The 72,089-nt window shown below is 40.4% G+C and overlaps 2 protein-coding genes across 9 annotated transcripts; both read left to right on the top strand.

The window, feature by feature from the left end:
- The first annotated feature begins 3,391 nt into the window (after window positions 1–3,391).
- LOC140187184 (uncharacterized) lies at window positions 3,392–19,300 on the top strand. 4 transcript variants are annotated; one of them, XM_072242236.1, is made up of 7 exons: window positions 3,392–3,587; window positions 8,978–9,056; window positions 9,147–9,473; window positions 10,477–10,728; window positions 13,430–13,570; window positions 16,808–16,852; window positions 18,579–19,300. In XM_072242236.1, exons 1-7 carry the CDS (start codon window positions 3,528–3,530, stop codon window positions 18,593–18,595), a joined length of 921 nt encoding a protein of 306 aa, XP_072098337.1. In that variant the 5' UTR covers window positions 3,392–3,527; the 3' UTR covers window positions 18,596–19,300. The 4 variants fall into 4 exon arrangements, with proteins under 4 accessions (XP_072098337.1, XP_072098339.1, XP_072098340.1 ...); XM_072242239.1 differs by lacking the exon at window positions 3,392–3,587 and adding an exon at window positions 3,686–3,999; XM_072242240.1 differs by lacking the exon at window positions 3,392–3,587 and adding an exon at window positions 3,686–3,963.
- A 4,334-nt stretch (window positions 19,301–23,634) lies between these two features.
- LOC140187219 (uncharacterized) lies at window positions 23,635–32,681 on the top strand. 5 transcript variants are annotated; one of them, XM_072242307.1, is made up of 7 exons: window positions 23,635–23,741; window positions 24,898–24,983; window positions 25,068–25,391; window positions 26,283–26,567; window positions 27,977–28,123; window positions 31,013–31,047; window positions 31,149–32,681. In XM_072242307.1, exons 2-7 carry the CDS (start codon window positions 24,902–24,904, stop codon window positions 31,152–31,154), a joined length of 879 nt encoding a protein of 292 aa, XP_072098408.1. In that variant the 5' UTR covers window positions 23,635–23,741; window positions 24,898–24,901; the 3' UTR covers window positions 31,155–32,681. The 5 variants fall into 5 exon arrangements, with proteins under 5 accessions (XP_072098408.1, XP_072098404.1, XP_072098407.1 ...); XM_072242303.1 differs by lacking the exon at window positions 23,635–23,741 and adding an exon at window positions 23,996–24,178; XM_072242306.1 differs by lacking the exon at window positions 23,635–23,741 and adding an exon at window positions 24,212–24,526.
- Window positions 32,682–72,089: the final 39,408 nt, after the last annotated feature.

Consider the following 72,089-nt stretch of genomic DNA (forward strand, 5'->3'; position numbering starts at 1 on the left):
AACTTCAGTTGAAAAAGCTTGCTTGTATTTATCCTAGCTGTACACCTCATAATTTTGTATACCTTTATCAAATCTCCTCTCAACCTTCCATGTTCTAAGGAATAAAATCCTAACCTAGTCAACCTTTCCATATAACTCAGGTCCTCAAGTCCCGGGAACATCTATGTAAATTTTCTCTGCACTCTTTCAGTCTTATTTACAGCTTTCCTCTGAGTATGTGACCAAATCTACACACAACACACCAAATTAAGGCCTCACCAACATCTTATACAATTTCAACATTACATCCCAACTCCTGAACTAATACGTTGATTTATGAAGGGCAACGTGCCAAAATCTTTCTTTATGACCCTATCAACCTTGGAAAAGGAATTCAAGGAATTAGGCATCTGTATTCCCAAATCTCACTGCTTTATTATACTCCTCACTGCTTTATTATACTCCTACCACTCACTGTATAAGACCTACACTGCTTGAACCTCCCAAAGTGCAACACCTCACACTTGTCTGCATTAAATTCCATCTGCCATTTTGCAACCCACTTTTCCAGCTGGTCCTTGGTCCGCTCCAAGCTTTGATAGTATTCCTCTCTCTCCACTACTGTCCTGGTCTGGTCCGTGAAGTCTGCATTCTGGTTCACAGTCCGGTCCGTGGATTCCGTACTCCAGTTATTCCATTTTTTTCCCTGTTCCGTTGGGTGTCTTAATTAAGGCATCTGATTCTGGTTTTGGGCTGGCAACATAAATAGCTCTGGGGTCCAGTGATTCCTTGCAGGACTATCCCCATCAGAATCCACGCCTAGTAACCTCGGCAGTAACCTCGTCAGTAACCTCATCAAGTAACCTCGTCCGTGTTCCATGACCTGTGTCGAAGAAGAGTCCTGGCTCTGTGTCCTGTGTCAAAGGAGGAGCCTCGGATCAGTGTTCTGAGTCCTGTGTCTAAGTCAAGTCTGAGCCTAGTCCAAGTCAAGAGCCAAGTTCCAAGTCCAAGTCGCGAGTCAAGTCTCAAGTCCAAGTCACGAGTCAAGTCCAAGCCAAATCCGAGTCAATTCTGAGTCCAGTCTGAGCCAAGTCCAAGTCCAGTCCAAGCCAAGTCCTAGTTCTAGTCAAGAAGCCAAGTCTAGACCCAGTTACCGAGTCCCTGCCAAGACCCGAGTCCCGCGTCATGACCTGAGTTCCCTGTCAAGTTCAAGTCCTAAGTCCAAGTCCAGGTTTTCCGGTTTGTCACTCTTTGTTTACTTTCGTGTTATCATTTCATCCTCACTCCTTGACTTCCCTAGCATTCTTAATAAACATAGTCCAGTTCCTAGTACTTCAGTGTCTGTGTCTGCATTTGTGTCCGCTACCAACGCCCCCGTGTAACAACTACACCTGCAATTTTGGTGTCATCGCAAATTTTCTGATCCAATTTGCCACATTATCATTCAGTTCATTGATACAGATGACAAACAACAATGGGCCTAGCACTAGTCCCAGTGGCAGTCCACTGGTCACAGGCCTCGAGTCAGAGAGGCAACCATCTATCACCACTCTCTGACTTCTCCTGCGAAGACAATGTCAAATCCAATTTACTACCTCATCTTGAATAGCAAGCAATTCAACCTTCTTGACCAACCTCTCATGTAGGACCTTGTCAAAGGCCTTGCTAAACTCCATGCAGCCAACATCCACTGCTTTACCTTCAACTTTCCCGATAATTTCCTCAAAAAACTCTTTAAGCACAATTGGTTATACATGACCTGCTATGCACAAAGCCATGCTGACTATCCCTAATCAGTCCCTGCCTATCCAAATACTTAAACATCTGATCCCTCAGAATACCTTCCAATAACTCCTACTACTGATATCAGGCTTGCCAGTCTTTAGTTTCCTTTCTTATTCTTAGAATTCTTTCTTAAACAACAGAACAACATTAGCTATTATCGAATCTTCTGGCATCTCACCTGTGACTAAGGATGTTTTAAATGTCTCTGCTAGGGCCCTGAAATTTCTGCACTGGCCTCCCTTGTCAGGCCCTGGGGATTCATCCACCTTCATTTGCCTCATGCCACCTCCTCCTCTGTTACCTGTATAGCATGCATAGCCTTGCAGCTGCATTGATTAACATATATAGATCTCGTGTCCCTCTCCTGAGTAAATACAGATGCAAAAACTCCATTTACAATCTCCTTCATCCCTTTCAGCTCCATACATAGATTGCCATTCTGATCTTCCAGAAGACCATTGTTGTTCCTTGCTGTCTTTTTGCTCTTAATATATCTATAGACACCCTCAGGATTGTCCTTCACCTTGTATGCTAGAGCAATCTCATGTCCTTTTTAGCCCTCTGATTTCCTTCTTAGTGTTCTCTTGCATTTCTTATACTCCTCAAGTATCTCCCTTGTTCCTGCCTGCCTATGTCTGTTATGCATTTCCTTATTTCTCTTTACCAGGGCCTCAATATCTCAAGAAAATCAAGGTTTCCTAAAGCTGTTATCCTTGCCTTTTATTCTGACAGGAACATACAAACTCTGTACTCTCAAATTTTCATTTTCTGAAGGCCACTCACTTACCAAGTACACCTTTGTCAGAAAACAACCTGCCCCTATCCACACTTGCCAGATTCTTTCTGATACCATCAAAATTGGCCTTTCTCCAGTTTGGAATCTCAATCCAAGGAGCAGACCTATCCTTTTCCATAATTACCTTGAAACTGATGTCATTGTGAACTCTAGATACAACGTGTTTCCCTGCACAAATTTCTGTCACCTACACTGCTCGCTCCCTAATAGGTGATCCAGTAACGCATTGTCTCTAGTTGGGACTTCGATGTATTGATTAAATATGTGGTAAGTTTAAATTACCTATTATCACACCCTTGTTTCTTGCAACTGTCTGCGACCTCTCTACAAATTTGTTCCTCTAAATCCCGCGGACTGTTGAGCGTTCTATAATAAAGTCCCATTAATGTGGTCATACCATCTACCTGAGCAGTTCGTATGAAAGGAATACTGCGCTATTTCTGACATCAGAGACACATCCTTCTCGCGTTTAATTACCGACATCAGGACCGCTGAGCTGTGCTGGTCCGCACTGTGTGAAGTAGATGGGGTAGCGGGGGTTACCCAAGCTCCCCAACCCAATAAATGATTGCTGAGCCCTAATGCAATGTGATTAATAGGCTGCTGAGAACTTTGTGTTCGATTAGATTAATTCATATTTAATAAGTTAGAAGTAGGTATGCTTCTTTGAAATGATTCCTCATTTAATACTATTTCAGTAATTCGGATTGTTCAAAACATTTACTTTCAACAAGGCAGTTTACCAAGTCTCTCAGCTACGGAACACAAATTGCACCGAGAATGATTTGCTTTCCTTTGCAAGAAATTATAATTACAGTACAACCTGTTCCCGATTCTCTAGAGTGAAACAGAAACTACCGCGGCGCCAGTTTAGCAAGTGGTGTAGGAGAGTTAAAGTGTCCTCCCGTGCCCCGGTTTTAATGGGAACGTAAAGTCCCTTCAACATCAGTCAGAATGGATATTGTCAATGAGCATTAACAGCGTTCAGGACTGCAGGACAACAGGACACACCATCTCCTTATTGACGGTTAGTGGTCATTTCTCTCTTGGCAACTCTTCGACACAAATAAACTACTCGTTTCAGGCACAAGAAAGTGTTAACGCTGGGCGCTTAAGCAACAAGCAAACTGCTGGAGGAACTTCGGTGGTCGGGTCGGAGGGGAAGGAATTGTCAACGTTTTGGCTCGAAACTAACTTGTTGGATTTGGGACAGGGTTCATAATAGACTTAAATGAAGCGTGTAGTAGCTACAACGCACTTAATGTCGCTTGGTGCCTTCTCTGAACATAGCCCCGACGTCAGCTCTTGGGGTCACCTCTCCAGATGACCCAGCGCTCAGCGAAACGGACAGCGCAACAGAAAGGGGACCATTTATTTCTACCCAGCGGAGCTTTTCTTTTCAGGCAAGATCCCGGCTGCTGTGTGTATTTTTAGTCCAGGTGTGTGGTTCAAAGGGACTCGTCACTCACCCCGCTAATCTAACTTCACCAAATTGTTCGCCTGTGGGTAATAAGAGCGGCATAGGAGCTTCCAGGAGATACGTGCTGACTAACTAAACTGGGTATGGTAGGACAAGAGGAATGCGAGGTAGAAAACAATGGTGGAGTGGCATCCACTTAGGTAGAACAAGAAGTTGAAAGCGAAACATTTTGTAAATCCAGGGAGATTGAAAGCCGTTGATGCTCAGAGGAATCAGATTATCCACAAAGTACGTATATGTCACCATACAACCCTGAGATGCGTTTTGAGGGCATACACAATAACTCCATAATAGAATAATAACCATAATAGAATCAATGAAAGACTTATCAACTGAGCGTCAACTGGTGTGCAAAATACAACAAACTGTGCAAATACAAAAATAAATTAATAATATAATATATAAATAAGTAATAAGTATCAAGAGCATGAGATGAAGAGTCCTTGAAAGCGAGTCCATAGGTTGTGGGAATATTTCAGTGATGGAGCAAGTGAAGTTGAGTTAAGGTATCCTCTTTGGTTCAAGAGCTTGATGTAACAATAACTGTTCCTGAACTTGCTGGTGTGAGACCTAAGGATCCTGTACCCTCTCTCCCGATGGCACCAGTGAGAAGGGTGCATGACCTGGGTGGTAGTGATCCCTGATGATGGATGCTACTTTCCTGCAACAATGCTCCACGAAGATGTGCTCAATGGTTGGGAGGGCTTTACCCATGATGTACTGGGGATTATCCATTACTTTTCGTAGGATTTTCCATTCGAAGGCATTGATGTTCTGTATAGGCTGTGCTGCAGCCAGTCCATATACTATTGACCACACGTCTATCGATGCTTGACCAAGTTTTAGGTGTCATGCTGAATCTTCACAAAACCCCTAAGGAAGTAGAGGCACAGCTGTGGTTTCTTTGTAATTCAGGGGTACATCCATCTCACTGCAATTACTAAGGGCCCTGAGGAAGTGCACTGGAATATTATGTATAATTCTGGTCTCCCTACCCAAGATAGAGGAATTGGTACAAGGGTTAATATCTGGAGGTGGGTTTTGTTGGTGGTGGACTGATCAGTTTGAGAGTACAGAAGCAATATGGGTGATATCATAGAAAAGTATACTGTCGAATCCCTATGGAGTTTGACAAGGATGATAATTGCAGGATGAAGATTTCTCTGGATGGGAAACCAGGTGTCACTGCCTTTAGCATGAAGAGTCAGTGGTTCAGGACCACTATGAATGTAAAAGTCTTCTCCCAAAGGGGAGAAAATCTTAGGAATTCTCTGTCCAAGAGGGACATACTGTAGAATCTTTGTTGCTGAGTATGTTCAAGGCAGAAACTTATGTTTTTTTTTGGAATTAAGGAATATCAAGGGATATTTAAGGTTTAGTGCAGGAAAGTGGTAATAAAGTAGATGATCAGCCACAATCTCATGGGATGGTGGATCATGCAAGCGGGGTCAAATGGCCTGTTCCTCATATTTCCCATGCTCTTATATTGGTATTAGAAAGTACCATGTGATGCTCAGTGTCTTATCTTCCTTCACTGAACATTTGAAATCTTCTCATTAATATTCAGCATTGGATGAAATTATGATTTACTAGTAAAGGGAGTGCCCGTTCAAATAATTTCCTCATGACAGACTGCAGTCAATTTGGATCTCCAATGAAGGCCAGCATTGTTTCTCTTGGGAGATTTGAGAGCAAATAGTGTGATAGCATCACTCAACTTAGAACCAACCACTCTGGTACTTGGGTCAGGAAATTCATTAATAAAAACAAGCATGCTCTAGATATTGTGCTATCAATTTTCTATTCATGGCATTTTTTTTTATTGCAGGGCTATTGAGAATCCTTCTACTCACTTTACCCTTCTCACTCCCTGTCTCTAGAACTGCACTCACTCCTTCAGATCTTTTACATAGTTCTAGATGTTGTATTCTATGCTTCTTGGTTGAAACATTACTTAACTCCATTCCCTCACTTTGGTCTCATTACTCTTCATACTCTTGTCTGAAAAAAAATCTATTAATGTCAATTTTGAAATCGTCATCTGAACTAACTTCAGAAAATCTCTGGATAGAGAATTTTACATTATCTCCATGCTTGAATAAGAGATGCTTTCTGGCCCATGTTTTGCTTTTAAGTTCATGTTTTAAAAATTCCCACCAAATAAATTCATTTCAGGCTATGCTGTCAATGGCTTTCCTCATTTTAAATACTTTTATTAAGTCTCCACTTAATTATCAATAATCAGAGGAATTTTAATAAGGTGATACAGACTGGCATCACATGTTATTTAGCCACTTACCCCACCACCCCACCACCCCACCTTCAAAGACAATATTTGCTAACTAAATTGTGGCACCCTGCAATGATTTGTTTGTTCTGACCACAAGTTTGTATAACTGTAAGGTAATTTCAGCCCTGTTGACATGGAGTCAGAGTCGTACAGTACAGAAACTTGCCTTTCAGCCAACATGTCAATTCTCATCTATTTATTGAACAAACCTTATTCCATTTGTCTGCATCATGACTGTATCCTTCCTTGCCTTGTCTGTTTAAATGTCTGCTAAGTGTAGTAATTGTATCTGATTGCACCATCTCCTCTGGCAACACATTCTAGAAATCAACCACTCTGTAAAAAAACTCACCCTTTAGATTCTTTTTTTAAAAAAAAGCTATTCTCCTGATCTTAATTCTATGCCATCATGCAAAACAGACCTCATCCTTTAGCCTCTTTTCCTCTAGGGATAAAAGACCACCCTATAGAGTCTTACCCCAAACTAAAGTCCTCCAACCCAGTCAATATTTTGATAAATCTCTTTTGCACACTTCACAATGCAGTCACGTCTTTCCTGCACCATGATGAAAAGAACTACACACAATATTCCAAGTGTGGCTTACACAGAGCATAGTCATAGTCATACTTTATTGATCCTGGGGGAAAACAGTGCAGCATGGGAGCAGGACTTTCAGCCCATGATATCTGCTGAAGCTGAAATAAGCAAAACCTCTGAGCGTGTCTGTATATAACCCACATCTCTTTATTGCCCACATATCCATGTGACGAACCCTTAACACCATTACCATTTCTGCTTCGGCTATGAACCCAGGCACCTCAGTCCAGGCACATACCATAATCTTTGTTTAAAAAAATGCCTAGTACATCTCCTTTAAACCTTCCCTTTCTCATATTAAATGCACTTTCTCCAGTACTTGACATTGCTACCCTGGGAAAAAAGAGAGTCTCTCTATGTCTATTATCTATCTCCTCTTGTATCCCTAAGTCTCTGTTCACTCAGTGTCCTACAATTTACTGCATATATCCTATCAACATGTCACTTCCCAAAGTGTATCACCTTGCATTGTCTGGGATTAAATTCCATTTTCCAATGCTCTGCCCCAGCATTCCATCTGAACTATATCTTTCTGTAGGCTTAGGTAACCTCCTTGCTCTACACAAGACTGCCATCTGCAACCTTACAAATCATACCTCGTATGTTCACAAACAAGTCAGTGATTTATACTACAAGCAAAATTTCCAATGATATCTTTATGGCCACAAATATCCAGTCAGAAAAATATACTCCCATCACTCCCCTCAGTGTTGTTTCATTTAGCCAGCTCGGCTTGAATTTCAAATAACTTAACTTCTACACCAGTTTACTTAAGCAGGATCTTGTCAAGTATCTAGCTAAGGTAGATACAGACATTATCTCTCACCCTACCTTCACTGATCTCCTTTGCTACCTCCTAAAATCTCAATCAAATTACTAGGACAGTATTTACCCCCTCACAATGCCATGGTGATTATTCCTCACCAGTCCCTGCTTTTCCAACTGTACATAAATTTTGTGCCAGTATTTTCTCCAGTAATTTCCCTACCACAGGCTTGTAGCTATCTGATTTATCTCTGCACTTCTTAAACAAAGGAACAGTATCAGCTATACATAAATCTTCTGATTGATGGTGAATAGAGATGCAAAAATCTCCATCTGTGCCCCAGCAATCTTGTCCTTTATTTCTCAAAGCATTCTGAGATAGATCTCATACCGTCCTGGAGATTTATCCACCCTTACATGTTTCAAGGAATTCAACACCTCCACATTTTTAACACCTATATGCTCCAAGCAACTTATCTCGCCTCAAACTTGCTAGGCTCCACCTCCTTGTCCTTGGTGTACAAAGGTGATAAGTATTTATTTAGAATATTGCCCTCTTGGTTGCATGCATAAATTACCCTTTGGGCCCTAACTATCCTCTTGTTGCTTGTGACTTACAGAAGGACTTAAGATTCTGTTTAATCTTATTTGCTAAGAATATTTCATAGCCTCATTTTTGTCCTCTTAATTTCTTTTTACATACTCTCATAAAACTTCTATATTCCTCAAATGTCCCTTTTGATTGTAGATGCCTATACCTGCCATATGCTTCTGCTTTTTTCTGATCAAACCTTGTATTCCACTACTTTTCAGAAAAAAAATCAGCATATCATCAGGTTTTAAATTATGATGTGGAGGCTTCCGTATTCAGACTCCAGGATTTTAGCCATGGTTGCTAGCTGTTTTTTTTTCACTCCATCTCACTGCTGCCTATAGTTCAGCAGCCATGAATGTTGCTGCTCAGGCTAATTATATGTTCTCTGTCCACTTCTGCTGGAGATAAGCATTCTTCCCAAGCCACAAGGGGAATATCTTTTGGAGACACTTGCAGAAGGAAAGTCATGTAAAAGAGACACTGAGATTATGTAGAGGAGTGGTGATTTTACTGTTAAATTATTGCACATGATCAATTTAATATATTTTTGAAATATGAAACTCCATTCACTTACATTTTCATGACCAAAGTACAAGTAATTTTCAGACAATGCTGACTTAATGATACAAAAGTGGAATGGCTTTTATAAGATTTCTGTGATTTTAGCTGCTTATCTGTATTATCTGCAGGTGAATCAAATGACAGAAATGGGGCTATGCTTGAACTTTTTCTATTTGATCATGTACTTGAGCATGCACTATGCAGAACGTAAGTACTGAAATGTTTTTTAATAAATAGCTCATTCAACATTGATTGTTAAACTTGTTTCTGAAGTTATTGGAAATTAATGATTTCTAGCATTTGTGAAGCTGAATTGTGTGGAGTCAGTAACAGGAATATTTAACGAAGACACCGTACTACCATGCAGTATGGAAGGAGCAGGGATGAAAATACTAACTCTAACAAAACTAAATGAAGATGGATCAAGTGATAAAATTGTCTATAAGTCTAACTCAAGTGCAAGTGACAGTGGAGTTCAGGGTCGAATTAAATTACATCGTCAAGATCCACAGGATGTGTCTCTGATAATCCAGAAAATACAAGCATCTGATAACGGAAAATATCAATACCTTTTGGAAACAGATCATGGATATGACTATAAAATCATCAATTTGATATTTAGAGGTGGGTAATATAATACTTTCTCTGCTTTTAATTTCCTTTATGAACATTGGTTACGTCTAATTGGTAATAAATTGCAGTTAATACTGTGTCTCTCAAAGTGCCTTGATTTGTGAGTTAGTTTGACATATGCAATACTGATAGTTATATTTGTACAGGGAAGAATGACTGAATTTATGTCATCGTTACAAGTCATATCACTGCAACAAATTGTTTTGAATTCTACCAACTTGAGTGAAGCTCTTTTCCATCAAACACTGAATAAATGTGCATGAATAAAATAAATGATTTTTAGTTTGTGGATTAAATACATAATTTACATTTGAGAATATGGAAGTTTTTAATGAAGCAAGACATCAGAGATTCGTAAATTGTAGACCATTTTGGGTGACAAGAAAAAATACTTGAGTGAATAGTATACAAAGTACATAGGCTTTCTGACATTTGAAGAAGGCAAGAGATAGTAATATATTCGATTAGTCATGATAGCGATAAAGGAGCAAGCTACAACACTTGTAATTTCTGCCCTAGTGCATTAATAATCTCCTAAGGTTATTGGGACATAAAAAGAAGATTTAGTACCTTTAATCATGTATTTGTATACAGTATCTGCAATTGGCAGTAATGCATACAAAATATATTTGGCAAGAAATCATTTTACTGGAAGTATGTACTTTGGATCTTTGGTTTTGAGGCTCTATTTGTTGAAGATCCGCATCTTTTTTTCCTGGATTTAGTTATAGACCTCTTGCACTAAGTAACGGAGAACTTCTACCTCATATCTCACTATGTTCCAGCTTTGATCTGGCTATGCCCTAATAGTTTGATTAGTCAAATAGTTTCAGATTTGAATTACGCAGTGAGTTATGTGAATATAAGCTGTTCTATAAAGAAAACTGGGAAATGGCATTCATAATGTTAATATGGGTGTTAGTGCTAATTCTATTAGACATTGTGCATCCAATGCTATGGTCACATGGCTAAAGATGTAAAGCATGTCTTTCAGCTCCATATACTGGGCCACACATCAGCAAAAAAGAAGAAAATGGCAGAACGTTTCTTGTGTGCACAACAATTGGATATCCACTGGCACAACTCTATTGGAAGACTGACAAAGAAACTAACTTGAATAATAGTGTTGACATCACGCGACTGGGTATACTGTACAACATCACCAGCTGCATTCCAGTAGTTTATGACTGGTGCTCTGTAAACTATATTTGTTCTGTTTGCATTGAAAATGATTGCATATCTAAAGGTAAGTTTGAATCTTATTTATCATTAAATGCAAGCACTGCAACTTCTGAGCCTCTATTGTGAATTGGCTGTTTATAAAATACAAGGCCTCCATGTATGCTGTAACAATTTCAATCAATGATTCAAGGAAAAGAAACACATGTACTTATTCACTACTGACACTTAATCAACATTGCGACTTGGAGTACAGTATGTGGCAGTTGTCTTGATCAAAGCAGGCACATCTGCACGCCAATGTGATAATGATGAAGCAATGTGGTGAGGAGAGGAAATAGAAGACCTTAATGGCTGTGACTAGAGCTGTGTAGACAATGTGGATATCAGGACAAGATCTGAAGCTGGACAGAGGAAGAAAGTTGGGAAGTTTGCAGCTGCTTAATGGAACTTGATAATCAGTTTGAACTAAATATATGATCAAGAATATCAAAGATCATGAAGCTCCCTTGTGTGATTCATTGTAATGGGGTTTTGAATCATACTTCAAAATCATATTTATAGTGGGCAGAAATAGTGAACCCAACAATTATAACTCCCCTCAGTTCTGCGTTGTCACAAATTACCAAAATAAGCACATTCAATGAGTGTATGTTTGTAGTCTTTACCTGCTGTAGCTCATCCACTTTAAGGTTTGACGTGTTGTACATTCAGAGATGCTCTTCTGCACCCTACTGTTGTAATGTAAGATTATTTGAGTTCCTGATGCCTTCCTGTCAGAATGAACCAACCTGGACTTTCGGGACTTTCTGGACTTTCTCCTCTAACCACTCTCATTAATAAGGGTTTTTCACCCACAAAACTGTCACTCAGTGGATGTGCTTTGTTTTTTGCACTGTCCTCTGTGAACTCTAGAGACTGCTGTGCATGAAAATGCCAGATCAGCAGTTTCAGAGATACTCCACCCACCGCACCTGACACCAACAATCATTCCACAGTCAGGCGTACAGCAGGTGTAGAGTTTCGAATGAAATGGCAACTGAGTGTACATCAGCATGATCTACTGCATATAATTATATTTTCCATTCCTTATAACATGTGGAATAATTTTAATAGCATTTTTCTTCTTATTTTGTAATCATATTTAAAATGTTTGCATTATTTCTGCTCCACCTGTGTTCCAGGGAACACTCTTCAGTTTAACGGTAAAATAGAAACTACTGCAGTGAGCCGACCTAAGATCTTGCCTAGCCGTGGATTTTAAATTGGCTGTTAGGTAGCCACTATCTTGAATATTCCATAAGACCAGGAGACAATAAGACATAGGAGCAGAATTAAGCCATTCTGCCCATCAAGTCTGCTCCACCATTTCACCATGGCTGATCCATTTCCTTCTCAACACTATTCTCCTGGCTTCTCCCCATAACCTTTCACGCCCTGACTAATGAAGAGCTTATCAACTTGTGTCTTAAATACACCCAGTGATCTGGCTTCCACTGAAACAAATTGCCCAGATTCAACAACCATTCTAAATGGACATCCCACTATTCTGAGGCTGGGTCTCTGGTCATCGACTCACCACAATAGGAAGCATATACTCTACAGCCACTCTATCTAGGCTTGTCAACATTCGATAGGTTTCAATGAGATCACCCCTGATTCTTCTAATTTCCAGTGAGTACAGGCACAAAGCCAACAAGCACTCCTCATAGGATAACCCTATCATTCCTGGAAACATTCTCATGAACATCCTCTGAACCCTCCCCAATGTCAACACATCGATTCTTATATAAGGAGCCCAAAACTGCTCACATATTTCCAAGTGAGGCCTCACCAGTGCCTTATGAAGACTCAGCATTACATCCTTGTTTTTACATTCTAGTCCCCTGGAGATGAATGCTAACATTGCATTTGCCTTCCTCACCACAAACTTAACCTACAAATTAATCTTTCGGGAACCCTGCATGAGGTCTCCCAAGTCCCTTTGCTCCTTGGATTTTTGAATTTTCTCCCCGTTTAGAAAATAGTCGGTGCTTTTATTCCTTTTACCAAAGAGCATGACCGTGCACTTCCTGACACTGTATTCTGATTACAATATCTTTGCCCTTTCTCCAGATCTGTCTAAGTCCTACTGCAGACTCCCTGCTTCCTCAACACTACCTGCCCCTCCACCTATCTTGCTATCATGTGCAAACTTGGCCAGTTTTGTGCTTTCTACCGAGCTCCCTAAATCCTCTCTTAAGGACTTCCTCTCTTTCCCTTCCTATGTTATTGGTGCCAATAGATACCAAGACTTCTGTCTGCTCACCTTCCCTCTTTAGAATGTTGTGTATCTGATACGACATATCTTCCAGGTGTCCCTATCGTCTCTATACTCCGGACTTGTGAGGACCTTTTTGAAAGCAGTGTTCCATGATTTAGTTCTCTTTAAATTATAATTACATTGAAACCCTCCAAACCTGAAATTCTCTTCAAGTTGAATCGCCATTAATATGGTTCATCTTTCCTGTGCCTCAAAGAATCATATGCAATAAGTGTGCGCAAGTTGCAGCTGAGCATGAGCATGTCTGGCTTGTCTAAAAGTTCCTATTCAATGTAACCTATGTATCCTAAGACTAGCACACAGTTCACTTGGCCCAGGACAGTTATCTCATAAATTGAAATTCTACATAGACAATTACAAAATTAAATATTAAGTTTACAGTTTTGTACTACAGAATGTAAATTATACATTTTGAGAAAAGTTAATTATTTATTTTCCATTGCAGAATTGGATTGTCTAAAAGTTGAAGCAATTTCTGAGCAACCATTGGATGACAATAGAACACGTTTTGGTGTTCTTCTCTGCTTGGGGTTCTTAACGCTGCTGTGCACAGCAGCTTTTTACTGCAGAAAGCAATTTTCTAAAGGTAGAGTATTAATTCTGGTCAGTGAAAGGGAAGAACATAAAACATCGAACACTACAGCACAATACAGGCCATTTGGCCCATGATGTTGAGTTCACTTTTCAGCCTACCCCAAGATCAATCTAACTCTTTCCTCCCACAGAGCCCTCTAATTTTCTTTCATGCAATGGACATCTAAGAGTCCCTTTCATTTTTCTAACTTATCTGCCTCTACCACCATCACTGGCAGTGTGTTTGTTCCATACGTTTACCACTTTGTGTGTAAATAAAACCTACCACCAACAGACAACCCCCTACAATTTCCTACAATCATTAAAATGTATGCTGTCTCATATCAGCCACTGCAGCTCTGGGAGAAAGGTGCCGGCTGTCTACTTGATCTACACCACTTTTCACCTTATACACCTGTATCAACTTCAAAGTTCAAAGTAAATGTATTATCAAAGTACATATATGTCTCATGTACAACCCTGAGATCAATTTCTTCCGGGCATACAGAGTAAATCCAAGAAACACAATAGAATCATTGAAACATCATATCCAACAAGGTGGACAAACAACCAATATGCAAAAGACAAAAACTGTGCAAACAGAAATGAAATAAATAAATAAATAAATAAAGTTGAGAACAAGAGATGAAGAGTCTTTGAAAGTGACTCCATAGAATGTGGAACAGTTCAGTGATGGTGCAAGTGAAGTTGTGAGGAAGTAGAGGTACTGCTGTGCTTTCGTTGTAATTGTATTTACCTGCTGGGTCAAGGACAGGACATCTGAAATGATAACACTGAGGAATTTAAAGTTGCTGACACTCATTCTCATGAATAAAGTCATCTCTCATTCTTCTTTGCTCCAAAGCTTGCTCTACTTTTTCTTATAAGGCCTGCACTCTAGAATAGTCAACATCCTGGTAAGTCTACTCTGCACCCTCTCTAAAGCTTCCAATCCCCCAAATAATGAAGGCCAACACACCGTACACCTTAACCACCCTATCAACTTGCATGATAACTCTAAAGGATCTATGCATGTGTGCCACAAGATCCCTCTGTTCCTCAACACTGTTAAAAATGCTGCCATTAGCGCTGTACCTTACCTTCAAGTTTGACCTTCCCAAGTGAATCACTTGACACTTTTCTGAACTGAATTCCATCTGCCACTTCTCAGTCCATCAGCCCAGCCCTATATTCTGTCAATGTCCCATTGTAATCTATGACAACCTTCTACACTAACCACAACACCACCAATCTTTGTGTAATCTGAAAACTTACTAACCCACCCTTCCATTTCCTCATCCAAGTCATCTATAAAAATTACAAAGAATAGGGGTCCCATAACAGGTCCCTGGGAATTCCACTTGTCATCAATCTCCAGGCAGAAGACATTCCATCTACAACCACCATCTGACTTTTATAGGGAAGCTAATTCAGAATCCATACAGGCAAGTTTTCCTAGATCACTTCTCTCCTTGCTTTTCTGAGTGAGCTTACCATGGGGAACCTTTTTTGGTGCCTTACTAAATCTCTAAGCGCCAAATCTATCACTCCATCTTCACCAATTTGTTTTGTCACTTCCTCAGAAAAGTCACTCAGGCTCAAGAAGCACGTCCTCCCCCTCACAAAGCCACACTGATTGTTCCAAGTCAGACTATGCTACTTCAAAGACTCCAAAACTGGTGTTACATAGCAGTTTTTGAAGGTTCTGTTCTCCATTCCATTCAATAAAGACCCATTCACACTTTTACCAATCCATCTTTCTCTACTCCAACTTTAGCTAGGGTAAGACTGCAGCACCCACCACACTTAACTGAATGACCATTTTTCATAAAAGAGTCTAAAGAGCATCAATCATAAGCAATATAAAGTAAAAGTGGCCATTGCTGACCTCAGTCTTGTTCTCTCTCAATACCATCACATATTCACTACAGAATATAAGCAATTTAACAGCAAAACATCTCAACATGGACAGAATTATAATGAAATCTGACACTGATCTTAAGAAGGAGACAATATCCCATGCAAAGAAATAACTGGTCCAAAGTGGTGGATATTGAGAGGTACTTGAAGGAGAGAAGGAGAGAGGATTAAGAGGTGGAAAATTAAAATCTGCAATAAATGTTTACTGGGAGCCAAGTGTGGAGGAAGCAAAAAGTTTCCAGCAAGTTGCAGGGTCTTAAAATGAGAGAAACACAGGTTCAGGAAACTACTTAAATGCATGGATAACAAATGTAAGGCATTGCTTAAAAATGAACTATTCAGATCAGCAAGGTGTAATGACTGAATGAATTTGGTCCATTTAACATGAAAACTTTAAAACATAGAACATAGGGGACAAATATGCCATTTGGCCTTGAGTCACCGTTTAACGTGATCATGGATGATCATTCACTTCAGTATTCCTGCCTTCCCTTTTCTCTTGATCCTTCTAAGCCCGGGGTTCCCAACCTGGAGTCCACAACCTCCTTGGTTAATGGTAGGTGTCCCTGGCATAAAAAGAGTTGGGAACCCCTGCTCGAAACATCTACCTACCCTCTTGAATATATTTAATGTTTTGGCCGCTACTCCCTCCTGTGTGTATAATTTTTCTGATCTCGGTATGGTATACACCACATCTTGAGCCATGACCCCTTCTTCTGCTCTCCTCAGCCTCTATTTAGTCCTGTTAGATTTTTTGTGTGTGTGGCTTTTAGGAAATCCACCTTCATTCTTCTAAATTAATGTCGATATTTGTCTAACTGACCCAATCTGTCTGCATAGAATAGTCATTCCATCTCAGGGATCTCTGTGTTAAACACTTGTTCACTCCACCCATGACAAGCAGATTCTTTCTCACATAAGGAGACCAAAAGTCCAGTTGGGCTTTCACCAAGATGACAACATTGCTTTTGCAATAAAAATCATCTAATATGAATACTTGCTTGCTTCAACTATCAACGTACAAAAGCACCCACTTGAAACACATTTCCTTTTCCCAATTTATCATTGCTTAGATAATAATCTGCCTTTCAGTTTTCAGAAACAAAACAGATACCTTCACATTGATTCACATCAAAATGCATTAGCCTTGCATTTGCCCACTGAGCACATTTTGAGGTTAAAAAATGAAGAGAAGTTCTGCAGCAAACTAAGTCTGAGATGGTTCATGGTTAAGTATTAAATCACCTGAGGCTGTTTCAAGAAACATCTTTTCAGATTCAATATAATGCTATTTTTACTTGAAATATTAATGTTGTCATTTTCTCAAAAGCATACACCAGGAAACAATCTTCATCAGCGCTGGTATATTTTGTGGGTATGTAACTTTTAAGAATATCTTTACAATTTCTAAAAGGAAGGGTTATCTTACCTTTAATTAGAACATAGAACAGTATAGTGTGGGATCAGGCACTTTGACCTACAATGGCCATAATGAAAACAAAGAATTTCCATCTGCCTGTACATGGTCTATAACCCTCCAGTTCCTGTCTGTTTATGTGACTGTATACATGCCTCTTGAACATTGCCATTCTGTTTTTTCCAAGTTCCTGCCGCACATTGTGTAAAAAAAAAATGCCTTGTAAATCTCCTTTAAATTTTTCCGTCTCACCTTAAAGCTACGCCGTTTCGTATTTGATATTTCCACCTGGAGCAAGATTCTATCAACTATGTCTGTGCCTCTGATAATGTACGATGCTCCTATCTGGTCACTCCTCAGCCTCCTGTGCTCAGGCAAAACAATCCAAGTTTGTCCAACGTCTCCTTACAGTGAATACTCTTTAATTCAGGAAATATACTAGCAGACCCTCTTCAAATCCCTCACGTCCTTTCTATAATACAGCAACATGAACTGCTAACTGTACTTCAAATGTGGCCTTACCAAAGTTTAATACAACTGCAATATGACTTCCCAATGTTTATACTCAACACCCCAAAAGCTGAAAGCATGTATACCAAATTCCTTCCTTACCACCTTGACTTGTGTTGCAGCTTTCAATGAGCTATTGACTTCTTCCTCAGTATCCCTAAGTACAATAATGCTCCTCACTTCCTGCTATTTACGGAACAAATTCCTTGTGCATTTGACCTCCCAAGGTACAACACCTCACATGTATTCAGATTAAACTCCATTTGCAATTTCTCTGCTCGTATTTCCAATTGGTGTATATCCTACTGATTCCTTCCGCACTATTCACAACTCCCCCAGTTTTTGCATTGTTTACAAACTCAGCCACTTATTTCCATCCAAATCATTTATATAAATCACAAGCAACAGAGGTCCCAGCTTTGACCCTTGTGGAACGTCACTGGCCACAGACCTCCAGCCAGATTAACACCCCTGCGTAATTATACTCTGTCTTTTATGGCCAAGCCAATTTTGCATCCAACCTATCAGGTCTCCATGGATCTGCTGGGCCTTAGTAGTCTCGATTAACCTACCACAAGTAACCTTATCCACAGCTTTAGTACAGCATTTACTGCCTTGCCATTATCAATCACCTCAAAAGGCACAATCAAGTTTGTGATATATGTCCTCCTCCAAAGGAAGGAATGATGGAGTAGACTCGATGTGCCAGTTGGCCTAATTCTGCTTCTGTGCCTTATGGTCTTTGCTTTTCCAGATGTGAGTAGATCCTGTCCATAACAATTCTCTCCAATAATTTTGTGTAAGGCACACAGGCCTGTAATTTGCTGGTTTGTCTCAAAAATAGAGGAACAGCATTGACTATTCTCCATTCCCCTGGGACCTGTCAATATAGAGGATACAAAGATATCTGTCAAGGCCCCAGCGATCTCCTGCCTTGCCTCTCTCGGTAACCTGGGATAGGTCACATTAAGCTCTGGGGATTTACTCAGCATAATGCTCTTCAGCAGCCCCAAGTGCTCCTGCTGTTTAGTATCAACATGATCTAGAATATCAGCATAACACACTCTGAACTCACGATCCTTTGTGTACTTATCTTTGAATGCAAAATATTTGTTTCCTCTGAGGTTTCTTGAATTCCATCCTTCAACTGATGAGTTATTTTTTTCTCCAACAGATGGTGAAGAAAATTGAATATGTGTATCAAGTTAATTCTCAAAAAAAGAACCAGTTTCTGTCATCAGTCTACTCCTGTCAATCAACATAATTATTCATGTTAATTAGCAAAATCACTCCTGTCAATATATTTTCACTAGATTCCTGTGTTGATAACTCATAGTTTAATCAGCTAATCATGTTGTTCTTTCTGCATCCAAATAAATGGACTGAAATCTGAACTGAGAGATATCAAAAGAAAAACTTAAGAGAATTTTCCGAGAAGCAGGCAGGATGAAGCCTGACTTTCTGAAGATTATGATCAAGGCACAGAACAGCTGAACTCAATAAGAAAAATAAATCCTTTCTGCTTGATTACTTAACTTCGTGGAAATGTAATAAATCTTTAGTAATCCACTTTTAAAATAAATATACTCCAGATTTTAGACAGTATTCAGAATGATTTTATTGTAATGGCAGGTTAACCAATTTTTCAGTCAGAAAATTAATGTGAAGGTTATTTCCTAATTCCAAAACCATGTTCCAGCATCCCACCCTGCAAAAACTCATTACAGGGAGGAAGCACCACCATTTCAGGGAGGTAGCATCCCTGCCCCCCGCAACCCCATATCCACCCGCCCCCCCCCCCCCCCCCACCGGTCGACCTCCAAGGGTGTATATAATACTTTGTTTAGTGCTTTTGTCTAATCTGTAAACCAAGTTGGATATATGCAGAAAATGTGACATTAAAATATGTATTTATATTATCATGTTTATTCTATTACAACTTTAAGCACGTCTACAGGGAGTTTGGCCTCATCAATAGCATAGCTCCTTAGCAGCCAGCCAGCTAGTTTAAGTAACGTTAGCTATGCTAATGAACGAATGACAGCTGTTAAACTCACCTCAACACGTCTTTTACATTTTAACCCACCATGGGCAATAGAAAAGTCACTGCTGCAAATAGTGCAGTGAGCAACACTGTCATTATTTTTGAGGTCGACTGTAAAGCCCACCCACAGAGAAAACTGATAGATCTACTTCGCAGGGGTCCCCAACCTCTTTTGCACCCGGACCGGTTTAATATTGACAATATTCTTGCAGACCAGCCGACTGGGGGGGGTGGGGGTGGTGTTAATCACGACCAGAACATAGGTGATAAGTCAACTATAAGTCACTTATAAGTGGCTAATACACTCAATTTCGTTTCTAAAAGGGTTTATCTAACGAATTTAATATTAAACACACAGCGCACATTTTCCTCGCATGAATATGATGATAAGTCAATTATAAGTCAATAGCATCATAACATTTTAAGTAACGTTTGGATATTAAACACACAGCACATATTTTCCTCGTATGAACATATAAAATCATTGCAACACACCAATATCGCTGAATCAGTGGGAGCCCTGGGCTTGTTTTCCTGCAACAAGATGGTCCTATTGAGGGGTGATGGGAGACAGTGATACTCGAAGGGGGTTCCTTATGTCCAGTCTATTCTGCAATTTAGTTTTCGTTGCATTCATTGCAGAAAAGCCCGCTTCACAGAGATATGTCGGAAACGGAAGCAATGTTTTCAGTGCTTCCGTGGCTATTTCAGGATATTCAGCCTTGACTTTGATCCAGAATGCCGGCAGAGATGGTATGTCAAACATACTTTTCAGTCCGCTGTTATTTGCAAGCTCGAGGAGTTGATCTTCTTCCCGCGCTGACATGGATGACGCATGCATAATGACCTCGCGTGCGTTCAGTTCAACAGTGGCCGTGACAGGGAATGAGGAAAGGTGCAGCTGACTCATATCGTTTCATATCATCAAATCATATTGTTTCCTCATGGCCCGGTGGTTGGGGACCACTCTTAGCACGAAGGGAGACCAATCAGGATGCTTGCTCTCCCTCCCTTTCCCACTCTTTCTCAAAAAAAATCAATTTCCAGGATATTGTAAATAATTTCCAGGTGTCAGGGAGCCACTATCAATATGCGGGAGACTCCCGGAACTTCCGGGAGAGGTGGGATGTCTGACGTTCAGACCCATCCTACAATCCATGTAAGCTTAGACTCTTAGATGTGGAAGCCCAGAGCACAATACCAAGAATTGCTTCATTCAATGCTTACAATGTGTTAGGACTGTTCGGGTTGATGATTAAGGCAACGGTTCAGGTATACAGTATAGAAAGTGGGCAAGTAGATGCACAGACTATACGGGCAATAGTCTTCTACCATAATATGTGTCATGTAAGGTTAATGATGTGTACACTGGTATAGAATGGTGGGTAAGACAGCACCTGGAAATTTGTTTGAAGGTCTGGTTGGCACACGATAGAGAAGAATTAGAATTGGAATCAGTTTACTGTTATCACGTGTACAGTGAAAAATTTGCCTTGCACAAAATTCATACAGATCAGTTGATTACAGAAGTGCATTGAGGTCTTACAATGTAAAACAGTAACAGTGTGCATAATAAAGTGTTACAGAGAAAGTGCAGTGCTGTAGACTACAAGATGCAAAGTCATAATGAGGCCGACTGTGAGGTCAGGAGTTCATCTTATCATACTGGGGAAACATGCAATTGTCTTATAACAGCAGGGCAGAAGTTGTCCTTGAGCCTGGTAGTAAGTGCTTTCAGGCTTTTTTTATTTTTTGCCTGATGGAAGGGGGAGAAGAAAGATTCTCCATAGTGGCCAGAGCCATCAATGCTATTCATTAACCCTTTAATTCCCAGGAACATTTTCACGAACCTCCCCTGAACCCTCTCCAGTACCAGTGTATCCTTTCTTAGAAAAGAGATGCAAAAATGTTCACAGTGCTCCAAATGCAGTCTGACCAATGCCTTAAAAAGTTTCAGCATTATAGCTTTGCTTTTATTCTCTTCCTCTCAAAATTTAATTTGCCTTTCTTACCATCAACTTGAACAACAAGTTAACCTTTTGGGAATCCTGCACAAGGACTCCCAAGTCCCTTTGCACCTGAGCGTTCTGAAATTTTTCTGTTTAGAAAATAGTCTACAGCTTTATTCCTTCTAGTAAAATGCACGAAAATACCATTCCCTACATTGTACTCCATTTGCCACTTCTTCAGCCATTCTCCTAACCTGTACAAATTCTTCTGCAGACTCACTACTTCCTCAACATATCCTTTCCCTCCACCTACCTTTGTACCATCACTTGGCCACAAAGCCATCAATTCCATCATCTACAACATTGCCATATATTGTGACAAAAAGCAGTCCCAAAACCAAATATTGCAGAACACCAGTAATCAATGGCAGCCAATCAGAAAAGGCCTCTTTTACCCCCCCTTTTTTCCTCCTGGCAGGGAGCCAATCTTCTTCACACTGTACTTCAATCAATAAATAAACGACAAACAAAAAAAACACATTAAGCTTTCCCACTTAAATGTCAGTCACCTGGTCAGGCTAGCTTCCCAATATATGGCCCCTCCTGTAGTTAAACTATGTTTCAAGAAATCGTCACGGATGCAGCTTACTACGTTTAAGCCTTTTTACACTGAGGAAGTCCAAGTCAATATTGAGGAAGTTAAGATCACCCTCTACAACAACCCTGTTGTTTTTAGGTATTTCCATAATTTGCTTACATACATGTTCCTCTACCTTCTGCTGGCTATTAAGCAAATTATTTCTCACTAGTCTCCAATGCATATCACTTCCCCATTACCAATCATTTTCTCTTATTATGTTTACATTAAACCTGCAGTTTTAACATCTCTGCTAAATCCCCTTGTTTTATAACCTTATATTCTCTTTCAAATTCATTTTGTATCCCAATACTACCTTTTCTAGCTCTCTCAATCAACTGTATTTCTGCTTTACCGGGTACTTGATTTCTTATGTAGCCTTCTCTTACTGTATTTGTTGACATTTATCAATGATAAATGCAAGCCACTGTTTTGCTTGGAGTGAGGGAGGATGAGAAGTGACCTCATAGAGGTGTATAAGATGATGAGAGGCATTGATCATATGGATAGTCAGAGGCTTTTTCCCCAGGGCTGAAATGGCTAGCATGAGAGGGCACAGTTTTAAGGTGCTTGGAAGTGGGTACAGAGGCGATGTCAGGGCTAATTTTTTTACACAGAGAGTGGTGAGGGCGTGGAATGGGCAGCCAGCGATGGTGGTGGAGGCAGATACGATAGGATCTATTAAGAGACTCCTGGTTAGGTACATGGAGCTTAGAAAAATAGAGGGCTATAGGTAACCCTAGATAATTTCTAAAGTAAGTACATGTTCGGCACAGCCTTATGGGTGGAAGGGCCTGTATTGTGCTGTAGGTTTTCTATGTTTTTCTTTATTAACCATGGGAGTATCGAATGTTATATTGGTGGATTTAGGGAGGGATAGGCTTCTATGGTTTTAAAGTCTGGGCACAGAAACATTCATTCAATAGGTACATTTAATGTCAGAGAAATGTATACAACATACATCCTGAAATTCTTTTTTACGCAAACATCCACAAAAACAGAGAAGTGCCCCGAAGAATGAATGAAGAAAAAATGCATTTCATGTCTGCACTTCTCTTGACCTGTCCCCATCGTCCATCCCATACGTTGTTGAGGAGTAGCAAGTGAGAATGCAGGGGTACATACATGGTGCAGTTGACTTTGTCTTGATGAAGGTGTTTGAATTTTCAAAGCTAGACATCTATTGGGATGTGTACACATAGAACTATACTGAACTATCTGTTCACACCCAATATAGTGACATACACTTAATGACCCCTTTATTAGGTACACCTGTGCATTAATGTAAATGTTTTATCAGCCAATCGTGTGACTGCAATGCAATGCAAAGTTCCAGTTCAGACCGAATGTTAAAATGGAGAAGAAATGTGATCTAAGTGCCTTTGAGCATGGAATGATGGCTGGTGCTAGATGGAGTGGGTTTGAGTATCTCAGAAACCACTAGTCCCCTGGGAGCAGCAGTTTTGTGGGTGAAAATGCTTTGTTAGTGATAGAAGTCAGAGGAGAATGGCCAGACTGGTTCAAGCTGACAGGAAGGTGACAGTAAACAATGTGTTACAACAGTGGTTTGCAGATCTACTGATCACACAACACCAATCTGATTACACAACACATCAAACCTTGAAGCTGATGGGCTAGAGCAGCAAAAGGCCACTAACATAGTAGTCACTATATTTTGCACAGGAGGTTCCTTATAAAGTGGCAACGGTGAGTTAATCTTGTATGTTGATTGTTGATATTGATCAACTGCTCTCGTTGTAGTAACTTAAAACAAAATTAAAAGCCTTTTTTTTGGTTTTTGAGAGATTCTCCCACCAGCCCCCTCCCTTTATGTTTGCTAGAAGCGAACATAAAGCCTGCAAAGTCTACAGCTTCGTTTGTTTGTTTGTGGCTCACTTAACCACAAAACAAGTTTCCTTGCCAGTGCAATCCAAACGAACGCTCAGAATGCGGAAGTGATTATTTTGTGTTCGTTATGAATGCAAATATTTGCGATGTCAGACCACAATATTAATTGACGTTTACGAAGAAAACTAAAATAAAAATTGGAAGATGGTCTTTAGACAATGTCCCTGGAATAAATGCCGGAGCAGTGCAATAAGGAGAAAGTCCGGCTGGGGACAGTATATTTCTTACAAGAAAGGGTAGGGTTTTCTGAAATTACAGTCCCGGGTAATTCCCGCTTTAGTTTCGGTTTTCGCAGCATGCATTGACCTTCATTTCCTAAGACGCTTCTCCGAGCGGGCTTTTGGTGAATAGACTGCGGGTTACCTGCAAGTTTAACAGCCGTACAACTTAACAAAGTTGCATGTCAGGCATAAATCTTCGGTAGGTATTTTTCGAATTGAAACTCGGTATCGCCAGTACCGTCCTAGCCATTCAGATTGAAACAGAAAGCAAGAAAATTGAAAGTCCAGGAAACAGAGTGTCCCCAGTCCGCCGAATCGAACGCGAGTTTCGCAGGCTCTTGGGAGACAGCGTTCGGCGCGTTGGTAAGCTTGGCTCCGCGATTTCTCCACAGCTGATCGCAGACTCTTGCAGCTTTCTCAAGTGGATCGAAATGGCAAATCCGGTTGCCCTCTGTAGATTCCTCCACTTGCCTGTTGCTTTAGCTCTTCTGATTTTCTGTGTTTGCATTAACACTTTGATCCAGGCAGCGAATGTCCGCAGTCGCGAAGAGTCTGCTGAATGTAGAGCAAACTAGAAAACCAGCAGGTTACGAGGTTTTCTGATTGATCAACAATATGTAGGGATCAATTTACCTTTTTAATGACCTACTTGGAATTTACAGTATATGAAATTCCTGACAAACATTCGATTTCTGATCTTTAAACTTTTTTCTATATTGTGTTTCAATCGGCAGGCAGATGAAGGGAATTCTGGAAATGGATTTAAACCTACAAATATATTTTTATTTTCTGCTGTTTGCAAACCTTTACTCTGCACAAGGTAAGTAGTAAATCGTTTTTCGGTCACTAGCTCATTCAACACTGATGATAGTAATGGAAGATGATGGGATGTATTTTTTTGCAGAGTTCATGACTTTGAAGTGCGAGGAGACGGTGACGGGAATATTTGAGGAGGACACGATATTGCCATGCAACCTGACAATAACAAAGCCAAGTAAAATCACAATTGAATTGAGCAAAGATGATGGAAATTCTAGACTTGTTTTTAAGTTTGATAGAAATCATAATGCCAGAGAAGCTCAGAATCGAATTAAATTACTTCGTTCGGATCTACAAAATGTATCGCTGGTACTTCAAAAAACAAAACTTTCAGATAGTGGGAAATATACTTACTATATGGAAACAGATGTGGGATATAAGCAAGTTAACATCGTTTTAGTGGTTAAAGGTGAGTAACAGTGTGCTTTCCCTGTTTTTTCATTTCAAAACCTGGTTAATTCTAACTGATTTCAAATGCAGTTTTACTTACCCAAACACCTTTGTTTTGCTTTTATTATTTCAAAAATAGACTTCATTTATGAAAAAAAAGATAGAAAGTTACAGTAGGTAAATAAACACTATGAGAATTTTATCTGTAAAAACAAAGAATACTTTTGCATTTATATAACAGGTTTCAAATCTCCAGACTGTCCCCAATCATATCACTTTCATTGCAACCAAGCCCCACTTATATTAGTAAATTCACCAGTAACTGGTAGGGTGAAAGTATCCACTCATGCTGGATGAATGTACTACTGAGTAGATTACCCACTTTTGGTGTTTTTGCATCAACGTATGCTGGCAAGAATCCCTTGGCATTAATGCTGAGAATTAACCGATATCTCTCCTGAGTAGTGACATACCCCACAGGCAGCAGTTGCACCAAGAGTGTCCTCCAGGGATCTGTACCCAGGGCTTTGCAGCTTAAAGATGGTGTAAGCATAGCAGTACCCATTCAAAGGAATTGAAAATGTCTCCTGGAACTACTTTCCTTAAATAGTTGTTTAGCATAGACAAGAGTTTCAGTTTTTCAATGCAAAAATATTTATATCTTGATGAATGTTCATGAAAGTGAAAGCCTCTGATGCAGAGCTCAGGGTCTCACTGGTTGCTGCATCTATTCTGTGAGTCCTGCTGATTACCTGTGCTGCGACAGCAATTGGGTGGCGTTCAGCCATTATTAAGTGTTAAGAGTTTTTATTTTCAGGGACTATGCTGGAATACCATGGCAGGGATGACAGATTTTGGAATAATGAAAGATTGGCCAATATTATCAAATAATGCAATGCTCTCTTTTTAGCTCCCTACAGTTTGCCAAAACTGGCCTTAGTTAATTTGACAGAAACGACCAAGGTGGTCAGTTGTGAAACAACTGGATATCCTTCCGCTCAGATTCATTGGACCGTGAATGGGAAAAACCTCACATCTAGGTCAAAAAACAAAGAAAGTGAAACTGCTCAAGGACTGATCTCTATTACCAGCACACTTCCAATTATAAACTCAGAAACTGACCAGGAGCATATCTACACCTGTGCTGTTTGGAATGAGGCAGAGTGTAAATATGAAGCCAAGAACAGTATCGCAAGTATGTTCATAATCTTCTTATTCGTGATTAGGAAAATGATTGTTTAACTAATTGCTACAATATTTCTGGTTCTCAATGCTGCCAACTTGGTATATTTGGATTTCCAGAAGAACTTTGAGTGGGTGTAACAAAACAAATTTCAGCATATGTCACAAGATGCATTATACTGGCCAAGTCTGAACATTGGGATATGGACAAAAAAATTAGAAATAGGCTGGTGATTTTCAATCTGGGAGGCATGGCAAGTGGGGTGCTGCAGTGATCAGTCTTAGCTAGAAAAAACTAGAAGAAGTTCAGGTAACATCTGGAAGAAAAATGGCCAGTTGATATCTCGGGTTTAGCCCCTCCATCTGGGCTGAAACAGGAGAGATATAAACCATTAGAGGGTGAAGAGAAGGGCTGGAACAAGAGCTAGCAGGTGATAGGTGAATTCAGGTAAGACTGGGTTAGAGGCAGATGTGGAATCAAAGGGGGACGGTACAGAGAGAAAATGGGAGTAGTGGGGGAGGGAAACAATTGAATATATGAACATAAAAAATAGAAACATGATGATGCCATCTGGCCTGTCAAGCCTGCTCCACCATTAAATAGTGATAAATTGAAAGCTGTTGGTGTTCAGAGGAATGTACACATCTTTTGACACAAATCACTGGAATTTCATATCCATTTGATGCAATAAGTAGGAAGCCAGATTATTTATTAGGTTTTAATTGCATAATGATTTGACTTCAAGAATAGGGCCATCTTGCTCCAATTATTTAGGGCCCTGGAGAGCCAACATTTGGAATACTATTTGCCTATGGATTTGCAGTGGAGAGACTGGAGCAATGGGTAACCAGGTTAATTCCTAGAATAGGGGTTTTGACCTCTGCTCCCTTAAATTTAAAAGAATCAGTGTTGATCTCATTGGAAGGTACAAAATTATCACAGTTCTTCCCTGGTTGAAGTGTCTGGACACAGCATCAGTTTCAAAATTCAGGATTGTCCTTTCGTGACCCAGATGAGAAGAAGGTTTTTCATCAGAAGCTGGTCAATCTAACCATAGAGAATGCAGAGGCTGAATCGCCAAATATTTCCATGATTGAGATAAATAGAAGTTTGGATATTTAGAGCTATGGGGAAAGTGTATGAAAATATAGCTGAGATAAAAGCCACAATCTCATTGAATGATAAGAAAGTTGTTATATTTTAGTTGTTCCAATCATTCTTTTTCTTACATTTGTTATGCTCCAGAGGCTATATTTAGCTCTCTAGGGTGGTTTTTTCTGGGGTGGTTATGGGATCACACAGTTTTGCTTGGAGATCAACCTGACTGATTTTTAAAAATTGTGGAGTGTATAAGCATATGACGTCAGTGTTCTTATAAAGATTGATGATGAAATTTACAGCTTCTTCTGTTTTTTTTTTAGTTTCAAATGTATATCAGCTAAATAATAAAAAACACACTGAAGAAAAAAAGAGAAAAGCCCTCACAGCAGTAGGTATCGTTATTGGAGGTCTTGCAGTTGGAATACTCATCCTGGGTCTTCTGAAATTCAGGAGAAGGCACCATCCAGGTACACTATTTCAGCAAATGATTTTAATTCCAAGTAAAACTTCTGAATCCTTATAACTCAAAGTATTAATCATTGGTGTAAAATTATGCAAAGACAACCAATGATCAATATAAAATATAATTTCATAATCTGTGAAGGATTTAAAACTTTTATGATTACCAAATTGTTATGATCTACAGCTGGCTAGTTGAAATCGTTAGCAGGGCTGTATTTGTGCATTTGCCTTCCAAAAACAAGCAGATTTGAAATCCTGTGTACAGTGGATGTTTACGGGGATAGGTAGATAAAGTACCAATATACACCATAATAGATTACACTGGACAACAAAGATTTTACTTCCTGAATACCTTTAGGTGTATCTTATGAATTTTGGGCTACTGATCATGAAAATCATCATGAAATTTCCCTGTCATGTACCATTTTTTAAAATAAACTTACATTTATTATTTCAATTCATAATTCAAGTCACTTAAAATGTTACCTACAATGTAAGCTGGAAAGTATCCTATCTTGTCCAGGCATACTTAGGCGGCGTGGCTGCCGCATGGCAGGACAGGTTTTAGTAATAATTATTGAGTTCAGGACTGTAAGGATGGAATTTGCTATCACCAGGCACAAATATTTCTATTAAGGATTTTGATACTTGAGACAGATGCTTCCCAGACTAACTGATGCCAAGATTAAGGAAAGCATTTTTGTTGGTCCACAAATCAAACAAGTCATCAATGACAGGCAGTTTGAAGAATTTCTAGTGGGACTGGAGAAAATCAAATGGAAGGCATTCAAGGAAGTTGTTGAAATTTTTCTCAGCATCTGCAGAGCACCAAACTGCATGCAGCTGGATGAAAGCATGCTTCAAGCATGTAAAACCACAAAATCCAACATGTCACTAAAGATTCATTGCCTGCATTCCCATTTAGACTTCTTCCCTGCAAATCTTGGTGCTGTTAGTGACGAGCATGGTGAAAGGTTTCACCAGGACATTGCGGTCATGGAGAAAAGATACCAGACCAACTGGAATCTATCAATACTGGCAAATTATTGTGGACACTTAAGCGAGAAGCTTCAGACACTGAGTACAAATGAAAATCGTTAACAAAATATTTTTAACTTAGTTGAACTATTGGAAAGCATCAGCATCATTATGCAATTAAACACATTATATTCAATAAAAGTTAATTTGTTGTTTCTCCAAATTCCTACATGATAAAAGTAGCCTGAAGTTATATTTGTGTTCATCTTCAAGCAGTCTACCATAAACAAAAAAAAAATTCTGAGGACGCAACACTTCTGAAAAATTTGTTGTCCAGTGTTTTATAATCGATTATTCCAAATCCTGTCCTCAGAATGTGCAGAACTTTTCACCAAACTCCCACTTGCACCTAAAGACTCACCAGGTGAGTCACCCTGGAAAGTTCTGATTTACCTTCTGCAGGGTCTGATTCTGTTATCAAACTACCACCATTTACAGTGCACCAAGTATTGGTGTAGTATTGGGTAAAGCAAATGGTGCTGGAGAGAGCATTCTATAAAAAAGAACAGAAGCTTTTAAAAACATAATTTATGTGTGAAATTATGGAGCCATTTGTCCCACACTACCAGGCTCAGGAACAGTTATTACCCTTGAACCATCAAACTCCTGAGCAGTGTGGATATCTTCACACACCTCGACACTGAACTGATTCCACAACTCACTTTAGACAACTCTACAACTCATCTTCTTAATATTATTTACTACATTCTTTTTGCATTTGCAAAATTTGCCTTCTTTTGAACATTGGTTGTTTGACCAGCTTTCTGTGTAATTTTTACAGATTTCATTGTATTTCTTTGTGTCTACTGTGAATGTCCACAGGAAAAATGAATCTCGTGGTAGTAGTACATATGGTGATATGCACGTACTTCAATGATAAATTTTTAACTTTTGAACTTTGAAGTGCATTGAGTAAGTGTTTGTGTGTGTTTTTAGCAGTTAGTTGAGTGACTTGCCAGTGTATAGGATAGTTGAGATAGCAACGTAGGAATTTTCTCAGATTTAAAAAAAAACAGACCAATTAAGGGTAGTGTGTTTTCTTCGTTAAAGGACATGAATAAGCAATTGGTTTGTTTTCTACAATATTCTAAAGAGAATGAATCTTAAGCAAACACACAGAATGCTGAAAGAACTCAGCAAGTCAGGCAGCATATGTGGAAAAGAGTAAACAGTTGACATTTTGGGCTGAGACCATTCTTTAGGACTGTGAAAGAAGGGGGTAAGATGCCAGAAAAAAATGTGGGAGGTGGGGGAGGTGAAAGAGGCTAGCTGGAAAGTGATAGGTGAAGCGAGGTGGGTTGGAAAGGTCAAGGGCTAGAGAAGAAAGAATCTGATAGAGGAAAATGGACCACATGGATAAAGCGGAGGAGGAGTGGAGCCAGGATAACAATAGGCAGGTGGGAAGAAGTGATAGATCAGGATGGGGAATAGATAGAGTTAAATCTTTATGCTTACAGTTACTGGCAGCAGGCAATTTATTAAACTGCGCTCAACTACCCATATTGTGAGGCTAGGATTTGAATTAATTTCACCTGGATTATTTATAACTTGAGACAATTAAACTGATCGATTGGTAACATAATTTCCTATTGAAAAGGAGTGACATATTATTTGTAGCCTGGTCCCAGTCTCAAAATTGGAACAATTTTGCATCCCATTATTGTTGGAAATACCTGAATATTACAGAAAATGTAAGAATTCATTATTACTGTCATTGTTACTACTCGTAGTATACATGATTAGGACATTAAGAACAATAAGGAAAATAATTCGCATTATTTTTACATCAAGAAATATTAATTTACTTCAAATTAATGTGACATAAATAATAATAATTCACTTTCTTTTGTTTTTAGTTCAACAGTCCAAGGAAGAATCAGAAAATCAAGTGGTAGGTTTGATTTCAAACATTGACTTACTTTTAGCCCCACACATCACGATTTTCAAAGTTTACTTGTTCTTGTTTAAAAGCTTAAATAATTTCTTATTCAGCTTTGAAGACTGCCCCGCTAACTTCAAAGTTACATGGAGGAACCATCATTTTGTGACGTGATGTCTGATCTGCCTGATGTTCTGTTGTGCAACTGTGAAACTTCAACATCCTTCACAAAGAACTAGGACATTCCTCTGTAACACCTTGAAAGCAGGAATTGTGCTTTCAAAAATCTCAGCTCTTGGGTAAAATAACAATTCCAGTTTTAACTTTGGCACTTCGATGAACTCTTCACCATTGCTTTTATCTGAAGTTAATGGCTTCACATATTGATAAATCTCATCAGTGAGATCAGACTTAAGTGTCAAGGAATGACCCTGTTTTATACCTGAAATACTAAGTCTGTGTATGAAATCACCATAAGGCAATGAAAAGAGAATAAGCTCTTAAGCTTAGTTGCACTTTGAAAGTTTGCTTACTGTTGAATGAATCCATTAAGTTATTTTTCCGCTGAGCTGTACTTCTCAGGAACTAAAAAAGTGAAATGTGATATGTAGTCAGCTTCAGTCGAAAACAGAAGCAAAAGGAGCATTATGTAAGTGGAATACTACATGTATTTGCCATTTGTAATGTATGTATGGAGAAGGAAATCTCTGATTTTAAACCTCCGCTGCCTTGCGGCCATACCCACCCATGGGAAAGGCTTCAGGAGTAAACCCAGAGGAAGAAATCCGGAACCAAATTCCCTAAGGCAGTTTGATAATGTTTGCAACTTCACTCTGGCAACCTCTGCGATGACACTCGTGCCAAGCTGTATTGGCACTTGCCCTTCCCTTGGACTACATCAGTGACATGGAGAGGGGAACACACTGCGTGGGCAACAGCCGGTTCTTCAAATCTTCCTGCCCAGGCTTGCACCCTGGAGAGGACACAGACCAGCAGAGGTGCAAACCCATGGCTGTCTATTATTATAACATATGTATGTGTTGTAATTTTTTATGCTTTGTCTTTTGAGTCAAATGCAGTGAACACGTGCAATATTATAGATTATAATTTGATCAGTTGTCTTTTCTCTGTTTTAAGGATTAGAATATCAAAATTAACTTCTATAAAATTTCTGTTTATTTTATAAGTATTTCTACTTTAATTTGTTCTATGCACATAGCCCAGTTATAAAGCTCATTTGATATTTTATATATATTTTATACTAATTATTTTGTAAATCTTATATTGTTCTTTTCCTCCTAAAAGTACTTAGATACATTAACCATTTCTAATATCTTACTCTCCTACACTATTGCTTATGTGAGCCATGCCAATGAATGTGAGCTGGCTGTACAAATGTAAGTTTTAAAATCAAGCCCTAACATTTGGTGACAGCAACCTTAAAATATATCAGGTCCTCTAGTGGATCCTCATAAAAATACTATTCAGTTCAAGTGAGTAATTCAAACAAAATGAAAATTGAGTGTCATTTGCTTTATGTTTTATTACAGAAGATTGAAAAGGTGTGGGATTTAAAAAAATTGTTTTGTGAAGTGATTAGAAATGTTGCTGACCTAATTTGGGAAATAAACGTAACCTTTGACTTCTTTTTCTCAGTGGTGTGATTCCTTTGCCAACAGATTGAACCACATGATCTTCTGTGAGTCCCAGCCCAAAGGATTTCAGCCCATTCATCTGTGGACCCATGCCTTAAATGTAAAGTGGTAGTTGTATAATCAATAGAATTCAGTTCTCAAGCATCCACTGTGGAATTTGTATTCAGTGACTCTAGATTAATAATCTTGGCTTTTGCATTATTAGCCCGGTGGCTAAGTGGTTAAGGCATCGGTCTAGTGATCTGAAGGTCGCTAGTTTGAGCCTCAGCTGAAGCAACGTGTTGTGTCCTTGAGCAAGGCACTTAACTACACATTGCTCTGCGACGACACCGGTGCCAAGCTGTATGGGTCCTAGTGCCCCTCTCTTGGACAACTTCAGTGATGTGGAAAGGGGAGACTTGCAGCATGGGCAACTGCCAGTCTTCCATACAACCTTGCCCAGGCCTCAGTCAACATCGAAAATTGATGGACAACCGAAAAAGAAAATTAGCCCGAAATCATCACTGACTAACTGGATTCTGACAACTCACTCTCATTCCTCAATCACACTTTATTTAATTGTGCACAAGAAGAACAGCTCAGCTCTTGTCATCGAACTGTTCTGAAGTTGGAACAAGGAAATGCCATTTTTATACACAGATTGACTCACTGGCAGATATTGATTCAATAGAAACTTAGTGTACTTCTGAATTCTACCATTTGCGTATTTAGGTACCAATAATAATATATATTTCAGGTATTAATAACCAATTAAATCCATGTGCTAAAGGCCAATAATACTTGAGATATTAGTAAAATAACTGTGCAATATTCAGTGTGTCCTGTGTTTGCATCTTTGTCTCGTTTTGGTAACCTTGGTTGCCAGGCTTGAACAAAAAATATGTGCAAACGGGAGTTAGACTTTCAAGGGACATGTTCAGTCTGGGTGATTGCAGTTTGTGTCAGTTGATCAGATTAATTTTACCTTTCTGAACTTCCACATTCTGTTCTATCAGAGCACCATTTTAACCCTTGCCTTGCTGCAATTTCCACACTGAACTATCCACAATGGGATTTATATTCAGTGACTCCAGATTAATAATCCAGGCTTTTGGATTACTCCTCTAGTGATACAACCATATTATATTCCATTACCATTGATTACCTTTCTGATGACACATTTCACAGCAGAAAAGTGACATCCTTTCCCAAAAAATCTTAAGTTTGTGGCCAAAGGTAGAAGGGGATGAGTTATACAGCTCTCATTACATGCACGTGCAGTTGAACTCTTTCAGTGATTATGCAGAAAGTTTGAAGTTAATAATTCATCTCCTGCTACCTTAGGCCATGAACTTATAAATCACCCCTGTTGTGGACCACATTCTGGAGGTCCAAGACGCTGACTTCTACAAAGAAGGGATCCATACGCTCCACACCGCTGGACTGAGTGTGTAAATATAGGAGGGGACAATGTTGAAGAATAAATGTGCTAGGTTTTCTAAAATTGACTCCTTCTATCTTAGGCCACGAACTTATCAATCACTGTGTGTGTGTGTGTGTGTGTGTGTGTGTGTGTGTGTGTGTGTGTGTGTATAGTATGATTTTGCAATATCGACAGGGATTCAGACTTACTGTACAAAAACAGGCATTAATCGCCACTGCAGAGAACAGGGCTTCAGTTATTCAGACTTATAACAATGTTTTTGATGAGAAAGCCATTTGTATTATTTCTCTGAAGTGACACACACGAATGCTGGAGGAACTCAAGCAGGTCATCAGGACTAATGAAGGATCTTGGCTTGAAGCTGTTATTTCCTTCCACAGATGCTGCCTAACCTGCTGAGTTCCTTCAGTATTCTGTGCGTGTTGCTCAAGATTTCCAGATGGCTGTTGATTTTGCAATTCAGAAATTGGAGATTTTGAAAGATTTCCAGTATCTGCAGAACCTCTTTGTATCTGTAATATTTCTCTGTTTCTTGAGAACATAATGGTAGGTGGGAGTGTGAGCACATCCTCCCCCGAATCCTTGTTCAGCCACTCTCAGAAACAACCTACTCTCCATTAATGCAAGTGATCACTATTCACTGGACAGAGCAACAAAATGCCTATTCTGGCAAGAATATTGCAAACCTCAATGTCTAAATATAGAAGAAATCCCGGTAGAGCTCAAATCAACCACCTTTGTCCACCTGCAGCTGCAAGATAAAGGAAAATAATACCACAAAGATATACAACAGATACAGAAACTGCAATGTCAACAATGCCACATCAAGACAATTAGTAAAGATAAATATAGAACAACTTTAAAGATAGAAGGAAGTAGGAGAGGGAGTGAGTGAGAAGACACAATATTTATTTGTTTTTGATTATTGTATTTGATTTGCATTGTTAGCTGGAGATAATTCCTCTTTGGAAGGCAGAAGAGACCCACTGCTCAGAGTAGTGATAATTAGCGACAACCCTTTCGGAAAAGAGACTAAAGTAGTTCAGCAAACTAGTCTTTGAAATATAACTTAATATTGTGTCACCTCTCTTGAATGACATGCCAGTAGATAACGACCAGGTAAAATTTAAGATCTTAACATGATATAGAACGAATAGAAATACATATCGTCACACTTCTCTATCAACTAGGCTCTAATGCCCTCTGATTTTTATGCCTCGTTCCCTGATGTTTGCTTTCTTTGATCTCTACTCCCAAGGTCTTCCCTTCTATTGCTTCTCTTTGCCCTCCACTCCCCATTTCTACCCTTCAATCCCTTCTTCTCTGTTCTCCACTCCTCCCCCTCCCCTTTGATTCCTTCTGTCCTTCCACTTGCAATACCGCCCCATCATCTCCCCCCTTAATCTCCTGTGCTCTTCTCATCAATCTCCTTTCCACTCCTCACCAGTTCCCTCTTTCTCATCTGACACCTTCTCCTTTCCCCTCTCATTCTTTCACTCTCCAGTCCAATTCTCATTCACTTCCCTCTGATTCCAGTTTCTCATTTCTCCACTCCTCTCATCCCTTCTTCTCTGCTTCAGATCATTTGAACTTTCTTCCACACAGCCCATTGCTTCTCCCTCCTCTTCCCACATCACATTTCCCTTTCTGTTTTCAATTAAGTAACAAGCTGACAAAATCGTGACATTAGAAAACACACTCTGGCTACCTCACCCATTCATGCATTGTGCACAGATTGGATTGTAGTTCGGTCTCTAGGATTCTGACCTTCCAATAACGTCATCTGTAAATCTGCTTACTGCCATGGGAAAATTTTTTTGGTTGGCTGTGACATGGGTTTATTGTACCACTGGTTTATTCAGCTGCACCGATCTCTCACTCCATCTAGTGTGCAGAATCATATTCCTCAATATGAGGAAATGTCCCCTTGCTGAAGTTAAAAGGAAGTGCTGAATTAAATATACAAATGCTGTTAATTCATGGTTCAGAGTTAGAAGTTCGCATTACAGGCAGCACAAAATGTACAACACTGTCCTGGTGGTGCTTTCAGCTCCTTGTTCAAACTATTTGTTGGGAGTCAGAGATACAGACCAGTCTATGAGCAACACAAAAATTACCGGTGGAACTCCGTAGGCCAGGCAGCATCAATGGAGGGGAATAAACAGTCAGCATTCTGGACTGAGACTCGTCATTAGGACTGGAAAGAAAAGGGGAAGAGGTCAGAATAAGAAGAGGGGGAGAAGAAACAGCACAAGCTGGCAGGTGATAGGTGAAGCCAGGAGAGGGGGAAGGAAGTGTGAAGCTGGGAGGTGATAGGTAGAAAAAATAATGGGCTGAAAAAGAAGGAATTTCATAGGAGAGATCCAAGGGAGAAAGGGAAGAAGAAGGGGCACCAGAGAGGGGTGTTGAGCAAGCGAGGAGACACAAAGTGGTAAGAGGGAACCAGAATGGGAATAGAATAAGACAGAAGGAGGAGGGGGAAGAAATTACCAGAAGTTAGAGAAATGGTGTTCATGTCATCAGGTTGGAGGCTACCTAGACGGAATATGAGGAGCTGCTCTTCCAACCTGACAGTGGCCTCATTGTCATAGTAGAGGAGGCCATGGACTGATATGTTGGAATGTGAATAGGAAGTAGAATGTAGATATATGGCCAATGGGAAATCCCGCCAGATGATGACGTGTTGTCTCACCTGGACGGACTGTTTGGGGCCCTGAATGTTGGTGATGGAGGAAGTGCAGGGGCAGGTGTAGCACTTGTACCACTCGCAGGGATAAGTGCCTGGAGGGAGATCAGTGGGGAAGGATGAGTGGACAATGGAGTCACCTAGAGACGGAAGTCTGCGCCCTACAGAAAACAGAGAATGGGGTGTGGTAGGGAAAGATGTGCTTAGTGAAGATGGCAGATGTTAAAGAGAATGATGTTCTGGATGTGGAGGCTCGTGGGATTATAGGTAACGGTTAGGTGAGCATGGATATCCAGGAAATAAAGGAGATACGGGTAAGGGCAGTATCAATTGTAGAGGAAATGAAACTGCATTCTTTGAAGGAAGCGGATATCTCAGATGTTCTGGAATGGAAAGCCTTATCCTGAGAACAGAGGAAGCAGAGTTAAGGGAATTGAGAGAAGGGAAAAGCATTTTTACAAGTGACAGGGTGAAAAAAGGGCTGCACAAGATATCTGTGAGACTCGATAGGTTTATATAAAAAAAATCAGTAAACAGTGTGCTTTCAGAGAGATTGAGAAAGGAGAGAGAACTGTCAACAATTCACCAAGTAAATCTGAGAGTGGAGTAGAAGTTGGGGGCAAAGTTGATGAAATTGATAAAGCAGTGCCAAGTTGTAAATGTGGTGCAGAAAGTATTGGAGAATTAACAGTGTAGGCTTGGAGCATGGACTGTTCCAAGCAGCTGATGAAAAGGTAGGCATAGTGCCAGGTCCAGCATTGGGAAAGTGGTCCTATCATTATACCATTTGTGGGGTTGAACACACAGATTCTGCATATACAGTACATTGAGATTACTGACTTAGATTAATAACGCAGAGAGAAGATATGGATTCCTCTCATATTTGAGCACAGGAAGGATGTGGTAACAATGGAAAGAGTGCAGAAGAAAGTCACCATGATGTTGCTTGGAATAGAGTGCTGTAGTGCAATAGTGAGACTGGATAGAGATTTACCAAATTAACAGGGACACAAATGGATAAAGTGTCAAGAATCTTTGGTTTCTCAAGGCAGGAGACTCTAGAACTAGTAGGACACATTTTAGGTGAGAGGGGTTGAAATTTAAATGAGTTTGAAAGGGTAAGCTTTCACACAGAGTGTGGTGATTATCTGGACTGAGCTGCTGGAGGAAGTGGCAGAGGAATATATAATGGTTAAAAGGGCTTTAGAAAGGTACTTGGATTGCAAAGGCATCGAGGGAGAAGGGCCTAATGCGGGAAAAAAGGATTTGCTTAGATGGGCACCACAATCATTGTGGATAAAGTCCATTTTAGAGCTACAACTCTACAGTTCCAAACCAGACACACACAATAGACGTACCTTCTTTCAGCTGTGTTGCCTAACTAAAACCCCATTTGCTCTCTATAGTGGGTATGAAACTTCCAAAAAGAGAAACACGTATACGCCTGTAGGCCTGGTAGGTTCCTGCCCTTCTTTGAGAAAAAAAAGCTGTACCTAACATACTTAGCATTCACTGTGTAATTTATAGACAACATCTTGTAACAAAATATCTAAGTGACCGGCCAGAGAAATCATTAAATACTGTTATTTCAGCGGTAAATAAAATAATGTCCCATATTCTCAATTCTAGAAATTTAGAGAGCTTTGTATTGAGAATAACGAACGGTTTGAAGGCCTGCTGTTGCACACAGAAGTCAAATGGCTCTCAAAAGGAACCTGCTAGAGACGCTTTTATGGGCTTTTTGAAATTGTGATAAAATTCTTTGAGCACTTGAAAGCTTCATTCAGTAATAAACATAAGAATATTAGGCATGACATTTCTTATTATTTGCAAAGTTTTCTGAAATAACTCTTCAATTGCAATGAAATGATGTGAATCTTATCAAAATCAAATCAGTGGTCTCGATGTTTTTGTCCATGTTATCTCTGTTGAAGTACAACATTGATCATTGCAACCTTTTCCAATTTCCAAGCCTCTATGATTTGGGCATGAGAACATTAAAAAGTTTTTTGTCAACAACAAGCCATTTGGCCCAATTATGCTTGCTAAATTCCTATTCACATAGTGTGTTGAAATAACTATCGAGTTTAGATTTAGAAGTCTCTAAGGTACTACTCTCAACTACACAAGTGCATAGTTTTTTCCATGTATCCACTTGCTCTGTAAAGAAATGCTTCCTGATGTTAATCTGAAATCTCCCTTTAACCAGTTATGGGCCTGTGCCCTTGATGATGGATTAATTTTGAAGTAATAGCTGGCACCCACTTTACTTATACCCTTAATGATGTGGAACACCCATATCATGTCTCCTTTCATTCTACATCTACTTAGGCTAAAAATATTCAATTCTTTCAATCTTTCTTCAGAGCTCAAATCCTGCAGACCTGGAATGAATCTAGTTGCCCTTCTCTGAATTCTCTTCACATTCCTCACAAAATATGGAGCCAAAATTGTACACAGAATTCAAGGTGACCTCACAGGAGCATTAAACAGCTTAAGGAGAATGTATCTTGACTTGAACTCCACTGAGCATATGCAAGTGATATCAACCACTCTATTGTTATCATAAACTTTAGTTGCCTCTTCATAGAACTCCAGCACATTAGTAAAACATGGTTTCCCCTTTCTGAACTCATGCTGGGATTATGGTAACACACCTGTTCTAGTCAGCTTCTTTTCCATCTCATTTGTTATTATTGTTTCCATTATCTTGCCTGCGACAAACGTCAAGCTTACTGGATTATAGTTACCAGTGTCAGTGTGGTCACCCTTCTTATATGGTTGGTTGGTTGTTCATCCATCTTTGACGTCGATGAGGACCTCGACACCATTATGATGGTGTCGAGACTAGCGCGTGATTTGGATTTAAGTGAGGGAGAGTTGCGCAGCGTCAGCCTCACTCTCTCTTCCCAATTCCCATCTGGATCCAGTGGCAAGACAGAGTCTAGACGGCTGGAGATGGGACTAGGCGCAGTGGATGACCAGGACGTCTTCTGTGTCTTGTCCTGCTCTACACGTTCCACGACGCTTGCAGAGACCGCCTTCTTGACCGTTGGACCTTCCATAGGTCTCGTCCGCTCAATTCGCCGGAGTCTGTCTTCACATGCTGGGATAGACAACTCCCTATCACACCGAGGGTTGGAGACCCGTCGGCTACCCTCACCTGGTTTAGCTGGCTTGTCGAAGCCGTTGCCCGGGGTGTGACCACTGTCGCATGCAAACAGCTACGGGGAGCCACAGGTGAGAGCTGAGTGCCAGGTGGGGACCAAAGGTGGACTAACTGCCCTGAAAAGGATGCAACATACTCCCCCACCAGAGGTGCTACCCCTCCCTGACATGCCATACACCCTTCTTATATACTGAAACAACATTAGCCCATTCCAGTCTTTGGGGATTTCAACAGTTTTTAATGACTTTTGTAAAATACATGTATGTACATTTCATCACAGACTTCTTTAAATACCCTTGGATATATGTTCTCTGGTCCTGAAGATTTATTAACTTTGAGTCTTTTCAGCTAAAGCAGGGCCTCACTTTCTAAGATCACTAAGTCACTTAAAATAATCTTATTTTTCTCTACACTTACTGGCATATTGCTAACATCTTCACAGGTGAATACTTCAACGAAGTATGAGTTAAGAGTATACATTATGTCCTTCTCTCCATAATTTAACATCCCTTTATTATTCCGTATACACTTAACTTCTTCCTTGATGTTTCTTTTACTAAAGTATTGGAAAAACCTCTTAGGATCAATCTTAGCATTATCAGCAATATTTTTCTCAACTTACCTTTTGGTAATCCGATTTTCCCTCTTCCCTATAACTTTCATATTTTCATATGCCCTATGGTTAACATCATATCTATTTTTTTGTATTCCTTATACAGCTGTTCTTTCTTCAATATTTTTATGTATATCTTTGTTCATCCACGACATTGACCTATTGTTTTTATTGTTTCTCCTAGCCTTGGTTATGAACACTTCCTGCTCTGAGTGTATTACCTCTAATATCGACCGCATTGCTCCTCAACTGACTCAACGTCAAGCATTTCCTTCCAGTTTTCACAAACCTTGCTTTTCTGAAAATCAATTTAATGGCTTTGGTGTTTACTGATATACTCTCCCAAAACACTTTGAGACCAACAATATTATGATCAGTCATTCCTAAAAACTCAACACTTAGTAGTCAAAATCCTATCCTGATTGTTACAGAATAGCAAATCTAGACAGGGCTCCCCTCTTGTTGGTGCATTAACATACTGGGTTAAAAACACAATCATTCACGAACTAATGAATTCACTTTTCTGTAATCCATTTGATACTGGGTTCTCCGACACAGTATTTGGGAAATTGAAGTCACCTATAACTATACCATCACCCTCAGAACTTGCTTTTTTTAATATTCTGATAGAGTAGTTTATTAAAATCACTATCAGCATTAGGGGGTCTATAACATAGACATAATGTTATTCCTTTATTCTTTATCCTTTCAATTCTCACCCAGATACCTTCACTAAGTCTCGATTCATTTCTTATCATAAACAACCTCATGTTTAAATTCTTCTTTATGTATATAGCTACTCTTCCACCTTTATGATCTTTCCTATCTTTCCTAAGTATATTCTTTAATATTACATTCATCACCATCCTTTGAGGTCAGCCATATTGCTATTACATTATACTTATACGATCTTGCATATAATTCCAGCTTGTTTATTTTATTCTTAATATTTCTTGCATTTATACAGGCCATCCCTAGTCTATTATTGATGTTTTTTTATCCTATTCCAACCCATTTTTATATTTTTGAAGCCTATAATCGATTTATGCCCTAAAATGTTTTTCTCTACTAAGATGTTTAAACAGTTGTGCCTGGCCTGTTCTAAGTTCCCTGCTCCCCATTCCCTGGTTTAAACTAACTGAAGCATATGCCTGCCCAGTACATTAGTTCCTCTTTGGTTCAAATGCTACCCATCACAGTGATTTAGGTTCCATCTGCCCAAAAAGGCACCCCAATGTCCCATAAACATATGTCCCTCCAACCTACAACATGATTTCAGCCACACATTAAATCCTCTAATCTCCTCCATCTTACCTGGACTGACGCGTGGCACGGGCAGAATGTCTGAGAAGACCACAATGTCAGTTCTGTGCCTAACCTTCCGACCTAACTCTTTAAATTGGTCTTGCGGAACTGACAGCTTGCACTTACTTACAGTATGTTATTTGTTGCAATGTGGACAATTACTGCAGGATCCACCCCAGCTCTGGCCAGTATCTTATCTACTCATCCAGGGAGGTCTCCCATTGTGTACCTGGTAGGGAACATACTGTACAGGTCTCCTTGTCAACTGATTCTCAACACCTCCCCCCGATAATTAAGTCCCCTGCTACAACTACTTCCTTTTTACAGGGCTTAGGTTTAGAATTGGAGGACCTCTGAGGCTTCTCTGTCCTATCTACCACCTCAAAGGTTTCATGGTAGTCGTCAAGCATTGTTAATTGTTCAAAATGGTTGGACACTTCCAACACTGTCTTTTTCTTTCTGGTCTGGAGTCTCAACCTGTGCCTATCTTGGGGTGCACACCATCTCCCTGAAGGACAGCTGGAGCACATATGCCAATTCTGTACAACCTCTCAGCTCAGCTACCTCCTCCTCAAGTTCAGCCACCTTGCTCCCGAAGTGTTGGATTAGCTGAAATTGCTTGCACATGTACACTCCACTGGAGCAAGTTTCCATGAATCTGAACATAAAGCAAGACTGACATTGCAGAGGCTGCATTATTATACTTTTAGGGACAAAGAACTACTGAACTACTGAAGATTAAGTGACTGCATTTATGTGAATTCTTAAAAGTAAACTACTATTTATACTACTATTCCTACTTTGCTCCCGATGTACCAGATAGTACCAGATGCCTAACGTGCACTTGGATCTTCCTCAGACTTTTAAAATTTGAGTTCCTGATTAATTTCTTATCTTTGCTGGTAAACTATACCACGAAGTGGCTTTTGAACCCTCCGTGTTAGACCTACAATTTCACCACTATCTTATTATCGGCTAGCTTTTTTGTTGAAAACACATTAAGCACATCTTTTACCACTGCCCAAGACAAGGGACGAGAAAAAATACCAGATGAAGATCTTCAAGTGTACTGTACCTACCTAGGTGAGCTACATAAAGACATGTCTGAGAGATTTCAAGATCTTCTCTTGATTTAAATTCCAGATTGGTTAATAAATTCATTCCTGAACACTTTATTGAGAAATTGACAGGAAGAATGGAGAAGAACTGATCTCACTTCAAAATGACTGAGCTGAAGCCAAGTTTCAAAAAAAATCATAAAGATTTTTGATTCCAGAAAGAAATTTCCAAATGTTATCCTGCACTGTGGAAAAAGGTCAAGATGTTGTTTAATGCCTTTCCAACATCATATTTTGTGGAGTGCGGTTTCAGTGCAGTCGTCCAAATTATTTCAATGTAATGAAACAGTCTCCAAGTTACCGAACATGGGATCTGAGATTCCTGCTGAGTGACGTTTAGCCTGAAAAGCTGATATCACTGCAGCAAGCCCATCCATCCCATTGAAAGGTGAAAGAGCAATGAACAGTTGGACAACTAACGTACACTCTAAAATTGTTGATGCAAATAATTTTCTCTGCAGTTAAGAAATAATTTTGTTTGCAGTTTTAAATAGATTTTAATAATTTTTCAATGATTTGTCAATACTTTGAATTTGCAGTTCCTAGTTTCTTTTACTGTGCATCTTAAATCAAAATGCTTTATAGATTTTAAGTAATGTCAGGAAAGGGAGAAGGGGGCATTGGGGTCTGGGAACCAAGGGGGTGGCAAACCAAAAAAGTTTGGGAACCACTGTTTTAAATGAAAAGCAACTTTGCATTTGATTGCTAGAGGATTTGAAGTTTTTTTTTAATATAAGGCTGTAATTGAGGCCAAATCAAAACGCTTACAAGTTTGTTTCTGAGGGGGAAATTAACAAGTCACAGTTCTGGTCTATTAAAGTTCTGTGTACCCACCATTTTAGCAGTTGGGGTAATGAAAATTCATCCTTACATATTTTACAAATCATCATCAAAAATTCTGAGATGTGGAATAAAAATTCACTCTTAGGGAATTTATGTGCAAGTAAAAAATAAACACAATGTATTCAGCTTACGGAACTAGTTTACTAAGGACAATTGCAGGCTTACAGTTCACACCGGGGGACACTTAAGGAAGGCAGTGTTACTTCCTGCTGACAACGAGGTTTAAAGCAATTTATTTTATTTTTAATGATATACATTTAAAATTAGATATGTGTTATTAACACATTTAAAACACAGGATCTCTGATTTATAAAAGATTTCCAAGTTGCAAAATATTTATAAACAATGACAGGCCACTTAAAGTATTTGTTCTGTAAACTAACTTGATCGACCCTTCCATTGATATTGCTGCAATAATCTCAGGCCGTCAGCTCAAAGCAGAAGACCATTTAAGGGATTTTCTTTGGAAACTGCTCGATTGATATGTGTACTATGATACTTTATCAAAAAATGCACCATTCATTTCTATGTACAGTGGCGATAAAAAGTACACACCAACCCCACTGGACATTTTTATGTTTTATTGTTTTACAACATTGAATCATAGTGAATTTAGTTTGGCTTTTTTGATACAGATTAACAGAAAAAAAGACTATTTCGTGTCAAAGGGGAAACAAATTTCTACAAAGTGATTTAAATTAATTACAAATAAATACAAAATAATTGATTGCATAAGTATTCAACCGCCTTCAAGTCAGTACTTAGTAAATGCAACTTTGGCAGCAATTACAGCTTTGATTGAGTCTGTGTCGATAAATCTCTACCAGTTTTGCACATCTGCACACTGCAACTTTTTCCCATTCTTTTTTTCCAAAACTATTCAAGCTAGGTGAGACTGCATGGGGATCGTAAGTGAACAGCCCTTTTCAAGTCCAGCCACAATTGTTCGATTGGATTGAGATCTGGATTCTGACCCACATAGACACCCAAGGATATTTAATGCCCCTTTATATTTGTCAATTATCTTACTGACATGGTGCTTCCATGTCAGCATATTATCCAGCCACGTGCCAAGAAATCTTACCACTGACACTTCCAGAGTTTGACTATGCAATATCAAATTGAGTGCACATCTATTGATCCTCTTTGTAGAACATATAAATTGTGTTTTAACTACTGAAAGCTTAAAGTCCCATCTACTTGTCCATTGTTCAGACTTATGAATTGCTAATTGCATCCTACATACAGTTAAATTGCATTTATTTCCTCTGATCCATAAAGCTCCATCATCTGCAAAGAGTAATTTACCCACCCCAGTGTCCATCTCGGAGAAAATAACATTATTCATACTATTAAACAATAAAGAGCTGCAAATACTGCCTTGTGGAATCCCATTCTCTAACTCATAGAAGCCTGAATATACTTACCTACCCTTACCTGCATTGACCATCCAAATTAGAAACTCAGAAAAAATTTATATAGCCTTCCTCCCACTCCTAATTTCCTCCCTCCATAACATAACATATGCTTTTTCTATATCAAAAATACTGCTATTACAACTTCTTTATTTACCTGTGCTTTCCTAAGATCATCTTCCAAACAGAAATCTGAATCCAATGTCTTTCTACCCGTCCAAAATTTGCTCTGATAAAACACAACATCATCTCTTTATTTTCAAAATATAATTCAACTGTTGAATTACCATATGTTCCATAAGTTTACACAAATTGGACATTAATGCTATTGGTCTATAACTAGAAGGATCTGACAGGGGTTTTCCAGATTTTAGAATAGGCACTACTGCTGCCATTTTCCATGAGGAAGGAAGCTGGCCTAAATTCCAAATATGATTGATCAATTTTAGTATTATCTTAAAAGAGTTGTCAGCCATATGTTTAAAACATACAATAACATATATTAGATTAGATTAGATTATGAGGACACGCAGTCCTCTTTTATTGTCATTTAGTAATGCATGCATTAAGAAATGATACAATATTCCTCCAGTGTGGTATCACAGAAACACAGGACAGACCAAGACTGAAAAACTAACAAAAACCACATAATTATAACATAATTATAACATGTAGTTACAACAGTGCAACAATACCATAACTTGATGAAGAACAGGCCATGGCACAGTAAAAAAGTTCAAAGTCTCTTCAATGTCCCACATCTCACGCAGACGGGAGAAGGAAGAAAAACTCTCCCTGCCATGCTTGACCACAGTCCGACTCTGAGTCGTCCGAAAACTTCGAGCTCTGATCAGCCCTCCGACACCAAGTACCGAGCACCATCTCTATCCAAACACTTTGACCTCAGCCTCGGTCGCCAGCAGCAGGCAAAGCCGGGGATTTTGGGGCCTTCCCTCCTGAAGATTTTCGATCACACAGCAACAGCGGCAGCGAGCCGGCATTTCAGAAATTTCTCCAGATGTTCCTCTGTGCTTTCATGTCTGTCTCCATCAAATCAGAATTGTCCACGGCCCCTACTTAACAGATAGGATATCATTTCACTGGAGAGCTGCGCGTGCAGCGTCGCACTGCCATCTTCTCCTCCCACCATCCTTTCCTGGAGCTGTCTGATCTGTACTATTAATAAATTTCTAAATTCACACAAAGAAAACTCTACATCACTAATACTATCATTGTTGTAGCAAACTTCCAACACAGAACATAGAAAATTGAAAATTTACAGCACATTACAGGCCCTTTGGCCCACAATGTTGTGCCGACCATGTAACTTAGTCTAGAAGCAGTCTAGCATTTCCCTACCGCATAGCCCTCCATTTTTCTAAGCTCCATGTACCTGTCTCTGGGTCTCTTAAAAGACACTGTTGTATCTGCCTCTATCACCATTGCAGACAGTGCATTCCATGCACCCACAACTCTCCGTGTGAAAAACTTACTTCTGACATTTCCCTTGTACCTACCTCCAAGTGTCTTAAAACTATGCCCCTTTTTGTTAGCCATTTCAGCCCTGGAAAAAACTCTGGCTTTCCACATCATCAATGCCTTTCATCATCTTATACACCTCAATCAGGTCACCCCTCATCCTCCGTTATTCCAAGGAGAAAACGCTAAGTTCACTCAACCTGTTCTCATAAGGCATGCTCTCCAATCCAGGTAACATCCATGTAAATATCCTCTGCACTCTCCCTATAGCATCCACATCCTTCCTGTAGTGATGTGACCAGAACTGAACACAGTACTCCAAGTGGGGAGTAACTAAGGTCTGACATAGCTGTAACATTACCTCAAAGCTCTTGAACTCAATCCAATGGTTGATGAAAGCCAACACACCATATGCCTTCTTAACAACACTGTCAACCTGTGCATTGTGCAGCAGCTATGAGTGTCCTATGGACATGGACCCCAAGATCTCTCAGATCCTCCACACTGCCAGAAGTCTTACCATTAATATTATATTCTGTCTTCAAATTTGACCTACTGAAATGAACCACTTCACACTTATTTGGGTTGAACTCTGTCTGTCACTTCTCAGCCCATTTCTACATCCTGTCAGTGTCTCGCTGTAACCTCTGACAACCCTCCAGACTATCCACAACACCTCCAACTTTGGCATCATCAGCAAACTTACTAACCCACCCTTCTACTTCCTCAGCCTGATCATTTATATAAAAAAAATCAAAGGAGTCAACCCAGAACAGATCTCTGCAGAACACTACTGGTCACTGTCCTCCATGCAGAACACGAACCAGCCACAACCACCCTTTCCCTGCTGTTGTCAAGCCAGCTCTGGATCCACAAAGCAAGGTCTCCTTGGATCCCATGCCTCATTACTTTCTGAATGAGCATCACATGGGGAACATTATTAAATGCCTTATTGAAATCCATATTCACTACATCCACTGCTATACCTTCATCAATGTGTTTTATTACATCCTCAAAGAATTCAATCATGTCTGTAAGGCATGACCTGCCCTTGACAAAGCCATGCTCATTATCCCTAGTCAGATTGTCTCTCCAAATGCTCATAAATCCTGCTTCTCAGGATCTTCTCTAACCACTTGCCCACCACTGAAGTAAGACTCACTGGTTTATAACACATCAGGATATTCACTTAAATCCTTATCCCTACATTATTTAGCCTCTTCACTTAAATTATCTTGATTATGAATTACAATAAATGACCAAGCCAGTAACTCAACCTTTTCTGCTTCAGTAATAATCGTATTAACTTCTTTAATCAATACCGGAATGTTATTAGCCCTATGAATCCCACCCCCACATTTTTTTTAAAATTTCTCCAAACATCTCCAAGTTTAAAATTCCTTCCAATACTATCACAGTATGACCTCCAGTAAACCTTTTTCGCATCTTCACTACTTTGCTTACCAGGGCCTGTGCCCTTTTATATTTAATAACGTCACTCGGAGAGTGATACTTCTTAATGTTCCTAAGCGCCTCATTTCTCTCCCTAATTGCCTCTGCACACTCCCAAGTCCACCATGGTACAGCCTTTCTACTATTAATGCCCTTTTTAATAGGAATCACTTCGACAGCAGTTTGATGAAAAATGTAACAAATCCTTTCATTGCAGAAATCCACATCATCCACAACATTCAGCCCTGATAGATGTTCATCACATAAAACCTTAAACCTCTCCCAATTTGCTTTACCAAAATTCCACCGTAAAAGTGGCCTCCTGTCCCCTATAGAAATCCACACCCAAGCTTATAAATACCAGAAAATAATCACTGCCGAATGTTTCATCTCCCATGACAGCCCACTCACTCACTCCAGCCAGAATGTTCGAAACTAAAGTTAAATATATAGCAGTTTTGGAACTCGAATGAACATTAAGTCTCATGCCCTTTCCATCATCAAGACACACTAGATGTGAAATATCTAAAAATTCTTCTACAATTAAACCATTACCATTATTCTGTGAACAACCCCACAGTGAACTATGTGCGTTAAAATTCCCACACCATACAAACCTTAGTGAGCTAGAGCTACATATGCTCTCCAGCAAATCAATCAAGAGCTTTCTACAAGGGCTATGTTCCCTCTAAGTTGGGGCCCACTGCTCTAAGCTGTGCGCGTGTGTGCGCACACACACATTTTTCAACCAGCGCACAAAGGAAACTAATGTGCACACAAAAGGGTAGTTACCTAAAATAATACTTCATACTTTATACTTTATTGTCGGCAAACAATTGGTACTAGAACGTACAATCATCACAGCGATATTTGATTCTGTGCTTCACACTTCACGGATTACAAATATTAAATATTAAAGGCATTAAAAATAGTTAACACTAGTAAATATTATACATTTAAATTATAAATCATAAATAGAAAATAGAAAAATGGGAAGTAAGTTAGTGCAAAAAAACCGAGAGGCAGGTCCGGATATTTGGAGGGTTTGGCCCAGATCCGGGTCAGGATCCGTTCAGCAGTCTTATCACATTTGGAAAGAAGCTGTTCCCAAATCTGGCCGTACGAGTCTTCAAGCTCCTGAACCTTCTCCCAGAGGGAAGAGGGACGAAAGGTCTGTTGGCTGGGTGGGTCGTGTCCTTGATTATCCTGGCAGCACTGCTCCGACAGCGTGCGGTGTAAAGTGAGTCCACGGACGGAAGATTGGTTTGTGTGATGTGCTGCGCCATGTTCATGATCGTCTGCAGCTTCTTCCGGTCTTGGACAGGACAACTTCCATACCAGGTTGTGATACACCCTAGAAGAATGCTTTCTACGGTGCACCTATAAAAAATTAGTGAGGGTTTTAGGGGACAGGCCAAATTTCTTTAGTTTTTTCAGGAAGTAAATGCACTGGTGGGCCTTCTTGGCAGTGAGTTCTGCTTGGTTGGACCAAGTCAGGTCATTTGTGATATTGTGATTTGTGATATTAGTGTAGTAATTAATAATTATACTTATTGAAAATAATCTTTTAGCTAAATGTTTCTGTTAACTAGTTAGTCGGCATTTTGAATACCACAATGCACGTCACTAATTTACATCACCTCACCTTTCCTGTTCCAGTTTGTACATCTTTGGCAGACAGTGTTTATATCATAAAGTTTACAAAGACATGTTTCAAATCCTGTAGACAGCTTACTAAGTTTTTATTGAAAAAAGATATTCATTCACTATGTCGAATTCAAAAGAAGCGAAGGGCGTGAAGCGCAAAAGAACTGCAAATTTGTTTAAAATTGAATGGCTTAACAAAACAGTAGAAACTGCTACACCGCAAACAACATTCCTGACGAACGGTCTCGGCCTGAAACGTCGACTGCACCTCTTCCTAGAGATGCTGCCTGGCCTGCTGCGTTCACCAGCAACTTTGCTGTGTGAAACTGCTACACCGAAAGCTCATGAGATCATGAACATTCAGCTACGAGAAATATTTATGTATGATTCGGAAACTGGAGTTATCTGTTTGTAATGTCGTGATGTGAAAGTTGCTGGAGAATTTGCTAGTGGAAGGAAGTGGGATGATATTTGGAAACGAGTTTTTGAAGAGTCATTTGGCATTTGGACGGTATGCAAAAGCTCAGGCAACAGAACCAGTCATTACCCGTTACAGGAGTGCTACGCATGTTACGGTTGAGTGCAGATGAGCAAGAGCGAAAACGATCAAACCCAGAGGAGATCAAAGTTCTTATTGATAGTGTGTTGTTAGCTCTTAAAATGAATACCTCTTTACATTCAGTTCAACACATTAATGAACATATGGAAAAGTATGTTCAACTCCCAGACAACTGGCGAAGCAAAAATTATGCGTTTGAATTTCTGGCGACTATCAACTATATTGTTCAGAAAGACGTTTGAAGAAATAACATCAACTGATTTCCACACGTTAGCAGTTGATGAAACCACAGACATATCTATCAACAAATGTCTCATTCTGTACTTCAAATTCAGATCTAAAGATTGTACTGTTTATAAAACATTTTTCGGTGGAATAGTTCAGCTGCAGGCGTGTGATGCTTCTATTGTTTCAGCGATCAAGCAGTTTTATGAAGAGAAGAAACTTGACCTTCATGAAATGGTGATGTTTACATCTGATGGAGCGTCAGTAATGTTGGGCAGAGTTAATGGGGTTGCAGCAAGATTTAAACAGGACATTCCACACTTAGTTGAGCAACACTGTGTAGGACACCATGAAGATCTGGGGATTTGTGATGCATGGAAAGTAGTCAAGTTAATCAGAGACATTGAAACTTTGATGAGAACAATCTATACAATGTTTTCTCGATCTGCAGTTAAAAGATGCTAATTTAAAGAAATTGCAGAGGCCTCTGAAAATGAAACTGTTGCTTTCAGACTACTTAATGAAGTCAGATGGTTATCTAGACACTTTGCATTGCAGGCAATAATAAAAAATTATGAGAGACAGATCACATACTTTGAAGAAGATCAGTCAAATGACCCTGTGGCTAAATACTGTCACAAAACATTGATAAACATCATATACAAAGTAGCTTTACAGGCATTAGGTGACGTCTTTGATGAACTGGCTGCACTGTGCAAGTTTCTGTAAAAGAGTGGCCTGACACCAAGTCATTCACTTCATTTTGTGCGAGGCAAAATTAACAAGATAAGAGAGCAGTATCTGGGAGACAATGTTTCGTGGAGTGACAAAGTTAAAGTTTTGCTCAGCCAGCAACGTCAAGAAAATGTCACAGTAGATACAAGTTAGCTGTTGACGTTTATAAAAAGTCTTTGTGTTCATTCTAGAAGAAAAGTTTCCTGAAGATGAGGTACAAGAATGGTCAGCTTCTGATTTCTCTGCAATTGCAGATTGTGACTTCACGTTTGGTGATGAACAAGTTAATGCCTTATGTCTAAAATATCATGATTTTCTAGCTGAAAATACTGTAGTTAGACAGTTTAATGATTTCAAATTTTCCGTGCAAGAAAAAATAAAATCCAAACTGATTTCAAACTTTACTCAAATGGTGGCATTTATACTTCAAAATGAAGAGTTTTGCGACCTTGCACAGTTGATGGACATTGGAGGAACCTTTTTGCGTCCAGTGCGAACTGTGAACAAGGTTTTAGCCTAATGAATCAACACAAAAACAAGCTGAAAGACCGTTTAGATGAATGTCATTTGGATATGTTAATAAGAATCAAAAGCTATCGATTGGATGGAAGTTCTTTTAGTCTAGGTAGAGTTTACAAAGAATGGGTAAATGCCAAAGAGAGGAGAGAGAAAAAATAACAGAGTAATTGAAATATGTATGTTATTTTGTTGTATTCTGTGCAGTTTTATGTCAAATATTTTGTAAACCTACATAAACTGTGCCATGTGTGCATTCAGTGCACACATACTTTTGACACAGGAAAAAAATTTGCGTAACGTAAGATTTTTGCGCACACTGACTACTAAAGATTAGAGGGAACATTGCACAAGAGTTGCAAAAATTTACCACTTTAACACCCCTACCTGCTGAATTAAATACTTCTATTACAAGTGCCTCACGTACTTCATTTACATCCACAACTCTATGTCCTATCCCTTTCCTTACAAAACTTGCAACAACACCCCCTCTACCAAATAATCTATCACACCCAATTACAATATAACCCTGCAAGGAAAAACTTAAATGTGGTAACAGCCACATTTTCTGAATACATATAATATCAGGTGGAGTTGATAAATCAGAAACAAACTTCTTAAAGTCTTGACAATTAGAAATCAGGGTTTTTGCATTCCACTGTAATATTCTTATGCCCATTATGTGCTTCACAAGGAGACTGAAATACAAATACCTCACCCATTAGAACTTCATTTACAGCTTCCTACATAATACCTGTTATATCCAAATACTTTTCAGCTGCTTTCACAATAATTTTAATTTTCTCAATATGACTAGATGTTGAGCAATACAATTCACCACACCCATTATGAACATTACAAACTTAATTTTATCAACTAGTAAATTATCTTTAAGAAGTGAAGCGTGATGACAACATATAGCCTTTGACTTCACAGTCTGTTATCTGATTGGTAATACTTTATCAATGTTTAGTTTAACTTTTTGTACAACCTCCACATAAGGCACACCTAACTGTACTTTAACCTTTTGATTTCAGCTGCCTTCTTAAGCATTTCACAGCCTCTATAAGCTGCACTATGTTCTCCTCCGCAATTACAATTAAATTTTACGAGTTCACAATTTTCATATTTATTTTCTCCACCACATTTACTACATCTCGGTTTCAAAGAGACATACTGCTGCAACATGCCCAAACCTCTGACATTTGTAACATCTAAGCAGGGGTGGAATATAAACTCGAGCATTAGAACTAACATGCCCCAAACTAACTTTATTGGGGAGCTTCACTTCATCAAAACATATCAATATAGACAAACGATCTATCCTTTCCCCATTTCTGACTACTTGCAATCTCTTTACCTCCTTAAACTTGCCTCCTAATAAATGAGATTTAACTTCTTCTATCAAAATCTCCACTGGAATAACTATCACAACACCGCTAACACCTCTACTTTCCAAAGGCAAAATAAGTAATATCTTTTTACCAAGTAAAGTCTTCAATCATCATGCCTTCTCAGAATGCTTTTTATCCTTACAAACAATTAACACCTTTCTTCCTCTTAAAGTATGAGCACGATCTATATTCCCTATGGCTGCTTTTAGCTCTGTTGTTAATTTAATGGGATTGATGGAGGGCGGCTGTCCTGGTTGAAATTTAAACAATACCTTGAAGTCTTCGTTACTTTTTTCCAAAATATCCATCCCTTCCTCTCCATCACTTGAATTCATTCCAATATTATGTTTCTTTCTCTGTTTTCTAGATCTGAATTCAACTTCCTTCCAACCTCGTCCTGCCAACCCTCCCTCACCTGAACCCTTTATTTGCAGTTCCTTTTCCAGATCCTTCCCCCTACCTGAACCTACACTATTTCCCAACATTGTCTTGGTACATGTTGGTACCAATGACATAGATAGGAGAAGGGAGGAGGTCCTGGAGAGAGATCCCCAGGAGTTAGGAAGGAAGCTGAGAAGCAGGACCTCCAGGGTAGCAATGTCAGGATTGCTACCTGTACCACGTACTAGTGAGGGCAAGAATAGTAGGATCAGGCAGATGTATGTGTGGCTGAAAGACAGGTGCAGGGGACAGGGCTTCAGATTCTTGGATCATTGAGTTCTCTCCTGGGGGAAGTTTGACCTGTTTAACATGGACAGGTTACACCTGAACCCGAAGGGGACCAATATCCTGGCGGGAAGGTATAACAGAGCTGCTAGGGAGGGTTTAAACTTATTTGGCAGGGGGATGGGAACTGGAATGATAGAGCAGAGGAAGCGGAAAACAGAAATAAATCTAGGATAGTGAGCAGTAAAGATGCCAGGAAAGACAGGCAGGTGATGGGGCAAATTTGTAGCCACTGGGATAAGTTGCAGTGCAGTAAAGTTGCAGTGAAATCAAAGCGAAAAGTACCAAATACTGGTCTTAAGGCGTTAAACTTAAATGCACACAACATAAGGAATAAAGTGGATGATCTTGTCATACAGCTGCAGATTGGCAGGTATGATATTGTGGCCATCACTGAGACGTGGCTAAAGGATGCATGTCTCTGGGAGCTGAACATCCAAGGATACACGGTGTATCGGAAGGATAGGAAGGTAGGCAGAGGCGGAGGTGTGGCTTTATTGGTAAGAAATGATATCAAATCATTAGAAAGAGGTGACATAGGATCGGAAGGTGCAGAATCTTTATGGGTTGAGCTAAGGAATAGCAGGGGGAAAAGGACCCTGATGGCAGTTATTTATAGGCCTCCAAACAGCTGCAGTGATGTGGACTACAAATTACAACAGGAAATCGAAAAGGCTTGTCAGAAGGGCAGTATTATGATAATTGTGGGGGATTTTAGATGCGAGTGGATTGGGAAAATTAGGTCGGCACTGGATCTCAAGAGAGAGAATTTGTAGAATGTCTGTGAGATGGCTTTTTAAAACAGCTTGTTGTTGAGCCCACTAGGGGATCAGCTGTACTGGATTGGGTATTGTGTAATGAACCGGAGGTGATTGGAGAGATTGAGGTGAAGGAACCCTTAGGAGACAGTGATCATAACATGATTGAGTTCACTGTGAAATTTGAAAAGAGAAGCCAAAATCCGATCTGTCAGTATTCCAGTGGAGTAAAGGAAATTACAGTGACATGAGAGAGGAATCGGCCAAAGTTGACTGGAAAGAGACACTGGCAGGAAGGACAGCAGAGCAGCAGTGGCTGGAGTTTATGCGAGAAGTGAGGAAGGTGCAAGACAGGTATATTCCAAAAAGAAAGAAATTTTCGAATGGAAAAAGTATGCAACTGTGGCTGACAAGAGAAGTCAAAGCCAAAGTTAAAGCAAAGGAGAGGACATACAAGGAAGCAAAAATTAATGGGAAGACAGAGGATTGGGAAATTTTTAAAAGCTTACAAAAAGAAACTAAGAAGGTCATTAAGAGGGAAAAGATGAACTATGAAAGGAAGATAGAAAATAATATCAAAGCGGATACTGAAACCTTTTTCAAACATATAAAGAGTAAAAGACAGGTGAGAGTAGATATAGGACCGATAGAAAATGATGCTGGAGAAATTGTAATGGGAGATAAGGAGATGGCGGAGGAACTGAAGGAGTATTTTGCATCAGTCTTCACTGAGGAAGGCATCAGCAGTATACCGGACACTCAAGGGTGGCAGGGAAGAGAAGTGTGCGCAGTCACAATTACGACAGAGAAAGTACTCAGGAAGCTGAATAGTCTAAAAGTAGATAAATCTCCCGGACCAGATGGAATGCACCCTTGTATTCTGAAGAGAGTTGCTGTGGAGATTGCGGAGGCATTAGCGATGATCTTTCAAAAGTCGATAGATTCTGGCATGGTTCCGGAGGACTAGAAGATTGCAAATGTCACTCCGCTATTTAAGAAGCGGGCAAGGTAGCAAAAAGGAAATGATAGACCTGTTAGCTTGACATCAGTGGTTGGGAAGTTGTTGGAGTCGATTGTCAAGGATGAGGTTACGGAGCACCTGTAGGCATATGACAAAATAGGCAGCACTGAGCATGGTTTCCTTAAAGGAAAATCCTGCCTGATAAACCTATTACAATTTTTTCCGGAAATTACAAGTAGGCTAGACAAGGGAGATGCAGTGGATGTTGTATATTTGGATTTTCAGAAGGCCTTTGACAAGGTGCCACACATGAGGCTACTTGACAAGATAAGAGCCCATGGAATTATGGGAAAGTTACATACGTGGATAGGGCATTGGCTGATTGGCAGGAAACAGAGAGTGGGAATAAAGGGATCCTATTCTGGTTGGCTGCCGGTTACCAGTGGTGTTCCACAGGGGTCTGCGTTGGGGTCGCTACTTTTTACGTTGTACATCAATGATTTGGATTATGGAATAGATGGCTTTGTGGCTAAGTTTGCTGATGATATGAAGATAAGTGGAGGGGCTGGGAGTGCTGAGGAAACAGAGTCTGCAGAGAGACTTGGATAGATTGGAAGAATGGGCAAAGAAGTGGTAAATGAAATATAATGTTGGAAAGTGTATGGTTATGCACTTTGGCAGAAGAAATAAATGGGCAGACCATTATTTAAATGGGGAGAGAATTCAAAGTTCTGAGACGCAACGGTACTTGGGAGTCCTCATACAGGATACCCTTAAGGTTAACCACCAGGTTGTGTCGGTGGTGAAGAAAGCAAATGCAATGTTGGCATTCATCTCTAGAGGAATAGAGTATAGGAGCAGGGATGTGATGTTGAGGCTCTACAAGGCGCTGGTGAGACCTCATTTGGAGTACTGTGGGCAGTTTTGGTCTCCTTATTTAAGAAAGGATGTGCTGACATTGGCGAGGGTATGGAGAACATTCACTAGAATGATTCCGGAAATGAAAGGGTTAACATATGAGGAACGTTTGTACGCTCTTGGACTGTATTCCTTGGAGTTTAGAAGAATGAGGGGAGACCTCATAGAAACATTTCAAATGTTGAAAGGCATGGACAGAGTGGATGTGGCAAAGTTGTTTCCCATGATGGGGGAATCTAGTACGAGAGGGCATGACTTAAGGATTGAAGGGCACCCATTCACAACAGAGATCTGATGAAATTTTTTTAACCAGAGGGTGGTGAATCTATGGAATTTGTTGCCATGGGCGGCTGTGGAGACCAAGTCATTGGGTGCATTTAAGGCAGAGATTGATAGGTATCTGAGTAGCCAGGGCATCAAAGGTTATGGTGAGAAGGCAGGGGAGTGGGACTAAATGGGAGAATGGATCAGCTCATGATAAAATGGTGGAACAGACTCGATGGGCTGAATGGCCAGCTTCTGCTCCTTTGTCTTACGGTCTTATGGTCTTATGGTCCTATGATCTCCACACCATTCATAGCCAGCACCACCATCTGCCCAGCCCAGCCCTCTCCAGCGGCTGCAGAACCTGAAAATTCGAGCAGCAATACAGGTGTATTTTCACTCCAATCAATTGAAACACCTTGACTGCACACAGGTGATCTGCATTCGGCTAATGATGTGACTTCTAAAGCCAGTTGACTGCACTAGAGATGATTTAGGTCTGGGGCTCAGCGGAAAGTGCTTAGTGCTGATTGGAGTTAGGAGTCAGGAGTCGAGAGGAGATTGAGTGTGTGTTGGAAGCAGTGGGTCGAGACAGCTGACTAGAAAATGGCGGAGAGAGAGAACATCAAGGAAAGAGCCAAGCTGTTGAAGGAAGTTTTTAGCGAGAGTGGAAGTGAACTAGAGGTGGAGGTCTAGAAAGAGGAACAGAATGGAAGGAGGAAGAAAAGAAAGCAGAGGTACGGGATTTCAAACTCTGAGGAGTCAGCAGATAATCAAAACAGGACAGCAAAACAATGGAAAGAAGATAAGATTAAAGCAATTATAAAACTAAGCGAAGATGGGGCATCTTTTGGTGATTGGAAACCGATTTGTTTGACGAAGATGCTCAACAGAATTATAGGCAAGATTAAAAGAGCAAGGATCTTACGAAATGGAGCGCTATTAGTGATTTGTCAGGATAGTGCTCAGCAAGGCAAAGTGATAAGATTAAGGAAAATAGATGGCAAAGAAGTACAATGCTCAAAACCCAACAATAGAAAGTGGACTAGAGGAGTTATTCTGGGGATACCAACAAAAGTTACTATGGATGAGATTAAACAGAACATAAAAGGAGCAAAAATTATTGAGGCCAAACATTTGAAAGTTACAAGAAACGGGAAAAAGTGTGATAGTTTATCGGTAATGCTTAACTTTGATGAAGAGAGATTGCCGACTCATGTTTACTTAGGGTATATGTGTTATGCGGTTATGATATATATACCACCGCCTTTAAGATGCAAGAAATGTCAGAAATTCAGTCACATTGCAGAGGAAAACAAAGATGTGGGAGATGCGCTGGAGAACATGAATATGGGAAACGTGAAGCGGGAGCTAGGCTGAAATGCTGCAATTGTGTGAGGAACACAGCGCAGCTTATTGAGGGAGCATTTATAGCAAGAAGGCGGCTGAGATACAATATGTAAAAGTAACTCAAGGAGTCAGTTATGCACAGGCAGTGAAAGTATTTGATGAAAAGAAGGCTGTCAAACAAACAAATACAGGGAATAATAAACTGGTGAATTGTGAGGGCTGTAATATGAAAAGTAAGGATACACTATCAATAGGTAGAAAGGATTTTGTGCTTTATATGGTGGATGCAATTAATTGTTCAGCACAAACAAGCAAAAGAACTGAGCAAATTAAAATTATAGTCAAGTCTGCAGAAAAGTATCTTCGTATTAAAGGGATTAGGTGGGAAGAAATCAAAGAAACGCTGAATGGAGGATCCAACAGTTCACAGGCAGGGGAGATGGAATCTTAATGGCAGTATATTTATCACAAATGGTCAAGAATTTACAAAATGTCTCAGAACTTAAGGAAAATCCTCAGATTTTATGGTTGACGCCCAGGGCAAATGTGCAGAACTCCAACAACAAATAGAAGTACCCGACAAGAACAACTGTGAGTTGGAAAAAGATTGGAAAATGGAGGAAATTATTACAAGGATACAAAAGGAAAAGGAATTTGTTGCAAAGTAAATTATCTACATTCAGATTATAAAATGAAAACATGGAAGCAAATGAAGAAGAACTCCAAGGTCTCAGTAAACAACTGCAGGCTACGATCCTAGAAAAGGAAAACCTGAAAAAGCAGAGAGACTTGGAAAAACAGCAATTTTAAAAGTATAACATGCGATAATTACTATTCCTTAAGACAAATTTAGTCTTACAAGTGATGTAGATGAAATCAATGTAATTGAGGTAATGCAACTACATGAAAACATGTGACAAAATTAGGGAAGGATAGCAGTTTGCGGCATTATCTAAGCAACACACATCAAAGTTGCTAGTGAACGCAGCAGGCCAGGCAGCATCTCTAGGAAGAGGTACAGTCGACGTTTCAGGCCGAGACCCTTCGTCAGGACTAACTGAAGGAAGAGATAGTAAGAGATTTGAAAATGGGAGGGGGAGGGGGTTTGCGGCATTATCTAATGAGCGCATTAAGCATTCACGAGGAATTGCAACTACAGGGTGATGCTAATAGAGAACTGCAAGCTGAGCTAGATTGTCCAAAGTCGAGAACTCCAGGACATATTTGGTTGGAACACAAGAAGTCTAGCAGTTGGCAGTAATGCGCTGAAAACTGGTTGCCAACTGCCATAAAACAAAAAAGAAGAAGAAGAAGAAGAAGAAGAAGAGATGTTTTAGTGTGTCATATTAAAGAGGTGAATATTTAAGCAATCAATTATTTGTATTTTATATTTGTAATTAATTTAGATCACTTTGTAGAAATCTGTTTATTCCTTGATATGAGACTTTTTCTATTGGAAGACTGATAATGAAACCAACTTGCCTAATAGTGTTGAAGATGCATGACTAGATGTATTGCACAACATCACCAGCTGCATTCCAGTAGTTTATGACTGGTGCTCTGTAAACTATATTTGTTCTGTTTGCATTGAAAATGATTGCATATCTAAAGGTAAATTTGAATCTTACTTATCATTAAATGCAAGCACTGCAACTTCTGAGCCTCTATTGTGAATTGGCTGTTTATAAAATACAAGGCCTCCATGTATGCTGTAACAATTTCAATCAATGGTTCAATGAAAAGAAACACATGTACTTATTCACTACTGACACTTAATCAACATTGCGACTTGGAGTATGTGGCAGTTGTCTTGATCAAAGCAGGCACATCTGCACGCCAATGTGATAATGATGAAGCAATGTGGTGAGGAGAGGAAATAGAAGACCCTAATGGCTGTGACTAGAGCTGTGTAGACAATGTGGATATCAGGACAAGACCTGAAGCTGGATAGAGGAAGAAAGTTGGGAAGCTTGCAGCTGCTTAATGGAACTTGATAATCAGTTTGAACTAAATATATGATCAAGAATGTCAAAGATCATGAAGCTCCCTTGTGTGATTCATTGTAATGGGGTTCTGAATCATACTTCAAAATCATATTTATAGTGGGCAGAAATAGTGAACCCAACAATTATAACTCCCCTCAGTTCTGCATTGTCCCAAATTACCAAATTATGCACATTCAATAAGTGTATGTTTGTAGTCTTCACCTGCTGTAGCCCATCCACTTTAAGGTTTGACGTGTTGTACATTCAGAGATGCTCATCTGCACCCTGTTGTAATGTAAGATTATTTGAGTTCCTGCCGCCTTCTTGTCAGGTTGAACCAATCTGGACTTTCGGGACTTTCTCCTCTAACCTCTCTCATTAGTAAGGGATTCTCACCTACAAAACTGCCACTCAATGGATTTCTAATGAAATGGCGACAGAGTGTACATCAGCATGATCTACTGCATATAATTCCATTTTGTATTCCTTATAACATGTGGAATAATTTTAATAGGATTTGTGTTCTTATTTGGTAATCATATTTAAAATGTTTGCATTATTTCTGCTCCACCTGTGTTCCAGGGAACACTCTTCAGTTTAATGGTAAAATAGAAACTACTGTAGTGAGCCGACCTAAGATCTTGCCTAGCCATGGATTTTAAATTGGCTGTTAGGTAGCCACTATCTTGAATATTCCATAAGACCATGAGACAATAAGACATAGGAGCAGAATTAAGCCATTCTGCCCATCAAGTCTGCTCCACCATTTCACCATGGTTGATCCATTTCCTTCTCAACATTATTCTCCTGCCTTCTCCCCATAACCTTTCACGCCCTGACTAATGAAGAGCTTATCAACTTGTGTCTTAAATACACCCAGTGATCTGGCTTCCACAGCCACCTGTGGCAACAAATTGCCCAGGTTCAACAACCATTCTAAATGGACATCCCACTATTCTGAGGCTGGGTCTCTGGTCATAGACTCACCACAATAGGAAGTATATACTCTACAGCCACTCTATCTAGGCTTGTCAACATTCGATAGGTTTCAATGAGATCACCCCTGATTCTTCTAATTTCCAGTGAGTACAGGCACAAAGCCAACAAACGCTCCTCATAGGATAACCCTATCATTCCTGGAAACATTCTCATGAACATCCTCTGAACCCTCCCCAATGTCAACATATCAGTTCTTATATAAGGAGCCCAAAACTGCTCACAAATTTCCAAGTGAGGCCTCACCAGTGCCTTATAAAGACTCAGTATTATATCCTTGCTCTTAGATTCTAGTCCTCTGGAAATGAATGCTAACATTGCATTTGCCTTCCTCACCACAAACTTAACCAGCAAATTATTCTTTCGGGAACCCTGCATGAGGTCTCCCAAGTCCCTTTGCTCCTTAGATTTTTGAATTTTCTCCCCTTTTAGAAAATAGTCGGTGCTTTTTTTCCTTTTACCAAAGAGCATGACCGTGCACTTCCTGACACTGTATTCTGATTACAATATCTTTGCCCATTCTCCTAATCTGTCTAAGTCCTACTGCAGACTCCCTGCTTCCTCAACACTACCTGCTCCTCCACCTATCTTGCTATCATGTCCAAACTTGGCCAGTTTTGTGCTTTCTACCGAGCTCCCTAAATCCTCTCTTAAGGACTTCCTCTCTTTCCCTTCCTATGTTATTGGTGCCAATAGGTACCAAGACTTCTGTCTGCTCACCTTCCCTCTTTAGAATGTTGTGTATCTGATACGACATATCTTCCAGGTGTCCCTATCGTCTCTATACTCTAGACTTGTGAGGACCTCTTTGACAGAATGTGTTCCATGATTTAGTTCCCTTTAGATTATAATTACATTGAAACCCTCCAAAGCTGAAATTCCCTTCAAGTTGAATCGCCATTAATATGGTTCATCTTTCCTGAGCCTCAAAGAATCATATGCAATAAGTGTGCGCAAGTTGCAGCTGAGCATGAGCATATCTGGCTTGTCTAAAAGTTCCTATTCAATGTAACCTATGTATCCTAAGACTAGCACACAGTTCACTTGGCCCAGGACAGTTATCTCATAAATTGAAATTCTACATAGTCAATTACAAAATTAAATATTAAGTTTACAGTTTTGTACTACAGAATGTAAATTATACATTTTAAGAAAAGTTAATTATTTATTTTCCATTGCAGAATTGGATTGTCTCAAAGTTGAAGCAATTTCTCAGCAACTATTGGATGACAATAGAACGCGTGTTGGTGTTCTTCTCTCCTTGGGGTTCTTAATACTGCTGTGCACAGCAGCTTTTTACTGCAGAAAGCAATTTTCTAAAGGTAGAGTATTAATTCCGGAAAGGGAAGAACATAAAACATCGAACACTACAGCACAATACAGGCCATTTGGCCCATGATGTTGTGTTCACTTTTCAGCCTACCCCAAGATCAATCTAACTCTTCCCTCCCACAGAGCCCTCTAATTTTCTTTCATGCAATGGACATCTAAGTGTCTCTTTAATTTTTCTAATGTATCTGCCTCTACCACCATCACTGGCAGTGTGTTTCTTCCATACGTTTACCACTTTTTGTGTAAATAAAACCTACCACCAACAGACAACCCCCTACAATTTCCTACAATCATTAAAATGTATGCTGTCTCATATCAGCCACTGCAGCTCTGGGAGAAAGGTGCCGGCTGTCTACTCGATCTACACCACTTATCAGCTTATACACCTCTATCAAGTTCAAAGTTCAAAGTAAATATATTATCAAAGTACATATATGTCTCATGTACAACCTTGAGATCATTTTCTTGTTGGCATACACAGTAAATCCAAGAAACACAATAGAATCAATGAAACAGCATATCCAACAAGGTGGACAAACAACCAATGTGCAAAAGACAAAAACTGTGCAAACGGAAATGAAATAAATAAATAAATACATAAATAAAGTTGAGAACAAGAGATGGAAAGTCTTTGAAAGTGACTCCATAGAATGTAGAACAGTTCAGTGATGGTGCAAGTGAAGCTGTAAGGAAATAGAGGTACTGCTGTGTTTTCGTTGTAATTGCATTTACCTGCTGGGTCAAGGACAGGACATCTGAAATGATAACACTGAGGAATTTAAAGTTGCTGACACTCATTCTCATGAATAAAGTCATCTCTCATTCTTCTTTGCTCCAAAGTGAAAAGTCCTAGCTTGCTCAATTTTTTTCTTATGAGACCTGCACTCTAGTATAGTCAGCATCCTGGCAAGTGTCCTCTGCACCCTCTCCAAAGCTTCCATCTCCTTCCTGAGACAAGACAACCAGACTGAACACAATACTCCAAGTGTGGTCTAATCAGAGTTTTATGGAGCTGAAACATTATCTCGTAGTTCATGAAATCAATCCCCCAAATAATGAAGGCCAAAACACCATACAGTACATCTTATCCACCCTATCAACTTGCATGATAATTCTAAAGGATCTATGTATGTGCGCCCCAAGATCCCTCTGTTCCTCAACACTGTTAAAAATCCTGCCAATGTGAAAGCTATTCCTTGATTCCAAAATCTATGTTGAGACACATCCTACAATCCATATAGGCTTAGACTCTTAGATGTGGAAGCCCAAGGCACAATACCAAGAGTTGTCTCATTCAATGCTTACAATATGTTAGGGCTGTTAGGGTTGATGATTGAGGCAAAGATTCAGGAATACAATGTAGAAAGTGGACCTTTTATTCAATATTTTCATATGGTTTGATTTATTACTATTCCAGTAACTTACTCAAAATTTTGGATTTGGTCAGAAAGTTTCTCTTTTTTCTTGCTCTTACTCTCAGTATGGGCTGCTCAGTCCCCTTTTTTTCCTTTTTCTTTTTTTTTCTTATTTTGTGTTTTTGTTTAGAGATAGTGGGTTTATATACCTGTATATAAATTATAAAAGTTTCTTTATCTTTTTTCCTTTTATGAAATGATAAGAGAATTGATTATCTTATTTTTTATTACAGTATATACTATTAGATCAATACTATGTATGATCTTGATAATGTTCATTTTACCTTTTATATGTATCATTATCGATGTAGATATCTGAGATTATCCTCCTCTTCTCTGCATATACATATACTTTTTTTAAATTAATAAAAAGATTGATAAAGAAAGAAAGAAAGTGGGCAATTAGGTGCACAGACAATCTGGGTGGTAGTCATCTACCATAATATGTGTCATGTAAGGTTAATGATGTAGAATGATGGGTAGGACAGCACCCGGAATTTTGTTTGAAGGTCTGGTTGGCATATGATAGAGGATAATTAGAATTGGAATCAATTTACTATTATCACGTGTACAGTGAAAAATTTGCCTTGCACAAAATTCATACAGATCAGTTGATTACAGAAGTGCATTGAGATCTTGACCATACTGATTCATTATTCAGTCGGAGAAAACACTCAGAGGCCACGTTTTCACTCGATCAATTCTTTATTTAATTTGATCCGAGGAGAGGTAACCACTAGACACATCTGTAGCGTCCGGCAATCAACTCTGCCTAGCACGACTACAAGGTTACATTTATATCCAGAAAAAACGGTTTCAGTTAGCACCTGTTTCCCCTGTCCACGCTTGTGACGGTTTGTGGTTAGCAATTTCATCATGGTCACAATAGCTTCACGTGCAGAGGTACAGGTCAGTAAGCACCTCTGTTCTAAGAAATGAGCATGCAGTTGCAACATCCTAAAGGTGCCTGGTTCTGTTGTCTAGTTCCTGCCCCTGCTATATTTTCCAGATCACATACACCATTTAACCCTTCCTATCCCGTACTCTAACCCCCTTTTCACTTACACATTCCCTCCTTTTATCATCTCAATGATAATCACCAATATCATGGAAATCCTCAGATATCGGTTCAAGCAGCTCATCGGCTTCTACAGGGTTCTTCACTACCATCATTGGTTTTGCTGGCATTAAGTCCCCTAGGGAGGCCATCATTCAGTTCAGAACACACTTTACTATGGCAATACAGACAAAGATACCTATGATAGCCATTAGTGCATAGATGGCACCATTGATCAACCAGTCCTTCCATGCTCCTAATCCCCAGTTTCCCCATCCACCCCAGTCTATTCCTTCCTTAATTGATCCTAATTGTTCATCTATTTGGTTCACGTAGCGTGATATGTTTGCAGTGGCATCGTCCAGGCCCATTATGCATTGGTCTTCTACGATAACACATACCCCACCTTCCCTCGCAAGGAGATAATCAAGGGCATAACGGTTCTGCATGGAGAAGAGGCGTAGTTGGCTAAGGTTGTCCGTTATGAGCTTTATTGCCCCCCCGGTATCATGTCCAGCTGTTGTGAGGCCGCAAGCTAAGTAGTTCCTATTGTGGGCTGCCATGACTGTTCCAGAAGCCCCTAGGGTGAAAAAGCCTGCCGCCCTGTACCCAGCCACTTGCCCGGGGTGAGGGTAGTCACTTTCCAGTAGCCTGCGCAGAACTCTTGGGAAACCTCTCTCTTAAGTCTTGCAGGTGGCGGTGCCAGTGGCCCCCAGGCCCCTGGGCAGGGAACCGCAGTGGGGAAGAAGGTACCATAGGCCACTGAGGAAGGATAGGGGTATTCCAGGAAATTGGTGGTCGTGCCATTGTAGAAGAAGAAATACCCCTGAGAAGTGTACAGGGTTTCAGTACATCCTTTGGCTGTCATCAGATACCCACGGTCCTTCCAGGCACTTGGGCTTTTACCGGGAGGACAGGAGGCCCATTTGGTCCCCTCGATGTAGTCCGGGCAGGGGAACAGGTGGTTGTAGACTCGGAGGTGTGTGCGGTTTCTTTCTCCGCATAAAAGGTGTCCTCCCCGGGAAAGGGGCACACAACTTGACTTGACTTACTACAGGTACAGGTGACACTCTGCCCTTTGTTCGAGGGGCGACACTGCCTCCTTTCGCAGACGTCATATAGGCAGGTGAGGGGTGTGCAGGCAAAAATGTCAGAGCATCCCCATCCTATCCCGTTGTAGCAGTTCTCATAGCCTGGGCCTCCCCCCGGGGTTTGGTGTTGCCCTCCCACCAGAGGTCTCCCTTAAGCCACTCCATACTGTAACGGTGGTCGCTACTTGTCCATGTAATGTTAGCCGGAGGAAATAGACAGTCCGCCACAGGGGCCTTGGTGGGGTCATAGGTAAGTTTCACTCTCCTTTCCTTAGGCAGGGCACTGTTGTGGGGGGTGCATTGGAAAGGTTGGTAGGTGTGGTCCCAATGCGGGAAGATAGTGAATAGGGAGGAGACACTCGTGGTGGGGGAGGATAACAGACCATAGTGGTTCCAAATAATCGTCTATGTACCTTTTTAAAATAATTTTCACTGATATACCCCGGGGGATGCCTTCCAAGCGTGGAGCCTTCGGTGAAATCCCAATTTCTTTTTTTTTCCAAGGTGCCCCTCTTTGAGCCCACTAAAGGATGTTGAGGTCCCTTTTAGGGCTCCTCGGGAGCACCTTCCTTTATAGGACTTGTTTTCTAGTTGGTTCTCCTTTCGGTTCCTTCTGCATTCAAAATCAAACCTGCAGTTTCGGTACCGACAAGGGAGGACCCAAGAGTTCCTTCCATCCAGGACCAGCCAGCGGTTCGGTTGCTTAAGCCTTTGGGTACAGTAGTTGATCTTGGTAATGTTCCATTCCCCTAATTCATCATCCCCGTCACCCTCACTCATCAGAACATCCTGACTGCAGAGATGATATACCCTATTTTCCCGCTCTGTATCGCAGGTATGTAATCGTCCCCTGATCCTACCCATAGTTCCTACTATCCCTAAAAGGATACAAACAATCAAAGTTATCCTACCTTCCATCCCCCCGGGCACGGTTTTAGGGCTGTGGCACTCCAAAAAAACAAAGTTCAATCATACACAGGGGACAATCTTAGTACAATTATCAGTACTCTTTTAGTCCTTCATAGTTCCTGGTAATTCTGGGTCCCAGCGTTTGCAGTCGCTCAGATGGATCCAGCGCTCTTGTCCTTCCACCTTGACCGCTGAAGGGGTCTGCAGGAGGACCTGGTGCGGTCCCTTCCACCGAGGTCCCAACTTTGGTCTTTCCCAGTCTCGGATCAGCACCCAGTCGCCAGGTTCGGGGTTAGGCCAGTCGCTGTCGTTTGCTCCCTCCTTACAGGCTTCCACAACCTGAGTATGGAGGAACTTCAAAGAGAGAGTTAATTGCCTACAATAGACCTGTAATTCTTGTCCCATTACTTGTAAATCCACTACAGGAGAGGGAGGTCTGTCACTGTCCCAGTGAGTCCGGCCAGGTCGTCCATAAACTATCTCTGCTGCGGTTAGTCCTGTCCCAATCCAGGGAGCGATCCGCATATGATATAATGCCAGCGGAAGCACTTTCAACCAGTTCTGTCCGGTCTCTAGGGTTAGTTTAGTCAATTTGTCCTTTAGTATCCCATTAACCCTTTCCACCAGTCCTGCCGCTACAGGATGGTGGGAGCAATGGAACTGCTGGTATATCTTTAGTAATTCATAGAGTTCCTTATTGATCTTTCCAATGAAGTGTGGCCCATTGTCTGAAGACAAGCGACAGGGAATTCCAAATCGTGGTATGATGTCCTTTACTAGTATCTTAACCACCATACTTACTTTGTTATTGGTGGTCGGAAAAGCCTCTATCCACCTGCTGAACACATCTACTATCACCAAGCAATATTTGTAACAGTGTACTCGAGGCAGCTCAATAAAGTCCATTTGTAACACTTCAAAAGGCCCTCCCGGATGTGGAGTCCGGCCTCTTTCGCATTTGAAAGATTTTCCAGGGTTTACCTTCTGGCAGGTTAGGCATCGCCTGGCTCTATCCTTTGCTGCCTCCTGAATGTTAGGGCTCCACCAGGTTCTTAGCAATATCGCACACATTCCCTCCTTGCCCAGATGTGTATCAGTGTGCAGTTTATTGACAAGAAGGGGTAACCATGCATCTGGGGCACATATTTGTCTTGCCGGTGTCTGCCAGAGACGCGTTACAGAGTCTTGTTGCAATTGTGGTCACACCACAGGTCAATCTCAGCCTCAGGGACGTCCCCCGGGACTGCAAAATGGTGGATATGTCAGGACCATTAGGGGGCCTGCGTGATAGCAATGCACGCTGTTCTGTGCTCACTTCCCAGGGACCAAATAGAGACGCCTCTTTTGCTGCCGCGTCGGCGCGGGAGTTACCCTGGGTCACCGAGGAGGCGTCTGTTAAATGGGCAGCGCATTTGATAATTGCCAATTTGGAGGGCAACAGTATGGCTTTAAGTAAGTTGGAAATATAATCAGAATTGGCAATAGGTTTGCCCATCGAGGTCTGGAATCCATGCTGCGTCCAGAGGGACCCAAAGTCATGGGCATCGCCAAAGGCATAGCGGGAGTCCATATATATATTTGCGCTGTCTCCCGAGGCTAAAATGCAAGCCCTAGTAAGGGCAAACAATTCCACCTTCTGGGCTGAAACGGGAGGTTTAAGGGCCGCTGCTTCTAAGGTCTGGGAGGGGGATGTTACAGCGTAGCCAGCCACCCGGTCGCGCGCAGGGGAGATTAAAGAGGATCCGTCCATGAAAAGAGTAAGGTCAGGGTTGGGTAGTGCATGGTCAGAAAGGTTAGGTCGGGGGGGGAGGTAAGAAAGTAGTTATGTTCTATGCAAGAGTGAGGGGGGTTGGTTAGGGGTGTCGGTGGCTCCTGTAAAAAGGACGCTGGATTGATAGCAGAGCAATATTCAAAAGTAAGGAGCGGGTTCTGAAGGAGGGCAATCTGGTATCGATTAAGGCGGGCCTGGGTAAGATATTGGGTACTGTGTGTAGTGAGCAGCGCCGTAATCACATGGGAGGTATAAACTGTTACTGGCTGCTGAAGGGTGATATTAGCAGCTGCCATGACCATGCTGTAGACAGTGGTCCCCAACCACCGGGCCGCAAGGCATGCGCTACCAGGCCGCGAGGAAATGATATGATTTGGTGATATGAGCCAGCTGCACCTTTCCTCATTCCCTGTCATGCCCACTGTGGAGTTTGAACACACACGAGCTCGCTACCCATGCGTCATCCGTGTCAGAGCGGGAAGGAGATCAACTCCTCGAGCTTGCAAATGACGGCGGGCTGAAAAGTATGTTTGACTTAACATCTCTGTCGGCATTCCAGATCAAAGTCAAGGCTGACTATCCTGAGATAGCTACGGAAGCACTGAAAACGTTGCTTCCATTTCCAACATATCTCTGCGATGAATGCAACGAAAACTAAATTGTGGAATAGACTGGACATAAGGAACCCCCTTCGAGTATCGCTGTCTCCCATCACCCCTCGATAGGACCGTCTTGTTGCAGGGAAACAAGTATTCAGCCCACGGCTCCCACTGATTCAGCAATATTGGTGCGTTGCAATGATTTTATATGTTCATACGAGGAACATATGCGCTGTGTGTTTAATATCCAAACGTTACTTAAAATGTTATGATGCTATTATAAGTGACTTATATAACCATATAACAATTACGGCATGGAAACAGGCCATCTCTGCCCTTCTAGTCCATTCCGAACACTACTCTCACCTAGTCCCACCAACCTGCACTCAGCCCATAACCCTCCATTCCTTTCCTGCCCATATACCCATCCAATTTTTCTGTGGTCCGTGGAGTCCGCTGAGCAGCTCAACAGGAACCCTGAGGAGAACAAGCAATCAAAAGAGACCGTGAGAGGACCGGGGGAAAGTCACCCCGTGGGCCCGTCCGCCTCAGCGACGTCCAGTGGATCGCTAGTTCACTAACACCAGGGTCGCTGGAGGCTCCCGTTGGGACTCCTGGCTGGCTCGCCAAATTGTCCATACCGATCCGTTATTCAGTCGGAAAAAACACTGAGAGGCCACGTTTTCGCTCGGTCAATTCTTTATTTAATTTGATCCGAGGAGAGGTAACCACCATATGCATCTGCAGCGTCCGGCAATCAACTCTGCCTAGCACGAGTACAAGGTTATATTTATATCCAGAAAAAAAGGTTTCAGTTAGCACCTGTTTCCCCTGTCCACGCTTGTGACGGTTTGTGGTTAGCAATTTCATCAAGCTTCACGTGCAGAGGTACAGGTCAGTAAGCACCTCTGTTCTATGAAACGAGCATGCAGTTGCAACATCCTAACCGTGCCCGGTTCTGTTGTCTAGTTCCCACCCCTGCTATATTTTCCAGGTCACATACACCATTTAACCCTTCCTATCCCGTACTCTAACCCCCTTTTCACTTACACAGTCTTACAATGTAAATCAGTAACAGCGTGCATAATAAAGTGTTACAGAGAAAGTGCAGTGCTGGTAAACTACAAGATGCAAAGTCATAATGAGGCCGACTGTGAGGTCAAGAGTTCATCTTATCATACTAGGGAAACATGCAATTGTCTTATAACAGCAGGACAGAATTTGTCCTTGAGCCTGGTAGTAAGTGCTTGATGGAAGGGGGAGAAGAAAGATTCTCCCTAGTGTCCAGAGCCATCAACACTATTCAGACATTAACCCTTTCATCCCCAGGAACATTCTCACGAACCTCCCCGAACCCTCTCCAATATCAACGTATCCTTTCTTAGAAAAGAGACACAAAACTGTTCACAGTGCTCCAAATGCAGTCTGACCAATGCCTTTAAAAGTTGCAGCATTATAGCTTTGCTTTTATTCTCATCCTTTCAAAATTTAATTTGCCTTCCTTACCACCAACTTGAACAACAAGTTAACCTTTAGGGAATCCTGCACAAGAACTCCCAAGTCCCTTTGCACCTGAGCTTTCTGAATTTTTTCTGTTTAGAAAATAGTCTACAGCTTTATTCCTTCTACTAAAATGCATGAAAATACCATTCCCTACACTGTACGCCATTTGCTACTTCCTCACCCATTCTCCTAACCTGTACAAATTCTTCTGCAGACTCATTACCTCCTCAACATATCCTTCCCCTCCACCTACCTTTGTATCATCACTTGGCCACAAAGCCATCAATTCCAACATCTACAACATTGACATACATTGTGACAAAAAGCAGTCCCAAAACCAAATATTGCAGAACACCACTAATCAATGGCAGCCAATCAGAAAAGGCCTCTTTTCTTCCCTCCAGTCTTTTGCCTCCTGGCCGGGAGCCAATCTTCTTCACACTGTACTTCAATCAATAAATAAACGACAAACAAACAAACACATTAAGCTTTCCCACTTAAATGTCAGTCACCTGGTCAGGCCAGCTTCCCAATATATGGCCCCTCCTGTAATTAAACTATCCACATAATGTTTCAAGAAATCGTCTCAGATGCAACTTACTATTTCTCCTCTGTTTAAGCTTTTTTCCACTGAGGAAGTCCAAGTCAATACTGAGGAAGTTAAAATCACCCTCTACAACAACCCTGTTGTTTTTAGGTATTTCCATAATCTGCCTACATACCTGTTCCTCTACCTTCTGTTGGCTATTAAGCAAATTATTTCTCACTAGTCTCCAATACATGTCACTTCCCATTTACACTAAACCTGCAGTTTTAACATCTCTGCTAAATCCCCTTGTTTTATAACCTTATAATCTCTTTCAAATTCATTTTGTATCCCAATACTACCTTTTCTAGCTCTCTCAATCAACTGTATTTCTGCTTTACTGTGTATTTGACTTCTTACGTAGCCTTCTCTTACTTTATTTGTTGACATTTATCATTGATAGGGGCAAGCCACTGTTTTGCTTGGAGTGAGAGAGGACGAGAAGTGACCTCACAGAGGTGTATAAGATGATGAGAGGCATTGATCGTGCGGATAGTCAGAGGCTTTTTCCCCAGGGCTGAAATGACTAGCATGAGAGGGCACAGTTTTAAGGTGCTTGGAAGTAGGTACAGAGGTGATGTCAGGGGTAAGTTTTTTAC

Source organism: Mobula birostris, chromosome 24 (genome assembly GCF_030028105.1).
Source record: "Mobula birostris isolate sMobBir1 chromosome 24, sMobBir1.hap1, whole genome shotgun sequence".
Taxonomy (NCBI): Eukaryota; Metazoa; Chordata; class Chondrichthyes; order Myliobatiformes; family Myliobatidae; genus Mobula; species Mobula birostris.

Excerpts from the sequence above, each read along its gene's own strand:
- LOC140187184 (XM_072242236.1), top strand. The coding sequence starts at position 3,528 with ATGAGCATTAACAGCGTTCAGGACTGCAGGACAACAGGACACACCATC. Across the intron at positions 9,057-9,146 it reads GAGCATGCACTATGCAGAAC|CATTTGTGAAGCTGAATTGT; the intron begins GTAAGTACTGAA and ends AATGATTTCTAG. Across the intron at positions 13,571-16,807 it reads CAGAAAGCAATTTTCTAAAG|CATACACCAGGAAACAATCT; the intron begins GTAGAGTATTAA and ends TTTTCTCAAAAG.
- LOC140187219 (XM_072242303.1), top strand. The coding sequence starts at position 24,087 with ATGGTCTTTAGACAATGTCCCTGGAATAAATGCCGGAGCAGTGCAATA. Across the intron at positions 24,984-25,067 it reads AAACCTTTACTCTGCACAAG|AGTTCATGACTTTGAAGTGC; the intron begins GTAAGTAGTAAA and ends ATTTTTTTGCAG. Across the intron at positions 25,392-26,282 it reads CATCGTTTTAGTGGTTAAAG|CTCCCTACAGTTTGCCAAAA; the intron begins GTGAGTAACAGT and ends CTCTCTTTTTAG.